We start from the raw sequence: 65,584 nt of genomic DNA, 5'->3' as shown, positions 1-65,584 counted from the left end.
ACTGTATGAGGAAGTCAGGAGTAGCAGAGAAGTATGTCAGAGTGGTGCAGGACATGTATGAGAGGAGCAGGACAGTGGTGAGGTGTGCTGTAGGTCAGACAGAGGAGTTCACAGTGGAGGTGGGACTGCATCAGGGATCGGCTCTGAGCCCCTTCCTATTTGCTATAGTGATGGACCAGTTGTCAGAGGAGGTCAGACAGGAGTCTCCTTGGACGATGATGTTTGCAGATGACATTGTGATCTGTAGTGAGAGCAGGGAGCAGGTGGAGGAAAACCTGGAGAGGTGGAGGTTTGCGCTGGAGAGAAAAGGAATGAAAGTCAGTCGTAGTAAGACTGAGTACATGTGTGTGAATGAAAGGGAGGGAAGTGGAACAGTAAGGTTACAGGGTGAAGAGGTGAAGAAGGTACAGGAGTTTAAGTACTTGGGGTCAACAGTCCAGAGTAATGGAGAGAGTGGGAAAGAAGTAAAGAAGCGAGTGCAGGCAGGTTGGAGTGGGTGGAGAAAGGTGTCAGGAGTTCTGTGTGATAGGAAAATATCAGCAAGAATCAAGGGGAAGGTGTACAGGACAGTGGTGAGACCGGCCATGCTGTATGGTTTAGAGACAGTGTCACTGAAGAAGAGACAGGAGTCGGAGCTAGAGGTAGCCGAACTGAAGATGGTGAGGTTCTCTTTGGGAGTGACAAGATTGGACAGGATTAGGAATGAGTACATCAGAGGGACAGCCCATGTTGGACGTGTGGGGGACAAAGTTAGGGAGGCAAGATTAAGATGGTTTGGACATGTTCAGAGGAGGGAGAGTGAGTATATTGGTAGGAGAATGTTGGACATGGAGCTGCCAGGCAGGAGGAAAAGAGGAAGGCCAAAGAGGAGGTATATGGATGTAATAAATGAGGATTTGAAGCTAGTGGGTGCAAGTGTTGAGGATGCAGAAGATAGGGATAGGTGGAGAGAGATGATTCGCTGTGGCGATCCCTGAAGGGAAAAGCCGAAAGAAGAAGAAGAAGAATTTTAATTGGCATTATTGTCACATTATTAGTGTGTGTGTGCCCTGCGATGGGTTGGCACTCCGTCCAGGGTGTATCCTGCCTCGATGCCCAATGACGCCTGAGATAGGCACAGGCTCCCCGTGACCCGAGGTAGTTCGGATAAGCGGTAGAAAATGAATGAATGAATGAATGAATGAATGAAGGAAGGAATTATTGGTGCTGATTGACATTTCACTTATTTCACGTCACCACTCATTGAAGCGTTCGGTTGACGTATGAAAGAGCCACAGAGCTGGTTGGTAATAATATCACATTAATACTGGACTTGATTGACTATAAGGATTACATAACAGATAATAGTTGCATTTTATTCATGTATATATACACTGTTTAGACCTCAAAATTTATGCCTTTTACCACAAAACAGATTTCAGGGGAACTTCAGTACAGTATTATGTCTGGCTATAAAACTATTATTAAATATTATACCTCTCAGACCCCTGGTGTCCCCAGAACCCATTTTAAAATATCGCCTTAAGGGATCTTGGGATGTTTTGACAAGATTGATCTATCTTTCTGAGAGTGTATGTAAAAACATATAACAATAAAATGATAACCATGAAGAAAATAAAATCACACAACAAATAACTTTTTATTATTTTTTTAATGCTAAAGTTATGGAAGTCTGCCACAGAATCATTTTATAAATTCATCAGTGACGAGGAAAAATATTGTATTATATTTGGTGAGATGCAGTAGGAAGCGTTTCAGCCACTTTTCTTGGCACACACAAAGGGATGTTGAATGTAACAAGGAAAATCGTTCCAGTTTTTATAGTCTACAGATAACAGAAAAAAATAAACTGGTAAATGTCATGGTATTTGAATTAAAACAAAAGCAACACAGCACAAGCTATTAAGATACGTACAGCTGTAAGAATTTTTACTTACTAGCATAATTCATTTGCACACAACACTCAATGCTATTTTTATTATCTGGTTGTCCTGGATTCCACTTGGTGAAAGTCAATTTGGTGCCATCAGACCAGAAAAATGTATTATTCTGAAAGATGAACAGTGGAAATCACAAGGTTTTATAGTTGATTAAGTTTTTTTTTTTCCATGTTTAAGTCCATGTATAAATTATGCACCATACAGACAGGTGATCCCCTGCTTACCTTCTGACAGTCACTGAGGCCGATGAGTGTTGGATTCTCCGTGGGGTCATGAGTACGGATAAGAGCCTTTATCTGCTGATATTCATTCTCGCTGTGTATTGAGACCAAGTGTGCATCAAATTTTTGACAGAATGTCTAGAAAAACAAACAGAACTGTAACATCATTGCATGTTCTTACCTGCAGTTATTATGCACAATTAAGGAACTGGCAATGTATAAATCTCATAAATAAATCTCATTTTAAACTTTATACAGGTACCAAACAGCTATAGTAGATATTGTTCAAGACATAATCATTCATCCATTTTAAAATAAATATTTCATTTTCTGTCCTGTTACTGTGTTACTGTTCACAGCCTTTTACTAATATAAGATTTAACTGAGTGTTTAATACCCATTCCACCAGTGATATGCTAATAAATAATCCTTTCACTTTTTTTTTTTTTTCGACCTTTGTGTAAATATAGCAAATGTAAATACAGTTGAAAAGAATTAAAATAAACCTCTGCAGAAGCCCAATCCAGTCTGGCGCAATTGTATACGTAGCAGCGACCAGAATAGTATGACCATCCAATTGGGCATTTGTCAGAAAATGCACTCATTTCTGCCTGATCTAGAAAGATACACACACACACACACACACACACACACACACACACACACACACATAGGTACACATTCAAATTTACATACATACATATATGTACATACACACACTTGTCTTGACATGCTGCAGCATTACAATTTTCCTTCACTAGAACCAGTATGACAATGTCCCTGTGCACAAAGCAAATCTATAAAGACATGGGGTCTCATTTATAAAACTGTGTGTAGGATCCCTACTAAAAGTTTACGTACGCCCAAAAGCCAAAAATGGCGTACGCCAAAAAAAATTCCGATTTATAAAACCGTGCGTACGCACTCCTGTAAGCAATGTTCCCTTTATAAATCACAGATCACCCGCAGATGTGCGTACGTGAACCAGCCTCAAATCCCGCCCTGTACACGCCCATTTTTAACCATAAATAGTCAATGCAAATCACTGCGCGGGCACGAGAGTGGACCTTGTTATAATGAGTTTCCTCTGCGCTCTGCGGGTTTAAAAACGGGTTGAGGAGCCAGCGACTCAGGGGGGTAGTTACTGTCACCTGCAGGTTATAATTATATTAAAAGCAACATTGTTATAATTATATTAAAAACAAAATTGTTACAGTTTCTACTTTTTTATATTGTTAAACTCACCAAGAAGCCACTCATCACGTACTGCATTTAGTCTGTTCCCTACACTGTTATGTGTCAAGATAAAGGAATCATGTGTTGAACCAGGCCTGCGTGCCACAATGTTTGTGAGGGTCATGTTGGAGTCACATATGATTTGCACATTAATAGAATGCACATGCTTTCTATTAACATAAGCAAATTCATTTTCAGATGTGAACTTACAGCAACATGAGCGCAGTCAATTGCGCCGATTACATTTGGGAAACCAGACATTGCTGCAAACTGCATTTTAATTTCGGCCTGTTCTCACACAGTGTAGGGAACCTGATGTATCGACTACCCATATTAAGTATACCATTCAAAACGACAGATATTATGGCACTCAGGGACGGCTGTGATATACCAGACCTATAGGGTGAAATGATAGATTCCAATAGAATTATTTCATATACAAAAAGGTCTTAGAGACAAATTTGAGGATTACTTATAGTTTTTTTTTATATAAATAATTTACCTGTCTGCCAATTCCCGCTGGAAACAGCCGGTTGCCAAGAACCCCAGAGTGGTGAGGACTTGTATTTGGACTGGGATGGCATGGTTCTGGCATGTTGCCCTCTCTAATACTGGACCCATATCAGCTCATAGATCCAAGAGCACAGCTCTAGGGAATCTAAATCAGCTTATTAGCCAGTCATCATAATGGGCCAGGAAATCATCATGGTCCCTGAAAACTTGTTCTCTCCTTATTCTGCCATTGGCGTAATCCTCCAACAGTGCCAGCAGTGCCATCATGAAGCATTACATACCCGGGTCACCGGAGGATTTATATGTTTCTAGCAATTAGACTGATCGTTAACACCTTGACAAAATCACAGAATTAATTTGTGGGCGAAAATTTAAGCCGAAAATGTTACAGTGAACACATGCTTCTTCATGACGGTTTTGTAATGAACACCGTAATAGTTAGGACCGATGATGAGTAGCGATTGTGCTTCATGACTGTATTTGCAGACTTTGACGTTTTATGATAGCTATATGTACATTAAGGAAAATATTTCGTTTTTACACTGTGTTCTGCAGTTCTCTAATAAAAGGGTATTTCATGCTATTCTGTATCACATGTAGTCGCACCGTCTCCTCCTGCGCTCCCGTTGTGGACAATGTGACTGTAGGGCAGCGCTGATTATTCATTCATTCATTCATTCATTCATTCATTCATTCATCTTCTACCGCTTATCCGAACTACTCGGGTCACGGGGAGCCTGTGTCTATCCTCAGGCGTCATTGGGCATCAAGGCAGGATACACCCTGGACGGAGTAGCGCTGATTATTATTATTGTTTTATTTTTAATACATTTTGAATTACGTTTGGATTTTACTAGATGTATATAGCCTAAAACAATCGGCACAAATAACACTGTTGGATTTAATCCTCATGATAATGTGGATATAACGTATGAAATGGAGTGAAAATTAAATGTCATTAATTCTTATAATCGTTCTTCTCACATGTATTTTCTACAATCTAACTTCAGTTCACGACCTCACCATCTGTGTCGCCAATTCCCTTTGTCTCCAGAATGTGTGTACGCACGTCTCAAAGTTTGCTTAAAGGTGCGCACATTTTCCCGTCAAGTTTGTTTTTTATAGATCACAACCTTTGCGCGAAAACTCGCGTACGCACGTTTCCAGCCCCGTTTTGTGCGTATGCACGCTTTATAAATGAGACCCATGGTTTGCCAAAAGTGGACCTCTAGAAACCAGAAGAAAGAAAAGAGTAATGTAAGTCCTGGTGATTACAATTACAATTTAGCTGCTTTTCAAGATTTTAATATTTTAATTTTACCTTATGATGTGTTCGCCACAGCTTAAAAGGAAATTGGGGAAAGGTCATTATTTTTGGACAATTATTTTTTCGATGTTATTTATAGATACAGATGACAAATTTTAATGATGTTCGAAAAGAAAAAAAGAAAATTAATTAAAAAGAGAGCGATCTGCCAATCGCACAATAGGAACCAAATTATATATTTAATAATAATATGATATTTTCAAACAACCAAAATTACAGCTGTATTAAAATTTTACATAAAATGTAAATCACATTCACTAACAATTTTATTTTTAGTTATATCCTAATATCCTTAATAGAGTTAAGATTCTTACCCAAAGCTGTTCCTGCTGTGGCGAGAATAAGAAGCATCACCACTTTGGTCTGAAGAGCCATAATTCTATGTTTTCACGCACTGGAAGAAAAAAAGCATGATTTGTGTTAATGTAATGAGAATTGTGCATGTTATACCTCACCGCAACTCCACTTACATCTAATCAGAAGGTTTTACTCACTTGATGTAACAAATGAAGGTAAGTGATGATGCTTACTGTATATAGTGATACAGTCAGGAACTTCCTCTTTCCAAAGAAAATTTTTTTTTGCCTAAAACGAATAAATGATAATTGCACAATGTTCTGTGAAGATGCAAAGATAAGGACATGGAAAATTTGAGACGATGTAGTATGTTGTAATGTTTGGACATGTAATTAATTTAACACATTTAATGTTATTGTGGCTGTAAATTCAGACATGGATTAAGGATGAAAGTATATTTAGACAAAACTACAACTGTGCAGTTGCCCCCAAATATATTTGGACACTTAGGCCACAGTTACAAATGCAAGAATTTAACTGTATATTACATGAAACTGCTGTCATTTTGTTCATGTTCCTGCAAATTGCAGCCTTATTTTTTTATTCTTGAAGCTGATGAATGGTTTTCCCTGCATTAGATTCTCTGTACCCATCTTTGTTGATTGTGTCTTGAATTTGGTGTAACAGACGGGTGCTCTGGATGAGCTCAAGGCCATGGTCTATATGGGACTAATTGTGGGGTTCCAGAGTGACTGGTTTTGGTTCTGAAAACACATGGGTCAGTGAGAGTTTGTGTGAATTTTGTTCACCATGTTTTATTTTCTTGTTGATTGTGTCATCACCCAATGTCTCACAACTTTTTTACACACAATAAATTTGCTTCTTCATTATTGCTTACAAAAAATTGCACATAAATTCATCATATACTTGTTTCTACATTCTATTGCATGGCACAGAGGTCCCTTCATGTCCCTATCTACACAGCATACTGTTGCATTGCCTCACAAATATATTTATCCCCCTTGGTGTTTTTCCTGTTTTGTTGCATTACAACGTTGCATTCAAAGTGATTTTGGGGGCTGTTTAAAATATAATTTACACAACATGCCTAGCATTTTGAAGCTGCAAAATATTTAACAGCATTAAAAAAACAGCATTATGTTTTTTTTTGACAGCATTAAAAAACAATAAAACTGGGAGATTTGCCCATTCTTTAAGGGAAAACTCTTCCAGCTCCATATAGTTAGATGGGTTGTGTTGGTGGACAACAATCTTCATGCCACAAATTCTCAATTTACCTAAAATCACTCAAATGTAGCTTTAGTAGTATGTTTATGCTCATTGCCCTGCTAGAAGATGAACCACCAACCCAGTATTAAATCTCTGAAAGACTGACACAGATTTTTGGAATCAGAAATTGGCTTGTATTTAGTTCCATCCAGCTTTCAATCCTGAGCATTTTTCAGTCCCTGCCACTGAAACGCATCCCATGCAATGATGTTGCCACCACATGCTTTATTGTGGGTATGATACTCTCAAGGTGATGGAAAGTGTTGGATTTTACCACATATAATATTTCCCATGATGGCCAAAATGTCCAGAGAACCAGAGAGAATGTCTTCCACATGCTGTTTGGATTTGTTTCTTTTTTTCTGACCACCATCCATAAAGCCCCACTCTGTGAGGAGCGTATGGCTTAAAGTGGTCTTATGGACAGACACCACCATCTCTGCTGTAGATACCTGCAGCTCCAACAGTGTCCAAGAGTCAAGAAGTCAAGAAATTTTTATTGTCATTTCAACCATATATAGCTGTTGCAGTACACAGTGAAATGAGACAACGTTTCTCCAGGACCAGGGTGCTACATAAAAGCAAAGACAGAGGTAAAGACTTAGTAAGTTAGTCACAGATACATAAAGTGCATCTGTGCAACCTGGTGCAAACAGTGCAGGACAAAAACCAGTGCAAACAAAAATAATATAAGGCATTACAAAAAATTCAATACACAAAAGAAAATGAACAAAAACAGTGTCGGGGAGTGTTGCTTGCGCAGAAATACTGGAATGAATACAGTATTATAGCAGCAGTTGCATGAGGTAATGTAAAGTATTGTGCAAAACAGCAATTAACTGACATGGGAGACAGCATGTGCAAAGAGTGTGTCCAAACAGTATATTAAAAGGTTGATGGATGTATATTGAAAGAGTGTGTATTTGGTGTAGGTCTGTACAGTCCATACAGTTGATGTGTGTGTGTATGTTGTGCTCAGTACAGTACAGTTTAGTTACTAAGGAGTCTGATCAGGCAGTTAGCTGTTGCACCTCCTCTCTGTATGCTGACTCAACTTGCTTGCTGATGTGTTTCATTACTTTCGCATGTTGTCAGGGATTAGCGCGGACCTTTGGACACGTGCGAATGTTTTTATTATTGTCACGTGTCTGCCCCGCCTTTGTCTGCTCTTCCCTGCCTCCTCACCTGTTGCCCATTCTGTGATTGTCTGTGTGTGTATATATGTGAGCCGCGTTGCCAATGGCAGCGCGGATTCATTAGTGTATTTAGTTTAGTTAAGTAACGTTAGTTCCCCGTGTCGTGTGGATGTCTGTTTGTTTCCCTACTGTATTAAACCCTTATCATTTGAAGCTATCCTGCCTACGGGTCTGTCTCCGTCCCACCGCATCCGGGGGCCTGACACATGTTCAGGTTATTTTGAATGCATCACCTGTTTTTTTGTGTATCTTGCCCTTTTGTACTTGCCCTTTGGAACTGTTAGGTCATTTGATTAGTTATAATTTTTCACTCTTTCAAGGTATTTTTCATTTAACTTCAGATTCGGACTGTTTTAGGTCTATTAGAAAAAATCCAAATAAGGAGAAATTTGAAACGCAGGTTGTAAAGCAACAGGAAATAACAATATTTTTGCATATCACCAACCTCTGGTCTCTTCGTTTCCTGCTATCTGTGAATCTTATTTCAGTTAGGCTTTGTCATCTTTAAACAGCAGTTTGTTTCAGATGTCTGTATCACAGGAATCATCTGTTCAGTTTTTTATCTATGATAAGTGTTTTTTTTTTGCCACTCATGGATTACAAAGCATGATACATTAACCAACAAACTTTTGCAACTCTTGTGGTTTGGGGTTCATTTTTTGGCCTAAATTGCAAACTAGTAAACAGTTCTGACATAAAGGTCTAATAATTGTATTCAATAACTAGGAGATGGAAATAAGAGTAAAACAATACACAAAACTCAAATTTAATGTGATACATTTTCAATGCTGCAAAACTAAACATTGTATGAATATGAACCTTAGTTTTCTATTTTAATTTGATGAAAATTATGAAAGTACAATAACTATGTTGTGTGATTTGTTAGCATCCCATCCAGAGTGTCCTCCACCATGGGAGAGGCTCAGGGTTCCCTGTGAAAGTGCTACAGAAAATAGATGAATGGAAGCACAATAACTGTGTAACCCATTCAAACTCTATTCTACTCTACTTATCTGAACTTCTTCATCCCTACTCTCCTATTAGAAGTCTTCGCTCATCTGACCAGGCCATGTTGGTGGTCCCTCGTGTACGGCTCAAGCGCAGAGGAGAGCGTGCTTTTTCTGTGGCCGGTCCTAGACTATGGCACTTCCTGCCACTAGAGATTAGGACGGCACCCACCATTTCTAGTTTTAAGTCCATGCTAAAGACCCACATATTTTCTCTAGCCTTTTCATGATTGCCCAGGGGTTTATGTCTGTTTATATCTGGTTTATGGTTTATATTTATTTCACCTTCTTTTAAACTGGTTATTTTATTTATTATTTATTTATATATATATATATATATATATATATATATATATATATATATATATATATATATATATATATATATATATATATATTTATTTACATTTATTATTATTAATAAATATATATAAATATATAAATACTTCTCATTTTTGTTTCTTGAACTACTTTGTGCATGTGTGTATTCTTAAGTGTATGTCCAATGTCGCACTGTGAAGCACTTTGGTCAGCCATGTGACTGTTTGTAAATGTGCTATACAAATAAAGTTGAACTTGAACTTGAGCAGTGTATAACATTTTGTTAAAGATTTTATAAAATTTGTTAAATTCAACATGGCTATTCTCGCCACAGCAGCAACAGCCTTTGGTAAGATTCTTAGCTTTATTGAGCAGGATATCACAAATTACACTTCATTTGTGTACAGTGAGATTTTTATTAGGAAATATGACTTTCTACTTATCATAGAAGAGATGTAATCTTTTTACATATACAGTGGTGTGAAAAAGTGTTGGCCCCCTTCCTGATTTTTTATTTTTTTGCACATTTGTGACACTTTAATGATCATGATAAGATGATCATGATAAGATCATCAAACAAATTTAAATATCAGTCAAAGATAACACAAGTAAACACAACATGCAGTTTTTAAATGAAGGTTTTTATTATTAAGGGAAAACAAAATCCAAACAATAAATAATCGAATGAAGATAACAAATAAGATCAAGTTAAAATATATCTTGAAAGTACAGTGATGCCTCGAGATACGAGTGCTCTGACATACGATTTTTTTGAGATACGAGCTGTGATTCGACCAAATTTTTGGCTTGATATACGAGCAAATTTTTGAGATACGAGCATCCGAGCTGCTGCGGCCGCCGAAACAAAGATCCCCAACAACCACGTGTGTTTCCCCACCTCAGCTTCCCGCGTCTCACTCGGTTAAAGCCGCCTTTCCTCTGCACACGACAAACGACGGCCGATAAATCAGAAGCCATTCATTTCCTATGGAGAGTCACAAAGGCGCTGTGTGAGGTGCCGAACATCTGCGGATCCGTAATTTTCGGATCCGTTAAAAAATTTGAACTTGTGCGACTACACCGGATCCAATATACCGACCGGACAGGTTTTTATTAAAACGACCGGCAGATGTTAGTGAGGAAAGAGTGACAAACAAGGCAAAAACAAGTGAAGAGAAAAGCGATGAAGAAAATTAAGCAAAATTAATGTAAAGAAAACAAAAATTGTAGCAGTTCAGTTAAGAGAATTTCAGTTCTGTCAGGACCACTTTGTCAAAAGAGAATTTATTAGATGATACACATACAGTTAGTGTTGGCGTTATGGTTCTGTTCTGGGTAAGAATCCACGCGCCCGTCCGTGCGCATGCGTGGTCAGAGCGGAGAGAGCAGTGAAAATAGAATAAACCCCCCCGTATAACAGAACCATTAATCATGCGTAGTATTACATATGCTCGCTTACGCGTTTTTAGAAAGTAATAAATGAATGAATTGAAAAATAAATAATTTAATAATTAGAGAGAGAGAGGGAGAGAGAGAAAAATATGTGGAGATTTATGACGTAAACTCAGGGCCGGCCCTGCACATAGGCAGAATAGGCAAATGCTAAGGGTGCCGCCCACCACTAGGGGCGCCCAAATTATTATATTATATATATATATATATATATATTTTTTTATTTTATTAATATATATGTATATATATTTTATTACCAATACAACTTAAATATTATGGATTAAAAAAGCGATCGTCCCACAAAGACAAAACTACAACATTGCTTCCCGAATCCCGGTCCGACTGAGTGAGTGACGCATCAATCTCCCCGCCCTGCTGAAAAAAGACATCAGTTACCTGTGTGTGAATGTGAGTGATGGATGGCCGAATTCACTGACACTGATAACTACGTTATAATTATGTCAATAAGACCGAAGCCATCTGATGCCCAGGGAAGAAAAAAAAGAAGAGAAGAGGAAGAAAAACGTGAAAAAGACAGTGGTAGGTAATGACATCATGATGTATGATCAGTTTATCTATGTTGCATTAAGTTAGTTCGACGATGCTAGTAACGTTCGCTAATTTAAATTAGCTTATGACATAATTAGTTCAACTTGTATTTTATGGTATTTTTATTTGAATTGGCTAAATTAGAAATGTTATATATATATATATATATATATATATATATATATATATATATGGGTTTATTAAAAATAGCAACATTAAAATTCTATTTAAATAAAGGATTTACGTTTCTCCTCTGTTTCATGGTTATAACATGTCATAAAGTGTAGTTAGTAGGAAATTGCTGCCATGCCATATATTGAAAAACATTCATTCATTCACTCATCTTCTACCGCTTATCCTAACTACCTCGGGTCACGGGGAGCCTGTGCCTATCTCAGGCGTCATCGGGCATCAAGGCAGGATACACCCTGGACGGAGTGCCAACCCATCGCAGGGCACACACACGCACACACACACACACACACACACACACACACACACACACACACACACACACACACACTCATTCACACACTAGGGACAATTTTCCAGAGATGCCAATCAACCTACCATGCATGTCTTTGGACTGGGGGAGGAAACCGGAGTACCCGGAGGAAACCCCCGAGGCACGGGGAGAACATGCAAACTCCACACACACAAGGTGGAGGCGGGAATCGAACCCCGACCCTGGAGGTGTGAGGCGAACGTGCTACGTGCGAACGTGATTGCGTGAGTGAATGAGAGTGTGTGTGTGTGCCCTGCGATGGATTGGCACTCCGTCCAGGGTGTATCCTGCCTTGATGCCCGATGACGCCTGAGATGCACAGGCTCCCCGTGACCCGAGGTAGTTCGGATAAGCGGTAGAAGATGAATGAATGAATGAACTTTCCACACCTGCCATCAAAAAATATGACAAACATTGAGCTTCTGACTTTCCTGCATGAGAAGAAGCTGATGGAAATTTACCCCAATATGTGGGTCGCTCTGAGAATCTCTGCCACTCTACCTGTGACAGTCGCTGCCGCTGAAACGAGCTTCTCTAAGCTCAAACTGATTAAAAACTACCTGAGATCTACAATTGCTCAAGAACGTCTCAGTGGACTTTCAGTCATTAGCATAAATCATGTGGTCTCACACCAGCTGTCTTATGATGATGTCATAGATGACTTTGCTGCTAGAAAGGCAAGGCGAGTAAGGCTGTAGAACATTTGCTATAGCTTTTGCATATAGTGCATTCAAGTTTGTGTATAGTTATTTATTTTTTGTGCAATGCTCTTATTTATAATTTTTGGAACATTACATATGCTGTAAGAAAGGCAAGGAAAGCAAGGTCTCCGTAATATAGTTTTTTTTATATAGTTTGTGTGTGTTTCCAAAATCTTTTCAAAATAAAGAAAAACAGGACAAAGCTGTGCAGTTTGTTTCTGTGTAAGTTTATGAACAAAATGATCAGAACACAATTGTCTGTGATTCCAGGGGCACCAGGTGAAATCTTGCCTAGGCCAGGGCCGGCCCTGATTGGATTCATTAATGGATTACTTTTCAATCAAAATTTTTGTAAAACCTCAATTCAATCCTAATGTTAGTGTTATTGTTATGTATATTCAATGTTTTCAGAATTAATCTTTTAAGATCGTATATAGAATATCTGAAAAAAACACACTGCAAATAAATTCTATAAAAATAAATAAAAGGAATATAAAAATGAATTCTAAATAAATGTGTGATTCATCAATTCTGTAAATTTAATATATTCCAGCTAAATAGCACTAAATATTAATACAGTTGACCTGAAATGAATTGAACCTCAGCAGAAACGCAGTCCATTTTGATGCCATGACAACTGAAGCAACAGCCATTAAATTAATGATCACCCAATCAAATGGACAGTATCCCGGGCATGTCTCCCGTTCTTTACTGTGTTATGAATGAAGCACCTGCCTCGTCTCCTGACCGCCACCAGAGGGAACCTTCACCCGAGTTCTAATGACTCCCGAACTACATCTCCCACAAGCCACCGCTCCTGTCATTACCTTTGATATTGTGTTTGCCGATTCTGACCTACGCCTGTCTGTACTGTTCCTCGAGCTTGTATTAAAAGCGTGCACATGGATCCTCAGTCTCACAACCTGTCATTACATACTGTTTATGGTATCTAAGAAGAAAAAACACAAAAAGACAGTAGCTTATAACTGTTATTATAAAAACTAACAGGGTTGAACAGGCCCTTAACCCCTGTCGGACCCCAGCTTCCAACAAGCTAAGATATGTAACTTTAATGAAAAATTCTTATTGTTTTGTGCATGTTTATAAGTACCTTGTACTAGCTGATCAAAAAAATCCACTAGAACACAGAATAAGAGAGAAAAAGAGATATTAGATGATGAAAGATGTTAGTGCTGGTTGCTATAATGACCCTTTTACTGTTTATTATCAAGGCTTTAATTTGATCATTACCTGAAAGAGGTTTCTCCACATCAGCTTACAAAGAGAAAAACATTATTTTTAGCACATTCATGTATCGATGTTAATTTGAATATCTAAAATGTAAGGTTGCGACATTTAAAAACGAGTCACTAGCAAATGCTATTGCTATTCTCATATTTTTATTAACAGCTATTAGATAAAATATAATGAATATATAAGACCATTATCACTACTCGTGGATCATGTGGACTGATATGAAAGCTTTAAGTCTATTGATCTTAGTTACCAAAAGCTGTTGCAGCGATGGTGAGAATAAGAAGTAATAGCACTTCAGTCCGACGAGCCATAACTCTAGTTTTCATGCACAAATAGAAAAACCTCCATTCATTAATTACATTCATTAAATAAAGCTGGAACAGGTAACTGCTTAAAAATACTATTAAACTTACATCAAATCAGGAGATTCTTCTTGCTTGATATAAAACATGGGTGAAGTGGTGGTGCTTATATAGTAATCAAGCCTCTATCACCACCACTACCAAAATAAAATAATCTGAATTATATAGTTAATGATTATCATATTGCACTTACAAGTTCTAGGGCACTGTGGCAGAGGCAGAGATAACAACAGGGTGTTCCTCATCAGCTTTTATAAATAAATAAAGTGGGAATAAAATCAGAAGAGATTTATTTCCACCCAAAAAGTAACATTTAGAAACTAGATGGGAAAAATAAGTAAACACTGTAATTTTATAACATGTACAAGTAATTTTAGCAACAATAACTTGGGAAGTATTTGTAGTATTTGAAGGCATTTGTTTAACAAAAGATCCTGCCACAACATCTCAGTAGGATTGTGGTCTGGACTTTTCACTGGCTATTCTAATACTTTGATTTTTTTTCTTCTTTGGGTATTCAGATATCACTTGGCTGGTGTGTTCGGAAACACATACATTTTGTGACCCAATTTTGGCCCAGCTTGAGGTGCTGGACTGATGGCATGAGATTTGTCTCAAAAATATTTCGGTAAAAATCCCTTGCTGAAAAATAGTTTTCCAGATCCGAAGGCTGCAAAACAAGCCATTATTACTCCAACACCATGTGGGATGGCTGACTAAACATCTCCACCTTAGTCTGTTTACCCCAAAGTTTATTGTTCCAGGTACAAATTTTCAAACCCAAGTTATCCATATTTTTTGGACATAATTAATCTCTTAATAATTGTGGTTGTTGTGTTTTTATTACAACAAGTATATCTGATATGTAAAAAAACTGTCACATTTACCCATCAAACCTAGTAATCCTGCCCCTGATAGTCAGTTTCTTTGTTTTTTTTCCAAAAGCAGTTTGATCTTTTATTTGTATTTGTTTGCAGTGATTTAACATTTTGTTTAGAATAAGTAGTGAACAACTCTTCATAGTTTAATGCATCAATGAGAAACAGAACTCACTGTAGATACTTTGATAGATGAGAGTTAGTGTAGATTTAACGTCTGCGGGAAACATTCAACACAAATTCAAAGTACTCAAGCAGCATTAAATAATTTATTCATAGTAAATTATTGCTATTCAAATATTTACAAAAAAAACTATTTCAATTCACTTTATTTGTATAACGGGTTTAACTCATCTTTACCTTACAAATGTTCACGAGCAAACCTCAGTCTGGCTGTGATGTGCCGCTGTTTGAGTAAAGGGGTTCTTCTGGGACAATGGCCCTGAAGCCCACCACGATGAAGAGCCCTTACAACTGTGTTCCCTGAAACATCAACTCCAGAAGAGGCCAGGTCAGCAACAATCATCTTGGCAGATGTCTGGGGCATCTTGCTGATATCTCTGACTATTTTCCGCTCCAGGGTTCTTGAAATCTTGCGCTTACGACCACACCGAGGTTTGTTTCTTACAGAATTTGTCTCCTTGTACTTGGCAATGATGCAATGTACGGCGGTTCTAGACACTGTGAAACGCTTGGAAATGGCAGTATAGCCTTCCCCCTTATCATGAGCCTCCACTATCTTCTTTCTGAGCTCAAGACCGATTTCCTTTGTCTTTGGCACAGTGAGTAAACATGGTCTCTCCCAATAATATGTCCAAATGGTAGGTTGATTGGCATCTCTGGAAAATTGTCCATAGTGTGTGATTGCGTGAGTGAATGAGAGTGTGTGTGTGTGTGTGTGTGCCCTGCCCTTAGCCTATCTACTGTATAGATATGAGACTTACAATATACTGTAGGTTATATACGTTATTTATTGTAGGTTATTTATACGGGGAGAACATGCAAACTCCATGCAAATATTATATTATGCACTATATCCTGCACCACTGTATCCTCCACCACTGTTTCTTCCTCTCTCTCTACACTCTCTCCATCGGAGAAATATTCCGCGAAGCTCTCCCACGGACTGAAGAAGAGGTGGAGTTATGAGATTTCTCAGACAGTTGAAGTGTCCAATGGAGTTAAGAGATTTGCGCTCAAGCTATTTTCAAGACTTTAGACTGGTTAATAACTTGTAAAAATAACAGACCTACGTGGGGACTGACCAATAGCATCAATATGTGAAAAAATATGAAATTTGGACATACAAGGTTTTTGGCCGACAGCAACGATGTATATATATATATATATATATATATATATATATATATATATATATATATATATATATATATATATATATATATAAAATATTGTATATCTTTCTAGATCAGGCAGTAAAGAGTGCATGTTCTGACAAATGCCCAAATGGATGGACCTCCTATTCTGGTCGCTGCTACTTGTACAATGGCGCCAGACTGGATTGGGTTTCTGCAGAGGTTTATTTAAATTTTTTCCAACTGTATTTACTTTTGCTCTATTTACACAAAGGTAAAAAAAAATGTGAAAGGATTGTTTATTAGCATATCACTGGTGGAATGGGTATTAAACAGTGTGTTAAATCTTATCCCCCTCCCCCACCTTAGTGCATCAGACCATATCACTGTTATGCTAATGTCTGCATACAGACCACTCATTAAAGTCACCAAACCAGTTCAGAAACAAATTCAAGTGTGGCCTGAGGGGTCGTCGGAGGCTCTTCAAGACTGTTTTGACACCACCGACTGGAATATGTTTAAGCAGGCTGCCACATACAATAATACCACAGACCTCCAAGAGTATTCAGAAACTGTCACTGCCTACATCACCAAGTGCATTGATGATGTAACAGTCACAAAGACTATCACTGTCCGGGCCAAGCAGAAGCCATGGATGACAGGGGAGGTCTACAGACTCCTGAAGACGTGGAATGCTGCCTTCAGAGCTGGAGAAGAGGTGGGCCTGAGGACAGCCAGGGCCAACCTATCCCGTGGCATCAGAAAGGCTAAGAGGCAGTACTCCAGGAGGATAGCCCATCAATTCAGCGACAGCAGAGACACTCGGAGGTTGTGGCAGGGGATACAGACCATTACGGTCTACAAGCCCCCACCACGGACCTGTGACAGCAACATCTCTCCGCTGAACGAGCGGAACGCCTTCTTTGCTCGCTTTGAGAAGCAAAACAACACCACTGCTCAGAAAACTCCACCTCCTCCCTGTGACCAAGTGATGATGCTGACCCGGATAGCGTGAGGAGATCCTTCAGCAGGATCAATGTACGCAAAGCCACAGGTCCTGACAACACTCCTGGAGGTGTACTAAGAGACTGTGCAGTGGAACACAATGATTTCTTTACAGGCATTTTTAACATCTCACTCAGTCAGGCTGTTGTTCCCACATGCTTCAAACCATCATCCCAGTCCCGAAGAAGCCGTCTCCATCATGCTTCAATGACTACCGTCCTGTTGCACTTACCCCCATCATCATGAAGTGCTTTGAATGGCTAGTCATGCACCGCATCAAGTCTGCCCTCCCCCCCTCCCTGGACCCCTTCCAGTTTGCATATCGGTCCAACCGTTTGACTGATGATGCCATCTCAACTGCCCTCCACTCAGCACTCACTCATGTAGACAAAAAGGACTCATACGTCAGAATGCTGTTCATAGACTTTAGTTCATCCCTCAACAGCTCATTCACAAACTGCTCCAGCTGAGGCTCAACACTTCTCTGTACAACTGGCTGTTGGACTTTCTGACTGGAAGACCTCAGGCAGTACGGGTCGGCAGCAACACATCCAGCACCATCACACTGAACACTGGGACCCCCCAAGGATGTGTGCTGAGCCCTGTTCTCTTCACTTTGCTGACCCACGACTGCACACCATCACACAACTCCAACCTCTTCATTAAGTTTGCGGATGACACGACTGTGGTGGGTCTCATTGGCAACGAAGATGAGACAAACTACAGGAGCGAGGTGAGATGCCTGGCTGGGTGGTGCAGTGACAACAATCTCTCTCTGAATGTGGAGAAGACGAAGGAGATAGTTGTGGACGTCAGAAGAGTGCACACTCAGCATGCTCCTCTGACCATCAACGGTACAACTGAGTATTCTATCGAGCTGCATTACTGTGTGGTATGGTGCCTGCAAGGCTTCCTGCCGGTAGACGCGACAGTGCATAGTGAGAGCAGCTGAGAAGATTATTGGTGTCTCTCTCCCCTCCCTCCAGGATATTTTTACGAGACCAGTCTCACCCGCAAAGCCCTCTGCATTGCAGGTGATCCCACCCACCCATCACACAGCTTCTTCAGTATGCTGCCATCAGGGAGGAGACTGCTGAGTCTCCGGGCCAGGGCCAACAGACTGAAAAACAGCTTCATTCATCAGGCTGTCAGGAAGCTGATCTTGCTCTTGAACATGCCCCCCCTTCCCTTTTCTGCCACAGGCACCATAGATCTATGAACCTACCCCACCCCTCCAGACCCCACATCCACAGGTCCTTCCACTCCCCCTCCCACTAACATACGATGGCATGCACCAGTCACTTTGTGTAACATTTCTCTGCTCATTTGCACTTGCACTTTATCTGTAATATGCCTGCTATATTTAATATCTATTGTAATATTATCTGTATGCACCTTGGGACTGAGAGTAACACAATTTCAATTCTCTGTATGTACTATACATGTGGAAGATTGATAATAAAGCAAAACTTGAAACTTGAACTTGAACTATATATGTTTATATTTGTTGTGTATGATTTTATTTTCCTCATGGTTATCATTTTATTCTCTTTTTTAAATACACTCTCTGAAAGATAAATCCAACTAGCACATGCAGACTGAAGTAATTACAGTATACTGACATACGTGTCCTCTAGTGACACTTGTTTTCAGATTGCCCAGGAAACCCTTCCACAATCCCACTAAAGGATGTGTCCTAGTCTGCACAGGTTAGTATTGAAAACACAAGATCAACAATTAGAGTTGCTCTTACCTTGAACGCAGGTATCCTTCGAAGTCCCTCGGTCTTCTAACAAAGGTGCTGGTCCAAGTTCTTCTACTTATAAAGATAAAACAAACCAAGAAACACTCTTCAAGTGTAAGTCTGTGTTTGTTCTCGTGCATCAGGATTTGTAGATGCTGCTGATACAAAAACTTGTGATTTCCTTTTAAGCTTTCACTGTTACTCTCTGTCTTAATAACTAAACATATAAATGAAAATTATATAATTTCTTAATCACACAATGGTTACATAAATTCACATAAAGGTAAATGAAACTTATCATTCTATAAATTGAAAAAGAAAATTCATATAAAGGTAAAGGAAACTTATCTTTCTATAAAATGGGAAAGAAATCTTATAACAATTCTATAATCTTCTTTCAGCAAGATGATGGGTCTTGATCCAACTGTCTAGGTACAGCGTCTGTTCCTCTTTGGGTTGACTCAGGTTCCTTCTAGATCTTTTCCTTTACAGTTTTAATCAGATATATTCAATTTCTTTATGTCATATAACAATTTCCCCATTTCTTTTAGTTTATTTTCCACAAAACATCCCAAGATCCCCTAAGGCGATATTTTAAAATGGGTTCTGGGGACACCAGGGCCAACACCAACATTAAATGTGTTAAATTAATTACACATCTAAACATTACAACACGCTACATGTCGGCTCAAATATTTCCATGTCCTTATATTTGCATTTTCACAGAACATGTACAGTGTGCATTGTACAAATATCATTTATTTGATTTAGATAAAAAAAAAAATTTTCTTTGGAAAGAGGAAGTTCCTGACTGTATCACTATATACAGTAAGCATCATCACTTACCTTCATTTGTTACATCAAGTGAGTAAAACCTTCTGATTAGATGTAAGTGGAGTTGCGGTGAGGTATAACATGCACAATTCTCATTACATTAACACAAATCATGCTTTTTTTCTTCCAGTGCGTGAAAACATAGAATTATGGCTCTTCAGACCAAAGTGGTGATGCTTCTTATTCTCGCCACAGCAGGAACAGCTTTGGGTAAGAATCTTAACTCTATTAAGGATATTAGGATATAACTAAAAATAAAATTGTTAGTGAATGTGATATATATTTTTATATATCAAATATATATGTGATATATATATTTTTATGTAAAATTTTAATACAGCTGTAATTTTGGTTGTTTAAAAATATCATATTATTATTAAATATATAATTTGGTTCCTATTGTGCGATTGGCAGATCGCTCTCTTTTTAATTTATTTTCTTTTTTCTTTTCGAACATCATTAAAATTTGTCATCTGTATCTATAAATAACATGGAAAAAATAAATGACCAAAAATGATGACCTTTCCCCAATTTCCTTTTAAGCTGTGGCGAACCCATCATCAGGTAAAATTAAAATATTCAAATCTTGAAAACCAGCTAAATTGTAATTGTAACCACCAGGACTTACATTACTCTTTTCTTTCTTCTGGTTTCTAGAAGCTGATCATGACATTGACATGATATTAAGAATACCTCATTTGTACCACTTTACTTTCTTTTTATTTAATTAATTTATTTAAACTGATTTTTTCCTATTACAGAAATTATAAATATACAAAACCATTGGGGTAACATAGTGGTTATTTTTTTTATCACCACAGAGTCTTAAGGCGCCCTGCGATGGGTTGGCACTCCGTCCAGGCTGTATCCTGCCTTGATGCCCGATGACGTCTGAGATAGGCACAGGCTCCCCGTGACCCGAGGTAGTTCAGATAAGCGGTAGAAAATGAATGATGAATGAGTCTTAAGGCTGCAAGTTAATGTTTTAAGGCCATAACTGAACGAATAAAGGCTGCAAGGTCATTTTTAGCAGCCAAAAATGAATATACTGAGACCAAAAGCTAAAAGATTAAAGCAAGAATCATGTCATTATGAACCATTTAGAGAAGAACAAGGGGTCTTGTACAGTAAGTGATGGTTTGGCCCCCACATAGACCTGATCACAACATTAAACAGAAGGATTTAACAGAAAGATTTTATGTGTAAAAGCTTTGCACAGTACTGTATGTCTTTATGCAATGTTTTATGGCCAGCAAAGTATACTTTATGGCTGAAGTATGCTTTTTGAACATCTTGTTCTAGTTTTAGTCCCCCTCTGATGTAATAATTTGCTTCACAAGGTCCACAGAGGACACTTGGGTTCTTTTGCTCCACTTTTGGCAAACCATGTCTTTATAGACTTGCTTTGTGCACAGGGACATTGTCATACTGGTTCTAGTGAAGGAAAATTGTAATGCTGCAGCATGTTAAGACCAGTGTGTGTATGTACATATATGTATGTAAATGTGAATGTGTACCTGTGTATATATATATATATATATTGTATATCTTTCTAGATCAGGCAGTAAAGAGTGCATTTTCTGACAAATGCCCAAATGGATGGACCTCCTATTCTTGTCGCTGCTACTTGTACAATGGCACCACACTGGATTGGGCTTCTGCAGAGGTTTATTTTAATTCTTTTTCAAAAAATTGTGAAAGGATTATTTATTAGCATATCACTGGTGGAATGGGTATTAAACACTCAGTTAAATCTTATATTAGTAAAAGGCTGTGAACAGTAACAGTAACAGGACAGAACAGAAAATTATATATTTATTTTAAAATGGATGAATGATTATGTCTTGAACAATATCTACTATAGCTGTTTGGTACCTGTATAAAGTTTAAAATGAGATTTATTTATGAGATGTATACATTGCCAGTTCCTTAATTGTGCATAATAACTGCAGGTAAGAACATGCAATGATGTTACAGTTCTGTTTGTTTTTCTAGACATTCTGTCAGAAATCTGATGCACACTTGGTCTCAATACACAGCGAGAATGAATATCAGAAGATAAAGGCTCTTATCCGTACTTATGACCCCACGGAGAATCCAACACTCATCGGCCTCAGTGACTGTCAGAAGGTAAGCAGGGGATCGTCTGAGTGTATGGTAAAAAAAGTTTAATCAACTATTACACCTTGTGATTTCCACTGTTCATCTTTCAGACTTATCAATTTTTTAATGAATTATGCTAGTAAGTAAAAATTCTTACAGCTGTACGTATCTTAATAGCTTGTGCTGTGTTGCTTTTGTTTTAATTCAAACACCATGACATTTACCAGTTTATTTTTTCTGTCATCTGTAGCCGATAAAAACTGGAATGATATTCCTTGTGACCTTCGATATCCCTTTGTGTGTGCCAAGAAAAGTGGCTGAAATGCTTCCTACTGCATCTCACCAAATATAATACAATATTTTTCCTCGTCACTGATGAATTTATAAAATGATTCTGTGGCAGACTTCCATAACTTCAGCAATAAAAAAAAAAAAAATATATATATATATACAGGGAGTGCAGAATTATTAGGGAAGTTGTATTTTTGAGGATTAATTTTATTATTGAACAACAACCATGTTCTCAATGAACCCAAAAAACTCATTAATAGCAAAGCTGAATATTTTTGGAAGTAGTTTTTAGTTTGTTTGTAGTTTTAGCTATTTTAGGAGGATATCTGTGTGTGCAGGTGACTATTACTGTGCATAATTATTAGGCAACTTAACAAAAAACAAATATATACCCATTTCAATTATTTATTTTCACCAGTGAAACCAATATTACATCTCAACATTCACTAATATACATTTCTGACATTCAAAAACAAAACAAAAACAAATCAGTGACCAATATAGCCACCTTTCTTTGCAAGGACACTCAAAAGCCTGCCATCCATGGATTCTGTCAGTGTTTTGATCTGTTCACCGTCAACATTGCGTGCAGCAGCAACCACAGCCTCCCAGACACTCTTCAGAGAGGTGTACTGTTTTCCCTCCTTGTAAATCTCACATTTGATGATGGACCACAGGTTCTCTATGGGGTTCAGATCAGGTGAACAAGGAGGCCATGTCATTAGTTTTTCTTCTTTTAGACCCTTTCTTGCCAGCCACGCTGTGGAGTACTTGGACGCGTGTGATGGAGCATTGTCCTGCATGAAAATCATGTTTTTCTTGAAGGATGCAGACTTCTTCCTGTACCACTGCTTGAAGAAGGTGTCTTCCAGAAACTGGCAGTAGGACTGGGAGTTGAGCTTGACCCCATCCTCAACCCGAAAAGGCCCCACAAGCTCATCTTTGATGATACCAGCCCAAACCAGTACTCCACCTCCACCTTGCTGGCGTCTCAGTCGGACTGGAGCTCTCTGCCCTTTACCGATCCAGCCACGAGCCCATCCATCTGGCCCATCAAGACTCACTCTCATTTCATCAGTCCATAAAACCTTAGAAAAATCAGTCTTCAGATATTTCTTGGCCCAGTCTTGACGTTTCAGCTTGTGTGTCTTGTTCAGTGGTGGTCGTTTTTCAGCCTTTCTTACCTTGGCCATGTCTCTGAGTATTGCACACCTTGTGCTTTTGGGCACTCCAGTGATGTTGCAGCTCTGAAATATGGCAAAACTGGTGGCAAGTGGCATCTTGGCAGCTGCACGCTTGACTTTTCTCAGTTCATGGGCAGTTATTTTGCGCCTTGGTTTTTCCACAAGCTTCTTGCGACCCTGTTGACTATTTTGAATGAAACGCTTGATTGTTCGATGATCACGCTTCAGAAGCTTGGCAATTTTAAGAGTGCTGCATCCCTCTGCAAGATATCTCACTATTTTTGACTTTTCGGAGCCTGTCAAGTCCTTCTTTTGACCCATTTTGCCAAAGGAAAGGAAGTTGCCTAATAATTATGCACACCTGATATAGGGTGTAGATGTCATTAGACCACACCCCTTCTCATTACAGAGATGCACATCACCTAATATGCTTAATTGGTTGTAGGCTTTCGAGCCTATACAGCTTGGAGTAAGACAACATGCATAAAGAGGATGATGTGGTGAAAATACTCATTTGCCTAATAATTCTGCACTCCCTGTATATATATATATATATATATATATATATATATATATATATATATATATATATATATATTAATAAATAAAAATAAGTAAAAAAAAATTATTTGTTGTGTATGATTTTATTTTCTTCATGGTTATCATTTTATTGTCATTTTTAAATACACTCTCAGAAAGATAGATCCATCGAGCACATGCAGAATTACACATGCAGAATTGTTTTGTCAAAGCATCCCAAGATCCCTTAAGGTGATATTTTAACGTGGGTTAGCCAGATATAATACCCCTGCTGAAAAATTCAGCATATACTGTACCATCATGAATTCCATGCTGGTCCAGGCTGTTTTATACTGGTTCACGCTGGTATAGTGCTGGTATAATGCTGGTCAGTGCTGGTATAGTACTGGTATAGCTGGGTGGCCAGAATAGTCATGGTGTTTTCAAGCAAAACGGGGCTGGTGTAGCTGTATAACCAGTATGATCTTGCTGGAATGAGCTTCATGGGAACAACCTTTATTTTTGCTTGTGTATGTTTCTATGTAACACATTAATATAAGATTAAAACACTTTTTTAGATTAAAACACCCTCTTTTGAATAAAGAACTGAGATAACAAAGCTCAAAAAGCTTTGAATAACAAAGAATAAAAACATTTAAAAATCTTTCGTTAGGGATTAAAGTGTCTCCACAAATTAAATATAGTAATACGAACAAATGTTGACCTCCCGGGCTCCATGAGGGAAGCAGCAAATAAATTATACAGAATGATGGTTCTTGCAAGATATATATATATATATATATATATATATATATATATATATATATATATATATATATATAATCTATTTGTCTCAATTAAGAAGTAGTTAATTTGTTTGTCTGTTTTATTAGTAATAAAATTATTACCCAACATCAGCGTTGCTATGCAACCTTTAAAGCAACTATGTTCACAAAGGTAAATGTAGTTCCTGCACTTTCCTAAAATAAATCTCGCAATGTTTTCGACTACATTATATACCTTACAGTGTTTATCGAAATTAGTATAAGTGCACGTGGTCCAGATCATCATGTTTTTGCCACCGTAATTAGGATTTTGTTTTGGGGTAAATAAAAAGCTTCCGCTTCTACACGACGAATCTGCTGATCACTGGGAATCAGAATGTTGGCATATGTGAGGTACCTGGATGACGGTTGTTTCAACTAGCAAAATTAAGGACTTTAACTATGACAAGTTTGACTAAACTCAGGTTTATTGGGTAGCTACAATGGAAGCAAGACTTCTTCAGGGCACAAATACTGATGCTTAAAGGTATGTAACTAAAGCAGTAGTTGTTTTATCGTAACTCGTTCACTGCACAATATAAACAAATGAGTGATATCGTTGCTGTCAGGCGGAATCCTCGTATCTCCAAAACCGTTATTCTTCAGAAAATTAAAAAAACGCCGTACCTTATCTGCAGTGCACAGGGTTTAGTCCGCGTTGCAGTGGATTGTCTTGCGCTAAATTCCTGTCCTCAGACGAGCACCAGAACTAGCGGGGGTCAAGATTTTTTTTCTTTGTGCCCAGTGTTTTGAAGACATTTACCTCAGAAGACGTGTTGATTCGTTGCGACTCTTCTTGAGGAGAAATATGACGTGAAGCTCTCACACGGAGTGAGAAAGAGGTGGACAGTTGAAGTGACCAATGGAGTTATGAGATTTGCGCTCAAGCTATTTTCAAGACTTTAGATTGTTTAATAACTTGTAAAAATAACAGACCCACGTGGGGACTGACCAATAGCATCGATATGTGAAAAAATATGAAATTGACAAAATTTGGACATATGAGGTTTTACTATGAATATGCACTAAGAAATGTGATGGGTTTTGTTGTGGTCTTGCTGGGATTATACTAGCATCCAAAAGACAACATATGTTGACCAGCACACCAGCATCCCAGGCTGGTCGGCCAGCACACCGGCAACCAGCACCTAATGCTGGACCAGCATACCACCATCCCAAGCTGGTCCCAGCATGCAAAACATACCCTATGCTGGACCAGCAATGCTGTTTTTTTTTAGCAGGGACTGTACTGATGTTTCCCTGAAATCTGTTTTGCAGTTAAAAGGCATACATTTTGAAGTACAAACTCGTCTATGACTAAAAACCTATTAATATATACAGTATGTTATATATATATATATATATATATATATATATATATATATATATATATATATATATATATATATATATGTTAAGCTGGTTAAGAAATTAAGAAATCACCCAGCCACTTTCAGCAAAGTATTTTTTTATATGTAATTGAAACTAACAGCAATGTGCCACAAGTCAAAAAGAAAAGTGATGCAGATTTAAGAAACATGTACTTTCTTCTACTACCTCTACTTTCGGTTGTTCCCGTTAGGGGTCACCCCAGCGAATCATCTGTTTCCACCTAGCTCTATCTACCTACCACCTATCCTTGGCATCCTCTACTCTCACACCAATTAACTTCATGTCCCACGTGTATTTATTTAACACATCCATATATCTCCTCTTTTGCCTTCCTCTTGACCTCTTACCTGCAGCTCCATCTCCAACATCCTACTACCAATATAACCATCTCCCTCCTCTTTACATGTCCAAACATCTCAATCTAGTCTCTCTGTCCTTGTCCCCAAAACAGCCAACCTGAGCTGTCCCCTGATGTGCTCGTTCCTGATCCTGTCCATCCTCATCACTCTTAGAGAGAACCTCAACATCTTGAACGCTACCTCCATCTCTGCCTCATGTCTTTTCCTCACTGCTACAGTCTCTAACACATACAGCTAACCCTAACCCTAACCCTTACAATAATAATAATAATAATAATAATAATAATAATAATAATTACGTTTATACATTACATAAGTTAACGCAAAAGCAGATGATGTTCTTACAAAAAAATGTTGTTGAGCTCAAACAATGAATATGAGAAGAGTTTAGAACTTTAGTATTTATTTACAAATATTTATATGTACATTTGTTTGTATTCTAAACAAAATAGATCATGACACATTTTGATTCAAGCAATTTTTAGATGAGCAAAAATATTGAAAATATATAAATGTAATGTGACGTGTTTCTTATTACCCAAGTGTGACTTACAGTATTAGATTGATCATTTAAATAATAAATAGTTCTGAACGTCTACACTTGGTTTTAGTCTCCAGTTTTACTTGTGAAGACTGAATGTGTTGTTAAAAAGGAAAAACCAGCATGAAGATCAGAGAGCTGTCTGTGGAAGAAAAGCCTCTGTACTGTATTTCAACACTGTTATCCTGGAGTGTAAAAAAAAGTAAAAAGTCTCTTACATTTACATTTATCACATTTGATTTGAAGCTCTAGTGCAGAAACATTCTTGATGATAAGAACTAGCCAGAAATAAACATTACACTAACTATTTTTTTTAAAAGTGCCTGTGTTCAAGATTTTAGAGAGATTTTCAGAGATTCACATTTTAAAATTCAGATTTTCAAAAAAATAAAAAAATTAAAAAATAAGGTCAATAATCAAATATATTTTTTTCAGTGTTCACAAATTCAGATTCAATATTTCAGTTTTTCAACATAGAAAAGTGAAGTTTATTGTCTGGATTAATAAGTGCTATGTAAAGACATTCGAGCCTGGAGCATGTTGTACTGTTTTGTGTCAAGGTTACAGTCCAAGTTCCACTGTTCTGTCCCCTTCTGTAAATGTCTCAAGACATGTTGTAATGACTATTGTTGCATAAATACATGTTATTTAAGTTCATGTAGATATAAAAATATAGTTAAAATGTAATGTTCCTGTGGGTCAGAGAGCAATATGGATGTAAACAAGCTGTGACATGCGGCTTCTTAAAAACTTATAAACTCTGTATACGGTCCAAGAGACACACAGAGTGTTTGTTTCTTTCTTTCTTGTTTGGTATTCAGAATGATGTGGTGTCTTCAGAAACGAGAGAGAGAGAGAGAGAGACAGAGAGAGAGAGAGAGAGAGAGAGAGAGAGAGAGAGAAAGCACAAAGTAATATTCAAAGTTTTTATCTACACAGACATCAGCAGCTGAACTTTATACATTTTATTAATCAAATTAAATTATGTAGTAAATATCAGGGTAAACCAGGGGTGGGCAAACTTTTTCACTCATGGGCCACAAAGGTTTCTAAAATTTGACAGAGGGGCCGGGCCAGATTGGTGTGTTTGTGTGAACTAATATAAATTAAATGTAAAAACCATTACATGGAAAGATTTGGCCTTTAACAGGCAGCAAAACACCATTGTGCTTAGTTTATTGTAAAAATTGTTTTACAAATTTATTAATTTAATAATGTAGTAATAAACTCCCGTTCAGTTTCAGTGGGAACAGTGTTGTTGGTCTCCTTTTTTTGCAAGTGCATCAATGTCTGGCGTTATATTTGTTATGGCAATTCTCAAGATAGATCTGAGGTGTTGGTCAGTTAACTTGGTCAGTTAGTCAGTCAATCAATTCCACACAACGAGTCACAGTTCTGCGTAGTAAACTGATTTGTTCAAATTTGCCTTTGCTCTCTACACAAGAGACCTGCTGTCTCAACCATGCATTCTTTTAAAAATTCGCCTTCGGAGGAAAAACTTGCCTTAGTACTTGACTCTTGAATCGCAGTTTGTCTGTGAAAAAGGTTTTGCTGAGTCTGTAAATTAGCCGGCAATCTCTGAGCTGTAGCCGCCCGTTCTTGTGGAGACTGTTTACTAGCGTAGTTAGCATGTTTTGTGGCAAAATGACGGCTGATGTTGTATTCTTTAAAAACTGTTTCTCGGCATATCGACATACAGCTGTTGGTTGGACTTCAGTTAAATATTTTGTTGTCAACTCTTTATTGAACACTCGGCACTCACTGTCTACTTTTCTTTTCTTCGGTCCGCTCATTTTTGCTGAAGGGCTGAAAGTGCAAAGCGACAAAATGAAGTAGAGCGTAACCGTAATGCATCACACTCAAGGGTCAATGTCTTAGGGGTGCGCCATCTGTTGGGGATAGATGGGAATTACAGCTAGGTAAAATGATTGTGGTGTCTTTATAATAAAATTTAATTTAATAATAACGTGGACGAGCTCGGCAGGCCGGATTAAAAAGCCCAACGTGTCGTATATGGCCCGCGGGCCGTAGTTTGCCCATGTCTGGAGTAAACTGTAAATTATCTTTATTTACATGTGTAACCCTTTCACCATCAGGCTCGCTATAATAAGGGAGTTACTATTTGATACAGAGCCACCTTCAATTTCCAGTTAACACTACGGCAAAAGAGACATTCTGATGTATATAAACTATGTTTAGGGTTAAGTATGACTCTCACCTTTAAAACATTGTTTTAGAAACTTCCCAGAAATCATAATAATCCAATAACTCAAAATATGTTCCCTAAGTTACCAGATAACAAGTAATTATTTTTCTAATGCAATGTTTTAACATGGAGAAATGATACACACATAAATGCAAACTGGGTAATCCTATTAACATAGGATTACCCACTAGATATAAAAAAATGTTTTAGATTAAAGTTTTAACCTTAAGTCAGAGTGAACTCAGTGTTTTATATGTGAGCTTGCAATTAAGATCGATGGCACGCGTTGGAGCTCATATCCTTAGCAAAATAAATTGGATTTGATAATCCTGGCAGTCTGAAGGAATCTCTCGTCCTCACGGTTTAAGGAGAAATGGAGGTTTAAATTTATTCAGTTTTAAATACAGGAGAGTGGTGCTGAATTTTTACCTTCATTATTTAAACCAGGACAGAAGAATGGATAGAGTTTCTCAGTGAAAGTCTGTCCAGTGAAAGAGTAGATATGAGATCTGGACTTCACATCATAAAAGGAGACCAGACCCTCCTCATAGTCCACAAACACCCGCACAACCTCCACCTTCTCTCTCAGTGTGAGGGGGACACAGGGATTGTCACAAGCATAATACTGATTCTCATTCCTCAGTACCACAGTCCAGAGTCCATTCTGAGTATTCAGTGTAATCTCCCCCTTCCTGTTAATGTTCTCTGTGGCGACTCCAACATCCCAGTCAGTTTTCCCTTTGACCTGCACCTCATAATAAAATCTCCCTGAGGAGAAACTTTGCTTTCCCAGAACACCGATACACTCATCAAACCTCTGTGGTATATCAGGGAGATTCTGTTGTTTGTCTCCAAGTGTCACTTGTTTTCCATCAGCAGACAGGATGAGATATGGATGAGCTGTATCAGGATCCAGAGTCACATCCACTGAGAGAAACACAGTGTGTGATATGAGTAAACATGTAAAAAATATTACATCATCATCCAGTGGATCAGATTCATTATTGATTTATAAAAAGATTTGTAGAAGATTTTTTAAAAGCTTTCTTTAAAAATGAAATAAACGTGTACAGTTTATAATAGGAGTCTGTTAAAGATAAGAAACATAAAATGTTTCCTTCTGAAATTTTAGTAAATTTTTTTGTTTGTAATTTTTGTTTTTCAGGAAATACACAGAAAGAGTCACAGAACATGAGAGAAAAACATTTGAGGTAAAAACGTTGAGTGTCTCTAGTGATAAATATCTGGTACATTTTACATTTAGAAATAAAACGTGACTCTCAAATGATTGATTAAAACTGTGTGTTTTTATATTCTTTTTAACTGTATGATTATAAATCTCTCAGCCTTCTTTGTCCAGCAAAACAACAACATTCCCCTCTGATGGACATCATACTCATCACTTTTCCACATACATGGTCTAACAAATCATTCAGAATCATTCATTATTTCCACACAATGTTTTACTAACATCTAGAATCTTTCATTTCTACAAGTGAAGCTGAATTCAATCCAATCATAAAGCTGAACAGCGAAGGTAAAGCTGCACTGATCCAATAAATAATGACCAATCATACAGATGTCTTTTGGAATATTACTTTGTGCTTTCTCTCTCTCTCTCTCTCTCTCTCTCTCTCTCTCTGTCTGTCTGTGCTACATGAAGCTCTCTCTCTTTACTTTAATGATATATGATTTTATCACTCAAGAAAGAAACAGAAAGAGTCACAGAACATGAGAGAAACACATTTAAGGAAAAATCTTGATCCTGATGGACAAAATAGTTCAGTAATTGTCTCTATACAATAAACTGTGTCTGTAGTTTAGGTCTGAAAAACACAGGCCTGAATTTCTACACGTTTTCTTTAACTGGTACAAAAAATGTTTTAACAAAGACACTTGTTTATGGTGTCAGTTAGTGTTAGTGTAAAAAATATATTTTTGTAGAATACATGCATGACTTTTATGTTCAAGTTTATCTGTAAATGACAGAAACACTGCATGGTGTAAAAACTCTTTCCTACCTTTAAAACTCTCACCTTTTGGACAGCATAAAGATTACATTTAACACTGATAGTCAAAGAAATCCATCTTTTATCATGCAGTTAAAAAAGGTAGAAAGTTAATCTCTGTACAAACATACATCTGTTCCTGCATTATTTTATTAGAGAAATGTAAGAAGATGATCAGTGTTTCTAAAGTAGAAAAGGGTTTAAGGGCTTTAGTGCATGACAGTAATAAGGAGCTATAGTGAGGAGGATAATGAGACACTTTAATACTCCTTTTATCTGGAGAGATCTACAGATGAAAATAAGTCTGATGTTGCAGTGGTGTAATGCTGATATGTACATTTTAATACGAGAGGAAATCAGAAAGCTCACTGTACCTGCATACTGCTGAATCCTCTTCAGTTCTGTGGAAACTAATTACAACAAAACATCACTGTCATTAGATTTCAGATCAGTTATTGGTTCATTTTATTTAGGTTTTGCAAAAAAAATATATCTAAAACATCTACTTTAGTTTATTATTAGAGACTTTTTTTATTATCAAATCTAACGTACAAAATAATTTCTCACCTGTTTCCTTCTTGAAGTAATCTGCAACCGCGTTCAGTGTTGTATTAATCTTCAGTTCAGGTCTCATGGTGAATATCTGGTTACATAATGGACAGCAACAGTGTTGACTAGCCATGTCCCAGTACCGTGTAAGGCAGCTCTTACAGAAGTTATGTCCACATGGTGTGGTTAGTGGATCAGTGAGCACATCCCCACAGATCGGACACAGCACCAGATCTTTAGACAGGAGACTGCTGGGGTCATGAGAAACTAGATTTGATAGAAAAGAAAATGTTACACATTGTTGATAAATGGTGTAAATGGAGTAAACTGCATCTGTAGTTTAGGTGTGAAAATCACAGACCAGAATGTCTACAAGTTTTCCTAAACTGTGTAAAGGCACTTGTTGGGGTGTCAGTTACTGTTAGTGTAAAACTGTTATTTTTGTAGAATAGATTTATGAATTTTTCAGTGAAAAATGGTTGCCATCTGACATCACTGATTGAACATCAAATCTGATTCAAATCAGCTCTGTTTGGATGATGAGAGGATGCAGAGTTTATTTAAACAGTATCGTCCTGCAAGTTGTGTGTGGGTGGTTGGGTGGGTGCTGGTGTGGTTAGTTGTGTGAGAGAGTGAGCTGTTTTTGGGAGGCGCTTTAAATCTTTCCCAGAAGTTTGTATTTACTGTTTAGTGATTGTACTTTGATTGAGTTTGTTTGATATTTTGTTATTCTTTCTGTTGTTGGAATTGACATCTCTGTAACAGGAAGTATTTCTTTTGGTTGTAAGTTAATATTTGTTACACTTTTTCATTCTTTATTTGTTGAATTCTATTGTTTATTTGGAAAGGGGTTAGTAGGGAAGGGGTGCCATTTCTTTTGGATCTTGTTTTCTCCTATTTATGTTAGTAAACAGTTAGTATTATGTTCATAGTACATATATATTCATCTGTATATTATGTTCATAGTACATATATATCATCTGTATATTATGTTCAAAGTACATATATATTCATCTGTATATTATGTTCATAGTACATACACATCTGTAAATTATTGTTTATAGTAATAGTCATATTTTGTTACATCCTTCTGTAAATTTCAGTTATAATTATAGCCATCTGTATATTATGTTCATAGTACACACACATCAGTAAATTACTTCTATATCACCACTTTATTTAACTCATTTAAATCTTGTACAAACTGTATATCCTGCACTTACTGCTATTGCACTCTGGTTAGACCTAAACTGCATGTCATTGTCTTGTACTTGTACATGTGTAATGACAATAAAGTTGAATCTAATCTAATCTAATCTAATCTAATCTAATCTAATGGAGTTAGTGTATTCTGTATTGTGTTGTAATCTTTGTTGTTTTCCTTTTGTAGCTTATTTAGTTTCTCCCTAAATGAGTTAGATGGGTTCTGCTTATTGTTTTGTCCTGATCCCCCTATTGAAGTCTTCAAACCCTCCTGCACTTCATGTTTGGGAATAAATGAGCTTTGTTCATTTTGACTTGGTTGTATAGTGACATTCTTTTTTGTGACAGGATTGGGGTTGAGTTGTTGATCCTCACAGTTGACACACACCACCTTTTATTCTGTTACTCATCCCTCCATCCCCAGACTCCTTTTGTTCCCTGGGAACGTAACGAAGTGTCACTGCCGAGCTCCAACAATAACACATTTTTACTCAACAAAGTGACACATTTTTCAGCCTGTAGTTTCATGTTAATGTTCATTTACAGATTTTAGAGTCTTAGACTTTATCAATATTCACGAAGAATATTACATATAACACAATATTGTGATGTAATATTTTACTATGAAAACTGTCTGAAATTGTTATTACATAACAATTATTGTACACAAATAGAGAATTTGTGTACAATATTAGGGGGTCAGAAGGAGCTGGAGACGTGATGGTGAGACTCAGGCTCATAAACAACTTAGGCAGACCTTGTTAAGATCCTGATCAGTAGATGATCGAGCGTTGTGCATCTAGCCAATGATTGGTGTTGTTTTCCATTCTTCTATTTTCTGCCTATAAATCATTCCTATATAACCTCAGTGTAATAAATGTTCTAGGCCCTTCCTCTCTCATGATACACGAGGAGCGCTGGGTCCTGCTGTGCAGCAGCACAAATACATTGTGAACCTTTTTACTCTTGCTCATTCTGAACAGTGTGCTATTTGTATTTTCTCAAAAACTTCCACAACAATATTCAGTCACAGATTTTGCTAAATATATTATTTGGTAACTTTTTTGGTAACATATTTCTTTAACAGTTTCTATGTATTTGTTATTATTTGTATATTTTCTGTTTAGTTTCTACAGACATTTAGCTCAGTTACATAGAGACAGTTTTCAGGGAGTTTTTCATGATGCTTATTTTCAAGGTTTAGTTTTTTTTAATCATTTAAATTTTATTCAATCACCCTATATAAATATAAATCCTCCATAGTTACAGAATCAGTGTAAATAAATGTCTTTCTAAGATGATTGTGTATTATAACACAGCTCTTATTCATGCTGTAATCAGTTCAAATCTTTGAACAGTTAATAAAATACTGCAACCTTTGGCCCTGTTTTTCAGTCTCAGTTTGTCACTGATCAATTAAAGGCAAAGATTATTGTTATTATTATTATTTTTTTAATTATCAGCTTCTATTTCAGTGGCACAGTGTGTTAGAGACTCTGACATTGTTAAGGTGTGCAGTTTATTCTGATAAATCACACACAGACAAAACCTCTGAACTACACAACACTCACTGAAGTACATAACTTCATTTTACTTGCTTCTTTTCAAGGAGTCAGAATTCACTGCAATAATAATACTTTCAGATTCAGTGAATATCCTGTATACAGTATATATGTATATAATTCTAGAAATTCATAAAAAAAAGTCTAGAGCTTCTTGACTAGAGAGCTAACTGCTTTTCACTTCAGTCACTTCCTTGTTCACTTCATAGTGGTTGATAAAGGGGCAGTTACACATATGATCACAAAGCAGTTAGTCTTCATCTCACTAGCTTCACTTCTACTCATGTGTATTATACAGTCATTCAAACTGCACATGTAATTTATGGTCTGCTGAAGAGCAATAAAGATGATTTTTAGACCAGGTTCACTGAGGTGTTTCGCATCATCGTACCATGGGGATGTGGTAGCTCAGTGGTTAAGGTGTTCGACTACTGATTGGAAGGTCATTGGTTTGAATCCCACGTCCACCAAGTTGCCACTGCTGCAACAAGGCCCTTAACCCTCAATTGCTCAGGTGTATAAATTGAAATAAAAAAAATGTAGGTCACTTTGGATAAGAGTGTCTGGTAAATGTAAGAAGGATCCAGAGATCATTTTGTGGGATGTGGTAGCCTAGTGGTTAAGGTGTTGGGATACCAATCGGAAGGTTGTGAGTGTAATTCCTACGTCTACCAAGCTGCCACCGGCTGGGCCCCGGAGCAAGGCCCTTAACCCTCAATTGCTCAGTTGTATAAAAATGAAATAAAATGTAAGTCGCTCTGGATAAGGGCGTCTGCTAAATGCTGTAAATGTAAATGTACCAAAATTCAACACAGGCGTTGATCATGTGGATTATTCACTTGGCAGGCTCAATATTGGTAGCCAGTGAGATAGAACTTATCACTCAGTTTCATTTCACAAAAGCAAAAAGGTCAATCTTTGTGGAAACTCTGTTACCAAATCTCTGTAACATGTACTAATTTAAAGCCAGAGAAGGTTGTTCTATACTCCGAAACTACATGCTGCTAGATCGGCCAAGCGGTCATCTGTCCTTATCCTCTTTGACCTTTCAGCCGCATTTAACACAGTCAACCACAAGTCTCTTTTATCAACCCTAAGGAGTCTTGAAGTTTGTGAAGCAACATGGAAGTTTGCTTAAATCAGGTAACATGGGATTGAGATCTGCTCCATGCAGCATTAGTGTACACTTAGCAATCAACTGAATAAAGGCACTTAGACACTGGTTTCTCATCTCAACTCACTCCTTCACTCTTCATTTCATTTTTCATATACACAACATCTGAACAACCTACAATCCCATCTGGTGGACACAACATATTTCTCCCCTTTGTATGAAAGAAATGTTATAACATCAACTTTACATTTTACATTAGCTACGTAGTCCTTCATCCATATCGGACTCTTCTTCATCCTAACACTCCTTATGCACGCATTTAGATCTGTTTGAATCCCCTTCATCTTCCCAGCACACTTGCAGAAACAGACTGCATTCAATCGTCTCCCATCACTGAGAAGGTACGTACCTGCTCGTAGTTGTTTGTTTGTGAACTGTGAGAGGTTGTGAGAATTTTGAGTCTGTTTTCTGAACAAGGAATGGTTTTCTCACCCGCACTTCATCTCCTGGTCCAAAAAAATGAATTCTTGCACTCCATTGGGCAGCCTGGTAAGCCTTAATTTTCTCTTGCTTGGCTTTAACATACTCCCTAATGGCAGAATCTTGTGAGATCTGTGCATGAAGGATGTGCAGTTTTGTGTGCATTTGTTGCCCTCTCATCATTTCAAAAATGTTTTGTTAGTAGTTGCATGTGGAGTTGATCTTTAGACATGTAGAAATGCAGGCTGTTCCTATATCTATGGCTTGTGCAGCTGCATAGCAGTTTGTATGAAGTTCCTGATGATTCTGGAACTTTGATGGACAACATTGCTATTGACTGCTATTGTGAGTGACATTGTATTCAGGGTTGCCTTCATGAGCAAACACTGTGGTTATAAATGTCAATAATGTATTAGTGGTACAGATGAGGTGAAAGCCACCTCAGGTCATTTACTGTAGCAGTACTGTAGTATGCCTAGCAGTCTCAAACAGTCCCATCTCCAAAATTCTTCTACCAATATAACCCATTTCCTTCCTCTGTACATGTCCAAGCCATCTCAATCTAGCCTCTCTGACCATGTCCCCAAAACAGCTGTCCCTCTGGTGTGCTCCTTCCTGATCTTGTCCATCCTCATCACTCCTAAAGATAACCTCCATTCCTGCTACCTCCATCTCTGTCTCGTGTCTTTTCCTCACTGCTACAGTCTCTAAACCATACAGCAGAGCTGCTCTCACTACTTTCTTTTACACCATTCTGTCACGCAACATTTCTGACACTTTTCTCCACTCACTCCTCACAGTCAAAACGTGCAAGTTTGAAGGGGCCCGATCCTAGAAAGTTCCCCAGTTAGAACTTATACTGAAAACCATCATCAGGACCTTTTCCAACCAGATTGACCTTTTTGCTTTTGTGAACCATGGGTGAATAAAACCATCCATGCCTCTCTGAGATCCTGCTCAGTTGCCTACATCATGGGGCTCGCCACTGGGAACATGGACGACTACAAAGATGCATACTACAACATGTGCAAAGTGGTGAAGGAGAAACTGGAGTCACAGTTCCAATGTGGTTGCTCCAGGAGCCTGCAGCAGGACTGAGAATGATCATGGACTACCAAAAACCATCCTCCAGAGCAGAGAATGTGAACTCTTCTCTGGCAGAGGAGCTGCAGCTAACAGCACTAACTGTACTAACAGTTAGTTAGAAAAACACATTCACGATCTCAGAGCCTGATGTGAGTAAGGCATTCAGGAGAGTAAACACCAGGAAGGCAGCAGGACCAGATGGCATCACAGGTCGGGTCCTGAAGGCCTGCGCTGACCAGCTAGCACCGGTGTTCTCAGAGATATTTAACCTCTCCCTATAGCAGTCTGTAATCCCCATGTGCTTTCATCTTTCCTGTCCCGAAGAAACCCCAGCCCACCAGGCTTAATGACTATCCCCCTGTAGCCCTGACCTCTGTGCTGATGAAGTGCTTTAAAAGACTAGTCAGAGACTTCACCACTTCTTCACTGCCTGACATGGTGAGCAGCAATGCAAAAAAGAGTGCAAGTGTGCCAGTGAACATAGTTTGTGTAATAGTCCGTTAGTGCCATAACAAAGTGTGAGGGGGAGATGTAACAATGTATGAAGGACAGTGTAGGATCAGCAAGGGGCAGAGTTCAATAAAGAGACAGCTCTAGAAAAAAAGCTGTTCTTTAGTCCCCATTTATGGACCCCATTTAGTTTGTGTACCGTCCCAAACGCTCCACCAAGGATGCCTTCACCGCACTGCCATGAGCCACATGGGACAGCAGAAACGAGAATTATGTGAAAATGCTGTTTGTCAACTACAGGTCAGCATTTAACACCATAATTCCTTTCATACTTACCTCTAGTTTCAAGGTCCTGGAACTTGTCTCTGTTGCTGGAACTACAACTTCCTTTCAGACAGACCACAAGCAGTTCAGGTACAGAAGCAGTACACTTCCAGGACCCTGAAGTGAGCAGTTAAAATTGGCTGACCCTCTCATCCTGGACACAATCTCTTTGAGGCGCTCCTCTCAAACACAAGTCTGCTGTCCATAAAGACTAAAACTTTAGGCCACAAAAGTGTCTTTCCATCCGTAACTGGCCTCATCAACTATATCCCGAACCCAGCGTGGTCTATGATTTGCTACCTTTAGCCACTTTGCACATCCTGCATTACTGTACAATTAATGTTGCTGTTTTTATTTCCCTTTAATTGTTTGTTTTTTGTAAATCTTTTTGTAGCCTTTGTTTCTTAAATTGGGGGGCACGGTGTCTTAGTGGTTAGCACGTTCGCCTCACACCTCCAGGGTTGGGGGTACGATTCCCGTCTCCGCCTTGTGTGTGTGGAGTTTGCATGTTCTCCCCGTGCCTCGGAGGTTTCCTCCGGGTACTCCGGTTTCCTCCCCCGGTCCAAAGACATGCATGGTAAGTTGATTGGCATCTCTGGAAAATTGTCCGTAGTGTGTGATTGCGTGAGTGAATGACAGTGTGTGTGTGCCCTGCGATGGGTTGGCACTCCGTCCAGGGTGTATCCTGCCTTGATGCCCGATGACGCCTGAGATAGGCACAAACTCCCTGTGACCCGAGGTAGTTCGGATAAGCGGTAGAAAATGAGTGAGTAAGAGTGAGAGTGTTTCTTAAATTCATGCTTCTCTATTATTACTATGCTCCAACACACCAAGACAAATTCCTGTACATGTAAACCCTACAATACCTGCTATAAAGCTGATTCTAATTCTGATCCATCCCTGCCTACATGTTAACCAGGTTGAAGATCAAGGGAAGGCCTCAGAGGTTAAAGCGCAGGATTATTGATGAGAAGGTTGACAACTCCCAGCACTGCACAGTATCAAAATCAGAATCACTTTTATTAGATTTGATTAGATTCAACTTTCAAATTGCCAATTATCGTAGGTTTACATGTACATGTAATTGTCTTTGTGTACCAGTAATAATGAAGCACAGAAGCATAAATATAAAGTATAATAAATATACTCTAATAAAAATATACTCTATAATATAATATACTCTAGCTAGGGGTGCTCCCCTCCAAGATACTATTGCTGTGACGGGTTGGTCCCCTCCATACACCTTTATCAGGTTCTATGACCTGGACCTGGACCCCACTCCTGGGTTTTACAGAGCTAATGGTGCTCTGCTCTTGGCTCGTTTGTGCCTTTATATGACCTCTGGGACAGACATTTCCTGGAGTGTGACATATGTTACCGGTTTCCCTGAGAAGGAAGCGAGACATTACTGGCCACATTCCGGGCATCCATATGCACTTCCTTCAGACAAGTAGAAGCTAAAGTACTGTGACGTAGATGGCCATTTATGGTCTTGTTGGTGCCCATTGCTTTGTCACATGACCTACCGGAGCCAATAAATCACTGTGATTTTACACAGAGCTTCCGACACAACTTCCACAAAGAAGTGTTCCCAAAAATAGCCGTGATGCAGCCTCTCATTCCTTCTTAGTGAACCGGGTTAAATTATATGTTAATGTCTAAGTAGGTGGACAAAAGACCATGGTGGGTCTTAGATATTGTTGATAAGGCCACTTGTGGATGGAAAGCACCAGTTTCTGTGGTGTGAAGTTTTAGTCTTGAGGGTCTGTGAATTGTACATATGCTCAAGACATGCCAGATTGCAGCCCAACATCTCATAGTGAATGAGACACTGCAGCTGGTCCTGTAGCAGAGCCAGAATAATTGTATTAAAAGCTGCTTTGCATGGGTTCTGCCTTATTAAGACTTGATGTCTCTCTCTATGGAGTATGAAGAAAGTTGTTCTTGTGGTGGTGGGTTAGGGGGTGGTTCAGATAAGCATTTGTGATGAGGCCCCAACAACTGCTCTGGTGGGGGTGGTGAAGCTGATGGGCTGGATGTCTGGTGTTAGGACTGTCCCATTGACTTTCAAAGCAACAGTACAACTCATTCAGGCTGTTGGCCAGAGTCAGAAGAACTGCTGTTGAGGTTTCTCAGAGTACAGCTGTTTAGCTTCTCTCTGACTTGCTAAACTTGTACATTAAAGCTTTAAACGTAATTCAATTCCCACTTTTGAATGCAGCTTCCTTCTCCTGTCTTAACTGTCCGAGTCTGGCTGTGAATTATAACTGACCCTGATACTGTACATGATGGTACATAGTTATCCTCACAACAGGTTTGGAGAGCTGTAACTTTATTAACTTTTTTAAACTTACAGTACTGAAGAATCACTGTAACATCAATGCACAAGTCATTATTTATGTAACCTGCCTCCTATCCATCTGCAGTTGACACTCAAACACACCCGTCTGCCAGTACCAAATAAAAATATATGCAAAATGGTGAAATGTACCATCAACATCTCAAAATGCTATGGGGTGGTAATCCTTAAGCATATATCACAGGAGATCATTTGGGAATGGGTATGATGGTTGGTGATTATTGAATGATGGTTGTTGAAGTAACTGGGCATGAACACCTTCCACAGAGAGGAGTTGATGTCATCAACTACATAATTTAGCTGTTCAGAGCAGACTGATATATTAGCATGTCCCTCATCCTTATGAGGATTGGGACTGGGGGACCTCAGTCAGACATCTCCAGCACCACCACACTGAGCATTGGAGCCCCTCAGGGCTGCGTTTACTCCGCTGACTCACGACTGTGTAGTGTTAATTTCGTCAGACGAGACGAGACAAAATATGTTCGTCAACAACCTTTTTTTTCATGACTAAGACAAGACGATGACAAGACTGCACCACTGTCTAAAAACGCTGACTAAGACTAAATTAACATGCATTATTGTTGACGAAAAAAGACGAGACGAAAATGTTTTGTATAAAATAAAAACTAAGATAAAATCTCTCTTCATTTTTGTCTACAATTGTCTCTGCTTTTTCATCAGCTGTTACACCTTTAAAATATTCAGTACGAGTTCGCGGCTTCGCTGTTGCTCAAGTTACAGGTCCGCGAAGCGGATCCCGCTTACTATATTGTTACCTACCAAATAAATCAATAATTTGACTCAAAATGATGATTTAAAAAGGAGTTAGGGTTGTATTGTTTCCGCTAAAGAAAATAGTGCGCTCCGTCTCTACGGTTAGAATCCTGTGTGTCCATGGCAACGCTCTGTTTTTCATGGCAACGGTGTGTTATAGTTCGCAGCGGTCTGTTATCAAGAAATAAAATAGTGCATGCGTAGAAAGAATTCATCCACACGCCGCTCAAAAAAAATAAAAAATTCAAATAAATAAAAAATCCTGAGCACAAGTCCACCCCTGGTCTAGGCAGGCTTTTTGTGTTAAATTATATTTCCTGTCGCTGCACAGGCTCTTTTATTGTACATGACAGCTTATGTCCTGATGACCGGTCTTTGCATTACGATTAAAAGCAGTATCAATAAAGTAAAAAATGTGATGTGCGGTCAAGTTCGAGTGTATGCACTGTTTAAACGAGTGTTCTCAACTTCTCACTGATACTTTTGTGATTCGCGGAGTTTTGATAAGTTTATTCAAAAGTGGTGACAGAAAAAACTCAGCACCCCCAACCTGAAACCTCTTCCCACCCCCCCTGTCACAATCACATCATAATCAAAATTAATAATTAGGCTTAAAAACAAATGTATATGTAAGGGAATCAAGTTTAACAATTACATGTAATATTGCTCCAAATATCATCAATAATGGTGTGTACAATACCATGTATAACTTGCATTAATATATATATATATATATATATATATATATATAAATTACCATATATTATAAATTATTATATATATAATTTTTGATCTTATGCTTTTCATTAAGTTATTTAGTCTTAATGAGACGAGACTTTTAGTCGACTAAAACTAAGACTAACGAAAAAAGATATGTGAATGACTAAATATGACTAAAACTAACAAGGACATTTGGCACAAGACTAAGACTAAGACTAAATTAAAAATAGGTGACGAAATTAACACTACGACTGTGTATCAACGCACATAATGAACCATATCATCAAGTTCGTTGATGACACGCCCGTGGTGGGTCTCATCAACAAGAACGATGAGTCAGCATACAGAGAGGATGTGCAACAGCTAACTACCTGGTGTAAAGTCAACAACCTGTCTGAATGTTGATAAAACTAAAGACATGGTTGTTGACTTCACGTGACCACAGAGCAACCACTCTCTGCTGAACATCGACGGATTTTCTTGGTGTTCATCTACCAGAGAACTTCACCTGGGGTCTCATTTATAAAACTGTGTGTAGGATCCCTACTAAAAGTTTATGTACGGCCAAAAGCCAAAAATGGCATACGCCAAAAAAAATTCCTATTTATAAAACCGTGCATACGCACACCTGTAAGCAATGTTCCCTTTATAAATCACAGATCACCCACAGTTGTGCGTACGTGAACCAGCCTCAAATCCCGCCCTGTACACGCCCATTTTTAACCATAAATAGTCAATGCAAATCACTGCGCGGGCACGAGAGTGGACCTCGTTATAATGAGTTTCCTCTGCGCTCTGCGGGTTTAAAAACGGGGTGAGGAGCCAGCGTCTCAGGGGGGTAGTTACTGTCACCTGCAGGTTATAATTATATTAAAAGCAACATTGTTACAGTTTCTACTTTTTAATAATGTTAAACTCACCAAGAAGCCAGCCATCACATACTGGGCCTGCATTTAGTCTGTTCCCTACACTGTTATGTTACACTGTTATGTGTCAAGATAAAGGAATCATGTGTTGAACCAGGCCTGCGTGCCACAATGTTTGTGAGGGTCATGTTGGAGTCACATATGATTTGCACATTAATAGAATGCACATGCTTTCTATTAACATGACTGTAGTTAATTGCGCAGATTACAGTACATTTGTGAAACCAGACATTGTTGCAAATTGCATTTTAATTTCGGCCTGTTCTCACACAGTGTAGGGGAACCTGATGTATCGACTACCCATATTAAGTATACCATAACGACAGATATTATGGAACTCAGGGACGGCTGTGATATACCAGACCTATAGGGTGAGATGATAGATTCCAATAGAATTATTTCATATACAAAAAGGTCTTAGAGACAAAGTTGAGGATTACTTATAGTTTTTTTATATAAATAATTTACCTGTCTGCCAATTCCCGCTGGAAACAGCCAGTTGCCAAGAACCCCAGAGTGGTGAGGACTTGTATTTGGACTGGGATGGCATGGTTCCGGCATGTTGCCCTCTCTAATACTGGACCCAATTCAGCACATAGATCTAAGAGCACAGCTCTAGGGAATCTAAATCGGCTTATTAGCCAGTCATCATAATGGGCCAGGAAATCATCATGGTCCCTGAAAACTCGTTCTCTCCTTATTCTGCCATTGGCGTAATCCTCCAACAGTGCCAGCAGTGCCATCATGAAGCATTACATACCCGGGTCACCGGAGGATTTATATGTTTCTAGCAATTAGACTGATCGTTAACACCTTGACAAAATCACAGAATTAATTTGTGGGCGAAAATTTAAGACGAAAATGTTATAGTGAACACATGCTTCTTCATGACGGTTTTGTAATGAACACCGTAATAGTTAGGACCGATGATGAGTAGCGATTGTGCTTCATGACTGTATTTGCAGACTTTGACATTTTATGATATATGTACATTAAGGAAAATATTTCGTTTTTACACTGTGTTCTGCAGTTCTCTAATAAAAGGGTATTTCATGCTATTCTGTATCACATGTAGTCGCGCCATCTCCTCCTGCGCTCCCGTTGTGGACAATGTGACTGTAAGGCAGCGCTGATTATTATTACTATTATTATTTTTTAATACATTTTGAATTACGTTTGGATTTTACTAGATGTATGTAGCCTAAAACAATCGGCACAAATAACACTGTTGGATTTAATCTTCATGATAATGTGGATATAACGTATGAAATAGAGTGAAAATTAAATGTCATTAATTCTTATAATCGTTCTTCTCACATTTATTTTCTACAATCTAATTTCAGTTCATGACCTCACCATCTGTGTCGCCAATTCCCTTTGTCTCCCCAATGTGCGTACACACGGCTCAAAGTTTTCTTATAGGCGCGCACATTCTCCCGTCAAGTTTGTCTTTTATAGATCACAACCTTTGCGTGGGAACTGGCATACTGTCAGGCCCCCGGATCCGGTGGAAAGGAGACAGACCCGTCGGCAGGATAGCTTCAAATGATAGGGGTTTAATACACAAGGGAAACAAACAGACATCCACACGACACGGGGAACTAACGTAACAATCTAACTTAAATACACTAATGAATCCGCCCTGCCATCGGCAACGCGGCTCACATAAATACACACACACAGTCAATCACAGGATGGGAAACAGGTGAGGAGACAGGGAGGAGCGGACGAAGGCGTGGCAGACACGTGACAATTATAAAAACATTCGCACGTGTCCAAAGGTCCGCGCTGATCCCTGACACATACGTACGTTTCCAGCCCCGTTTTGTGCATATGCATGCTTTATAAATGAGACCCCTGGTCACTCAACACAAGCTCCATCACCAAGAAAGCCCAGCAGCGTCTCTACTACTTATGAAGACTGAGCAAAGCACATCTCCCTCCCCCCATCCTGACCATGTTCTACAGAGGGACCATTGAGAGCATTCTGAGCAGCTGCATCACTGTCTGCTTTGGATTGCAAGACCTGAATATAACTGAACTGAATTGTACCAAGCACAGCACACAACACACACACACACACACACACACACACACCTATATGGACTGCACTGACCAGTCGATTGCTGTTTTGCACAATACATTACAATAACTCATATAACTGCTGCTATTACTGTAAGTGTTCATTCTAGTGTTCCTTCACATGCAGTATAGAATATACGTATGTACACTGGTCAGTTATGCTTTTGTGTATTGTCTTTTGTGTATTGCCTTTTGTGTATTGTCTTGCATTGTTTGTTTGCACTGTCTTTTGTCCTGCACTGTCTTCTTGTCTTTTGTCTCACCCTCTTTATACCAGGTTGCACAGAGGCACTCTATGTGTCTCAGACTAACCAACTTCAGTCCTTATCTCTGTGTTGTTCTATGAAACACCATGGTCCTGGAGAAACATTGTCTCATTTAACTGTGTACTGCATCAGATATATATGGTTGCAATTACAATAAAAGCTTCTTGACTTGACTTGAGTGTTCCCCTTACATCCACTCTGATAACTCAGGGACAGGGGAGCCATGCTTTAAAACAAATTACAGAAATTCTTATAAAAAAAACTGACATACCATAATTTGGGCATGTTGATTTCTTCTTCTCATAATGTCTATTGCAGTCCAGATGTATTTGATTGTGGTCTCCACTCTCTCGAATTGTGAAATATGGATCATCTTTTGGATCAAATATGTACCACAAATCTGGATTTTTGTAGCAGTCTCTCTCTGAGCACTCGCCATACTTCACTTTGATGTAGAATGTTCTGTTGATGGTGACGGGAACAAAGTATTTTACAACTTTTTTTTTATAGCCTCCAAATGTGAACTAAACAGACAGGAACAGATAGGAGATGTTAAATATTCACATGCATGAAAAATGATAGAAACAAAAATCTTGAATGTTTTCACACAAAATGTGTGCATTACTGTATCATATGTGTCAGACTTAGGCCATGGCTCCTTAGATTCGATGCAGAAGGTCCATTTGTACTGAGTTTTATTGTGAATAGTTACGTCTCCTCCCAGGATCCCCATTCTGTAATGAAAGTGTTGACAGCAATAAATAAGAAATAAAACAACGACACCATGCAGCTGCTTTGTGCACAGGGGAATTAAACCTTTTGGCCATACAGTGTATGTACTATTTATATACTGACCTTGTTTCCTTTCTCCTACTCCTTGTGAATCTTCATCTGCCAGTAAGCAGGAAAAAAGATTATTTATTACAAGCAGGACTTTTACTCTAGAAGCCAAAGGGTAAAACTGAACATTATTAAAGGATTAATGGGCAGTGGGCATATTTATGTCATAAAAACAACATTTTAAAATGTTAGTTGATAAAACTCACTCAGATCACTTCAACATGACTAAATAATAAAAATAAATATCAGCCAATTGTAATATGTTGAATCTTATAATAATTCCTATCCAAAGTCAACATGTCTGTCAACACAATTGCCCCAGTGGGCAACATTTAATCCATTATAAATTGTACATTTCAATTGTTAGTTGATCAAACTGAATCAGTTCACTTTATATTGGGATTCTCCATGCAAACAATAAAGACCAACTAATTTTACTGGGGAATTTTTTAAGAATGTCCCTTTCAAAATCATTACTATTAATTAATTAGTAATTAATAATTAATCATTAGTTGACTACATGATTCAATGAATATAATTCAGCCAGTGGGCAACATTTAATCCATTATAAAATTTACTTTGTTAATTAAACTGACTTCTCTATTCTTAAAATAAAGATCCATAAAGCATTTTATTATGGATTAAATTAGTTGAACTGTATATTATGCCCTGCCCTGTATATATGTACATGTTTAATTGTATCTACATTTTAATTTTTCTCTGTAGTTCTGTACTTCTACCCATTTTACTATTTTTCCTTACACTAAAACACATCCCACTTCATATCATCCTGTGTATGTTTATGTACTGTATGTGACAAATACAATTTTAATTATAATTTTATAATGGATTACAGACATTGTAAATATGACTAGACTAGGCCATTATGAAATGATCTGACTTGATCAACTAACATATCGAAATGTTAATTTTATAATGGATCAAATTCAGCTTCTGGTTGAGTTAAATGGACAGAAATATTGAATTTGAATGAAAATTGGAGAGTAGAATTATTTGATATTTATTGTGAACATACAGTAGGTCATTGTGAAGGGAAGTGAGATGGTTTTATTAACTAACATTTTGAAACATCTATTTTATAATGGATTAAAAAGATGCAGTTATACTGCCAAATATGGTGATTTAATTATGAGGAATTATTAAAACATCCCAGAGTAAAATTGGCTGATCTTTATTGTGAGCATAGAGTAGATCATTACAAAGTGATCTGAGAGAGTTTTATCTACTAACATTTTTAAATTTCCATTTTAAAATTTATTAAAATGTGCTTCCTGGCACAATAATATTGCCGGATATGGTAACCGAAGAGGGATTATAAAACATGCCACAGTAAAACTGGTTGAACTGAGACCGAGACCGAATCACGTCTCACATCTGTCTATCGCAGAGAGACCGAATCATGTCTCACGTCTGTTTATCACAGAGAGACCGACGTCTCACATCTGCCTATCGCAGAGAGACCGAATCACGTCTCACATCTGCCTATCGCAGAGAGACCGAATCACATCTCACATCTGCCTATCGCAGAGAGACCGAATCACGTCTCACATCTGCCTATCGCAGAGAGACCGAATCACGTCTCACATCTGTCTATCGCAGAGAGACCGAATCATGTCTCACGTCTGTTTATCACAGAGAGACCGACGTCTCACATCTGCCTATCTCAGAGAGACCAAATCACGTCTCACATCTGCCTATCGCAGAGACCGAATCACGTCTCACATCTGTCTATCGCAGAGAGACCGAATCACGTCTCACATCTGTCTATCGCAGAGAGACCGAATCACGTCTCACATCTGTCTATCGCAGAGAGACCGAATCACATTTCACGTCTGTCTCCCACAGAGAGATGTCAAGGTGAACTGAGGACACTTTCCTATCACTCTTCAACACTCTGACGCATAGTCACGAACAGCAAGCGCTCCTCATTCTCTGTTGACAGTCGTTAACAACCATGTTACAGTCACATCGGGCAAGTTAACTCCACCCTCCACAAAAATGGCGAGAGATGGAAAATAGGAGCTTTCAAGACATGTGGGAGGCAGATTATCTGTTCACGACTATAAAGGACAGACCTGTTTGTCTTGTGGGCGGAGCTAACGTGTCTGTAACGAAAGAATATAACATAAGAAGACACCATGAAACGAAACATTATGAAACACTATGAAACTAAACAGAGTGTAACAAACTGAGTTTGAATGTATGTTTTCTTTATGCACTTTTTCTACTCCAAGGCATGAACTGTTAATAGTCGAAAAGTTTTTGAACAGCTCTGACTGCGCGTGCACGATGTGCGTGCCTGTGCTTCTCCGATCAAATAAAGCAGACAAAATGTCTTATTTTTTTTTTTTTAGAAAAAATTGTGTCGTCGATGGGAAAGAAAATTATTTATCAGTTTGATCCAAGAGCGATTTTTTACTTTGCTTTTACGCGCGTGCGTTGTAGTCTTTCAAAAGTGCGTCATCAGCTGTCTGCTTTATTAGAACGGAGAAGCACAGGGACGCGCAGCGTGCACGCGCAGTCAGAGCTGGAGGCGTTTATCTATAACGTTAATCGGCAGAAAACCGCAACCAAAAGCAGTGAAATGTCACTATTCTTATTACCAGAGTTGTAGCACAAAAAAAATATTAATGCAAACAATCCATTCAATACTAAATAAAAATAACATTTATTGATTTGGTCTTTGTATATTTGTTTATTAATGACTGCATTCATTAGACACACTGTTTGTAGAGAATACACACACACATGAACTGATTTGATTCAAGACTGACATCATTACATCATGCATAAAATTTTGGTGTCCACTTTTGCCATTTTAAATAATACCATAACCTTTGGCTTACCATGTAGTCATATAATATATAATATAAAACTCTTCTTGTTTTAAGAATTTAAATTCTTAAAACAAGAAGAGTTTTATATTATATATTTTTAATTTTAATTCTCACTTTAATTCTCATAATTTTAATTCTCACTGAGGGATAAAACCCCTAAAGATGAAATCCTAGAACCGCATCTGTAATTTTTCATGCATCTGCTATATTAGCGATTAAAATATGACTTATCTAGTTAACGTTAGCTTGTTTACAATAGCTTGTTGCATAGTGCACTGTAACTAACAAGCCAAAGCCGTTTCCCATGCATTGTTTTATTTGGGACGACTTGGCATAATGTTAACTTAACATTAACGGCCAAAATTAGCATATTGTTTAGCTGTGCATTTACTAAATGAGCACTGTGCTATGTCCGAACTGACCCCACTGTATTTTTTTGCATAATCAATTTCTATTCTGTTCTTAAGTGTCTTAATTAATTTTAAATAAAAATTTAAACCTTTTTTAATTCCTTGTTTTTATTGTTGTGGTTATTTTTTTATGATAGTTTTACTTTCTTTATGTAAAGCACTTTGAATTACCATTGTGTATGAAATGTGCTACAGTATAAATAAACTTGCCTTGCCTTGCAGTGTCATAGACTAGATAAAATGACGGAGAAAAGGAAAATTTGAACCTTAGAAAAACTTTGAAAATAACCATAATGACGGTCTCCATGCTACAACGATAATGATAAAAGCAAAGTTTTTCACTGTGGGGACATCTTTATAAGTACAATTTGACTGTATTATTTGTGTCCCCCTTTAAAAATTGCTCATGAGAAATTTTATATTTATTGCCCCCCACTACTGTTAAATGAAATTTATGCCCATGAACATGCGCTATCCTGAGATGTTCCAGAGATGTTCAGATATATCATGAAGTATTCAGACATTCTAAGATCAGATACCAATTCCATGTGGTCTTAAAGAACAATCTCCTCATCAATACAACATTTATCAGACTGTATATTTATAATCACACCCCCAGTGTCACCCACATGAGGATGAGGTTCCCCTTTGAGTCTGGTTCCTCTCAAGGTTTCTTCCTTTACCATCTAAGGGAGTTTTTCCTCCCCACAGTCACCTGAGTCACCTCACACTTGCTCATTAGGGATAAATACAAACACATTTAAATATATCTAATATTAATCTTAAACATTGTATTATATTATTCTCTATAATAACATTTTGTTGTTGTTTATGTTCTGTAAAGCTGCTTAGAGACAAAGTCTGTTGTTAAAATGACTGTAGAAATAAACTTGAATTGATTTTAGATAAACACTACTTACTGGTCCTCAGTCACCGTTTGAAAGCGAAAATGAACAACACGCTTTGTGAGATACATAAAGATTCATAACATTTTACTTTCGCTTTTTATTATTATAAATAAAGCTCTTTTACTTACAGAATTCACTGCAGCATCACATCTGTCTCCCGCAGAGAGACCGATTATTAAAACGTCTTTAACCTCTCAAGCTGTCTTCTCCTTAAGCTGTCAAGGTTGACTGAGGACACTTTTTTATCACTCTTCAAAACTTTTGCAACTTTAAGTGCAAGCAGAGCCCACATGCAGCAGGAGATAATGTTTCTCTACCCTATCAGTGAATGTGATGACTTTTAGTCACTCATCTGATTTATCTAAAATAAACTGAAAGTCTGCAGGCAATTTTAATAAGTAAAACCCACCACACCCCAGCTTCCTTTTCCTCCATTTCCTCTTTCCTGCATACATCCATGTTTGGAGAAACAGTGCTGTGTTTTTTCAGATACAGAAACATTACAAGTCTCAGCCTAGATGTCTATAGATTCATCCTAGCCGGAATTTTGGTGCATTTTTATTGTGTGTATTTTTTTAAGCAAAAGTTAGAAATAAACAATCTGTAATTAACACAACAATGCAATTTTAGCAACACAATATTATTAATGCAGCTATAACTCACTGTAAACTAACATTAATATACTGTAGGGGTAACATTAGTATACTGTAGGGGTAACATTATATATACTGTAGGGATAACATTAGTATACTGTAGGGGTAACATTATATATACTGCAGGGGTAACATTAGTATACTGTAGTGGTAACATTATATATACTGTAGGGGTAACATTATATATACTGTAGGGGTAACATTAATATACTGTAGGGGTAACATTAGTATACTGTAGGGGTAACATTATATATACTGTTGTGAAAAATCCTGGAGCCTTAAGAGAATATATTTATATTATTATATTATATTATTATTATATTATATATTATTAACCAGAAGTCAGAGGGTGAATAAAAGAGGCACTCTTTATTATAGTAACTCAGCAGACAGGAGAAGAAAGAGTGTTAACAGGGGACTCAGGGCCATAGAATAGAGCTGTTCCAGACACGTAATGGGCTCATGGGTAATATGAAGTAGCTGGAAGCGGCGATAGCTTTCCATGACATCAGCGGCCATTGGCCTTGGGTAGAGAGACGGACGAGGATGGTGAGGTGAGGACATGATGGGGCAACCAGGATGAGCTGGCTGATGCGAAGGGTCTGAAGGGAGATAAGAGGAGTTAGAGGAGATAGAGGAACGGAAGCTTGAGATAAGTGTAAACAAGCCCAGCCTGAGCAAGGACAGGCTGAGATCATAGCATGAGATCATAACATGAGATCATATCAAAATTCAAGCAGTTAGCAGATTTGAGGAGTCATCAAAGAACTCCATTGGTTTTTTGTACACAAGTAACATTATAGCAGCAAATAGCTTAACAATAATGACAACAGTATAGCAGCAAGAGTTTAGCAAGAGTTTAGCAATAGTGACAATATAAGATGACAAATAGATAAGAGCTTTCTTTTAACATAATAACTTTTGACATAAATCAGACTCATAGAGTGACTTATAATTATTAAAAATCATGTATAGAAGAAAATAGCAAAGGAGAAACTTACCCATTGTAGTTGAATGAAGGATTAATCTTCAGGACGTCTGGCATGGAAAAACTGAGAGGCAAATGTAACTTTGACCAGGGAGTGAAGTTTTTTTGAGCACACTTTTTAATAACAAAAATTGTTGTTTAGACATAATTGTTATGGCGAATGAAGAAGACCCAGGGTCACAGGCCTGGGCTCCCGGACCTGGGTCCCGGGGAACTAAGAGGAGGAAAATCCATAAATGGGCATATGGGCAAAAGGTGAAGGAAAAACAAGGGGATTTTAAGGAACAGGACGTTACAAAAACATATGAGATGATTCCGGTAAATAAGGTGACATAATGATAAAGTGATATGAAAACCGGTCTGTGAGGAGGGGAACCGATAAGGAGGCGCGTGGAAGCGTATATATAGAGGAGAATTTTTGGGGCCAAAAGTATATGCGTAAAAAATCCCGTTACTCTGCAGGACCGTCCGGAGGGTTTTTTTGTTTTTGCATGCCGATGCTCTTCATGAAGATGCTTTTTCTTTTTGGGTTTTTGGGATTTCTTTTGTTACTTTCTACTTGGCAATTTCTCTTAGAGAATTGTTGGCTGATTGACCACAATAAAAGAAGTTTGCTCATTCTCATCCAGGTCTGGGGAGCTTTCCCATTGGTTTAATTCGTATTAATGTTAGTGCTATCAGTAAATTAAGTTTTAGTAACAATTATATAGTATAAAAGTATTATAAAGTATATCAGTATAATTCACCCTGATATGTGCCGACTTGGAGACGGGCTCTAAGTTCCGACAATACTGTAGGGGTAACATTAATATACTGTATGGGAAACATTAGTATACTGTAGGGGAAACATTAGTATACTGTAGGGGTAACATTAATATACTGTAGGGGTAACATTAATATACTGTAGGGGTAACATTAGTATACTGTAGGGGTAACATTAGTATACTGTAGGGGTAACATTAATATACTGTAGGGGTAACATTAGTATACTGTAGGGGTAACATTAATATACTGTAGGGGTAACATTAGTATACTGTAGGGGTAACATTAATATACTGTAGGGGTAACATTAGTATACTGTAGGGGTAACATTAATATACTGTAGGGGGTAACATTAATATACTGTAGGAATAACATTAGTATACTGTAGGGGGTAACATTAGTATAGTATAGGGGTAGCATTAGTATAGTGTAAGGGGTAACTGCCCACAAATACTTTTTTACTATACAATAATTGTGAACATCCAACATTGTGATAACAGTTTTGGAACAAATTACATAAGCATGTGAGTGTCCACAACCTTTTGGCCATACACTCTTAACTCAAATTAGTTGACATTACTAGAAATTTGCAAGGAAACCCGTTGTGCAGGACAAGTTAAGTTGTTTGAACATATAATCTCAAGTCATGCGATAGACAAATCAAGTTTACATTAGTAGTCTTTACTGAAATTCATTAGTTCACATTACTAATGTTTTTGAGCATATGTTTTATAAAATAACTATTAATGTCTTATAATTTAAATTGTACTACTTAAATGAGATTTTAATTTCTTTAATAAGAAATTAAACAAGAACACAATTTCATTTTTTATTGTTGACAAAAAACAGGTAACACTGCAATGTGCTCAAGTTCACAATGTTAACAATACAGTGTTTAGAGGAAAATACATTATTCAACAATAAAGCATTAAACTGGATAAAAATAAAGGGAAAAGAGCACATGCACACACTCCTGTATGCACTGGTGACAACTTTTGAGTTGATAACTGTTAACTCATATCAATAGAGCAACATTATGCAGTTTTATCATACAGTACACCATAAGCGCAGAACACTGGTAAATGTTAAGAGCACTTACTGTATTGACTGGACAATCGGAACAAGAATCTGTTCAAAGATTCACACTGTGCATCTTGAGAACAAAAACCAGGCATGGCTTCTGATGCTAGCTTATCCCTGATGGTAATTAACTATAATGTTTTAATAGGTAACCTCGTTTGTCACATAGAAATTCACAAAACTTCCACTGCATCTTCAAAAGAACCTGTGAAAACAGAGATTAGCAAATCACTTTCACTGTAAAACGTTTATGAACATCTGCTAATGACTACATCTTTTAAATAGTTTAAGTTGCTACTACAAACAAACAAAAAATAATAAAGGTTTCAAAAGAAACTTTAAGAAACACGTTTTTGAACGGTTATTTTAATACACCTGAGACATATGTTAGCGTTAGCGACAAGCACGTGCACATGCATACACGCTTATAAGAACCAACAAAAAAAACTTCTGCCAGCAAAATACAAACGCTGTAACTGGGATCATATAACACTGGCTAACGTTATTAAATGTGACCTGACAGAAATAGCTCATGTTACTGTGAACGGACAGAAAATGAGAAAACAAACTAGCATCAATCGTCACATTTACACTAAGTTAACTTATTAACATTTAACTAACATCAGTTTTAGCATAACAATCATTTATTGTCAGAAAGATTTCTATATATTAGACTATTTACACTCACCGTTTCAAAGTGCTTTAAAAAAATCCACGGTTTGCACACCAAGGACCAGACAGCACATTGTCACGACCTGTTTGATCAACATGGGTGAGTCATTGTTCTGAAAAACGTGCACATTTATTTAACAGTTTGGTTTTTCAAGCTTGGTGTTAACTTTGGCGAACAATTTGCTTATAAATTTGGTTAAGAATTTGGTTATGAATCCAATCACTGTTTAAACAATAAACATCACCTTTTGGTGTCTGAATCTCACCCATGTAGGTTCCGTGTTGGTACAGTATGTGTATATTTATTACACATATACAATTGCAGATAGACCAACTGATCGGAAGGTCATGAGTTTGAATCCCAGGTCCATTAAAGGGTGCCACTGCTGGGCCCCAGAGCAATTCTCTTATCACCCAATTTCTCAGTTAGATAAATTGAAAGAAAAAATACTAGATAACTCAAGATAAGGGTGTCTGCTAAAAATACACTCCAAGGGCATGATGGTTTTGCTTTTTGAGATTGTGTTTCCAGGCAATTTCAGCAGCCGTGCTCAGGTCTCTTCTCAGTCCAGGAACAAACTCATGATGTCTGACCACCTTATCATCACATAGGACATGTTGAAACATGATGTCGATCGGCAGCATCAGAATATGCCCAAACATAAGATAAAAAGGTGCAAACCCAGTCGTTTCATGCACAGTGTAAATGTCAATAAAGGTTAAAGACTGTAGAAGCTGTGATGACCTCACATTGGATTTGACTGGGAGAGCCCTTATCATATTCCCCAGAGTTCTAATGAAACTTCCATTTGGTATGGGCTGGTGTGCAATTTGTAAATACCAGCCATCTCAAGCAAGTTCTTAAGGATTTTGCTTTCAAAATTTGCATGCTGGTCCAAATGTATTGTCTTTCGAGATCCATAAATGCAAAAGGAGTCATAGAGGACATAAGGGAGTCTATAGGCGATGGACAACTAGTTTTGCAGACTGATTGTGACAGGGGAAGGTCCTGTGTATCTTAGAGAAATGATCTGTCACTACTAGGACATCAACAACTTTCTCTGAAGTTTGTTCAGCACACCAAAAGTCTATTCATTCGAGCTTCATATGTAGGCTCAGAGGGGCACATGAGAATTTGTCTCTGAAGTATTCAAAATACAAAAGGCATCTTGCACAGTATCATTAACAACACCATTGACAACACAGAGTATAGAAACATATGGTTCTTTTAACAGACAATGGTTGACACAAGACGTAACAAAGGGCTCTCTGCATAAGGTGTACCTGGCACTGCATACCTGGCACGTACTTCAGTATTTGATGTAAACACAAAGCCCGCCGCCACGGGTTTTTCCTCACGCGACGAGAGCTCTGTCCGCTCGATAGCACGTCAGATCGAGCTGAATAGCGTCGTCCGGAACGCTGTTGCTAAGCCATGTTTCCGTGAACACAAAAACTCAACAGACAAACACTATCTTGAATAAGCTTGAATAAGCTACTACAAACACAACACTTCTACCACCAACCATTTTCTTTTGCTTCCTCTTTAAATAGGAGACCAGTATTGATGTCATTGATGTGGAGGTGGGATCAGGGAAGGCCAGAAACTCTACTAAGAATTAAGACATCAGTTTGGAAAAGAACCATGAAACTGGAACAACCATCTTGCAGGCATTAACTGTGAGTTCAAGTCATACATCACTTTTGGTGATTTCACTCTGAGGACAAACAGTTCAGGGGAGTGATACTGGAAACAATATTGCATGAAGCCAGAAAGATCAGTGCTTGTAAAGGCAGTGTATGGCAGGTCATTGAGGCCTGTTATTTGTGGTAGACTTACATTGGGTTTTGAGCACCAACTTGGCTCTTTGCTGGTGGATTCCTTTAACAGGACTATTTCCAACAGGCTCATGACTCCCAGTAATGCAGAAGGTTCCATAGACTTGGACTGCTGGACATTGAAAGTAGGTGAAAGTGCTGCTGTCGACAGTTTCACTTCAGTTCTGATCACAGGAATTTTAATGGGTGCTGCATTTCTTGCTGCAGATACAAGACAGATCTCAGAGTGATATTCATTCAAAATATCTTGGACTTCCTGCACAGACCATGTGTCAATCATTTTACCTGTCCTTCTAGAGCAATGTCAACTGCAAGGTTTAACCTTAGCCAGCACTTAGAAGCATCATTTTCTGGACTAGGTAATGTGGAGTAGAAATCGGCCAGCAGGAGAGGAGAGCAGGGAGCAGACTCTGAGCCATGAACACAAACCTCAGCCGTTAGAAAGAGGAGACATCTAAACAAACACACACACGCACACACACACACACACACACACACAATTGGAGATGCAGGATTCCTCTGGAGTGTCTAAGGATTTAGTAAGTATATCTGAGAACACTAAAAATTGCATCAGGGTCATGTTAAAAACTTCTCTTTCTTCTCTTACCACACCTCTTGCTTGGCCTCTAAGATGACTCAAAATCTTCTCCACTTGTTGCTCTTTGCTGAGATTATTTTTTATGTAGAGTCTCATGATATATATCCACTCATTTAAGAAAACAGTGTCAGAAACTTGACTTGACTGATTGTGTCAGGCATTGAACTGATTACATCTGAGGGGTGTGTGTTAGGGAATGGGGCAGACAAAAACACACCCTGTTGCTCTACTGAAGCATCTGATTCATGACTAGTAGCCGAGCCCTCACTAACTAATGGACATGAACTGGGAGCATGACTGTCGTGCACTATTCTGTACATCGGGGTCACTAAACTGTAATGACTTGCATTTTCAATAATCTCTGTTCTCTACTCTTACTTCCAAAGACAGGAGTGCGATAGTTATCAAAACCACTCAGTTAATATCAGTACACATAAACAATGAATAATATAGATCAAAGAAAATATAAAATCAATATATATGTAATTAAATGTTAAAATGATTAAAAACACAACTAATTGCTGTCTCGTGAATTTACCTTGCAATGAACTACTGGTGGAACTGTTTGTGTTTGGCGTCGAATGTGGTGTTTTATATTGAGTTCTTTTTAGTTTGTGTTACGAGGCCTAATCGTAATTGATTTGTGCATTGTCTTTGTTTTATCTAGAAGTTTTATGTTTTAATTCTCCCTGTGGGTTTCCTTATTTCCTGTGTTCTCCATCGTGCAGGTATGTTGTAAGATGTGTTGTTTTAATGTGTTTAATGTATTAATTTTATTGTTCAAATTGAACTATGTGTTCGCCACTAGGTGGGGATGTTTACCCTCCAATCCAATTTAGTTGTTTTTCACTAATTTGTTATCAATGGGGCACGGTGGCTTAGTGGTTAGCACGTTCGCCTCACACCTCCAGGGTCGGGGTTCGATTCCGGGTTCGATTCCACACACAAGGTGGAGGCAGGAAATTTTTAAATTTCCACAGTTTCTGAGCACCATTGTGTCCACCTGACTCCAGCAAAAACTGAACCCTCAGCTGTTTCACATACCATCATGATTGAAGAAACAATGAGTCACAGCACCAATGTGACTGTGTTGGTGATGGTTGGGGAACACTGTAAGTCATGTGAGTGGTTACACAAAGCATCTTTTATTGGACAAACATAAGTGAAATCCGACCCAAGAAATCAGCCATTACACGATACAAACATTCTACAGAATCCAGTGGTCTAAGGATCATCACTGTGTGACCAATACTAGGAAAAAAAAATCACAAAACAACTGAACAGCCATGACACTAAACTTGCTCTTACCTTTGGTGTTTCAGGATTATAAATCAGATTCCAAGAGAAATATCCAGTAGAATTACAACATTTACAACAGTCTGTCTGCCGCTACAAGAAAGGTTTACTTCTTGTGTTTGTCACTTCCTGTGTCTGTGAAAGACAAATACAAGAAGTCCATTGGCCATCAATTATGGATCATTCATGACACACTAACTTTACTGCCTTACTATTGGATTATGCTTCAAAACACGCCACGTAAATACACCGAGTCGATGTCACACAAAACAAAGTTTAAAGGCCATTTAAATGCCCTGGACCTTAAAAATTCACTGACAACTTTATAGAAAATATTTTTTCGTGTTATTTTGCATTTTAGACGCTGAAAATGAGAGGAAATGGAAGACGGGTGTGTATTCAACAACAAAAGAGGTGGATTTCATGAAAAAATATCATGATAGGTTTTTACACCTCCAGCTCATTTGAACACCAAACAGGAAACTTAAATCAGCTGAAAAGTATGTAAACACGTTTATTATGGATTAGTTTTGGTTATTTGGTCCAAAGTTATCGCTGTTTTCAGTGCTGTGTGCTGAATGCTGCACAGATCTTGGCATGGGACAAGTTACTGTATTTACTGTATGTAGTGGTGGGTAGATTCCAAAACTAACCCTAAATAGTTAGATTTGGATGGAATGAACACCTATAGTGACAATTAAATCAATTAAATTAAGTCAGTTCAGTAGCTGATAAAACTCAAAAAGAGGTAAAAGAGGATTATTCCTAAGGTTTGGAATGATTTCGTATATTTTTTAAATTCCTAGTTTACCGTCAATCTACAATTTAGTCAACAGTATATAATTCAATCTAAAGTTCTACTGCACTGACCCAAACTCAGTTACTCTCATGTTCTGATCTTATTACAGGGATAAAACATAACTTTGAAACCAAGAATTCTGGACTTTCAGTGGCTGACTGTCACAAATATTACAAGGACGGTTTTGACAAACTTGTAAGTGAATACAGCAGGAAGAATCTGATCGACCAAAACCAAACAGATCGCCTGATGGAGTGTGTGAAAAAAGAGAGATATTTTGACACATCTGCAGTGGAGTATAAAGAAATTGAAGGAGCTATAAAAGATAAAGCTGTAAACAGAAGAAACACACACCACATGAGGCCAAATTATCAGCGCCGTGAGCTGTAATGTTCACGTCAGTGTTAAGATCAGTGTTTGACTGAAAAAGAAACAAACTTAAAGGAATAAATCTCTCCATGTAGTGACAATACATTAGTTAACTTTTTTCTTTCTTAAATATTTTATTCTTTCATAAATGTTAATATATAAAACATTCTACAAGCTTTTAAACTATGTTTTTTTTGTGTTCCATTAGAGCATTATGAAGTCATTCATAGTGTCATGAATCAATACTCTGTTTTAATGTATAACAATCTGAGTGTTAGAAATGTCTCTCAATTTATGATAATAAACTTGCCTTGTGTGTGATTAGTCTAAGATTCTGTCTCCTCCTTTATTTCTTTATTTTAGTAGATTTACAATGTGTCCTAGTTTTGAAGGAACCTCGTCCATGTCCTTAATGAAACCGAAGTCAAGTGCCATCCGCTTGTCACACTACTGCTAAGTGCACACTGCGTATAGAAAGACTCTGAGGTCAACCCATTCACCAGAGCAGGTGATCTGGATGTAGGCAGGAAGCCTGGATTTGTCCCTCACTGTTTGCAGGCTTGATGTATCTCTAAAGCATGTGACTTTCTTACTCTTCTGCCAGTAAGAATGTGGCCTTCATATAAATCCATGGAAGCTGAGTTCAGTTGGAGGTCCCGTATGGGCTGGTGAGGATCTGTGACTCAAACACAAGTGAGTGGTCCAAGCTGGAGAGAGTAGAGTTTACAGACTCAGAGACATCTCACCCCTTTCAGAAAGTCTAGAAACAAGTCATCAGATACCATCTTAACACTGCCACTGCACAGCAATAGCTGCTACTGACTGTATACTCAGTTCATGTTCACATCAATCATCAGAATGAAACATTAGGAAACATCTTTTTATTATTTCCTTCTTTCCCTCTTCCTTTATTATTCAAATCACACCGATCCTGGTGTGGATCCTGTGCTGCTCTCACTGGACCCAAGAGTTTGGTCCTGTTTTTGTGAAAAAAGAGATTTCATGTATAAAGCTATAAAGTAGTCATATTTATGCTATTTGTACTGTACCTAATTTTCTGGCCCATAACTGACACACGGTTTAGTACAGCAGACGAGGCAAGAGTTTACAAGAGCAGTCACAGTTTCAGGAGAAGAAATGTTTACCTTCAGTAACTCCTCTTGTGAATCAGAATCTTCATCTCATTGTACTTGGTCTGTAAACCTCTCGCTCTTGCTCACACTCTAAAACACACACAGAGCACAAAAGGTGGAAATTTAAGTGTTTAATGTTTAACAGACCTCATATTATTAACAATGGGGCTGATAGTGCAAGGTTTTTATCACTTACATCTGTGAGCTCATCACACTGCAACTGTGTCTCAATGAGCTCTTTTTCCAGTTCCTCCACTGTATCGCTTAGTATCTCCACCTTTTGTGACAGGTCAGAATTATCCTTCTCCAGCTGAATGATGGTCTCCTTCATCTCATTGTTCTCAGACTGGAGGATGCTGTGAGCCTCTCGCTCCTAAAACACACACACACACACACACACACACACACACACACACACACACACACACACAGCACAAGATGTTTAAATCGAGTGATTAAAACCTAAATAGAACAAAATCCACATGTTCTTGATGAAGGAGCTGCTCAATGCAAGGTTTTTCTCACTTAAGTTTATTAGTAGATCACACACTCTATTAGTCTCAAAGAGTACGTTCCCCAGTTCTTCCACTGTTTCTTTCAATATCTCCACCTTTTCTGTCAGGTCAGAATTCTCCTCCTCCAGGTGAGTGATGGTCTCCACATCCTTCTGATGTTTCTCCTCAGCTTCAGCCAGTGCGACCTGAGAGAACAACAATTAAAGTTCAGTGACTTTACTTACTTCTCCACACACGTTCAGACACTTTTAAATACTGACTTATTACTTCCAAAGCCTAACACAAAGAAACAATTGATGTCATTTTTAGGTATGTGTTAATATTGTAGGTTCCCTGAGAAGGGAACGAGACGCTGTGTCAGTGCTGACGCTATGGGAACGCTTCTGTGAGGAAGTTGTGTCTGAAGCGCTGTGTGCACACATGCCATTTTAATGGCTAGGGAAGGACACAGGATGGAGTGATTACATGCCAGTAAGTCCATATAAGGGCATCTACATCACACTGCTCCAGCTTCTATTTGTCTAAAGGAAGCGCGAGAGGATGCCGGGGGCGTGGCCAGTGACTCAGCATCTCGTTCCCTTGTCAGGGAACCGGGTTACATACGTAACCTGGTGTAGTTCCCTTTCGAGGGAACTCGACGCTGCGTCAGTGCTGACGCTATGGGAAAGCCAATACCCACGTCGCCACACACCAGTCGATGACTGTGCCAGAGGCCGTGAGAGAGCACAAGCAGACTGCGAACAGACCATCAAAAGGCCCTGCAGGACCTGGGACCCTGGAGTGGGGTCCAAGTCCAGGTTATAGAACCTGATAAAGGTGTGCAGAAAGGACCAACCTGCCGCAGCACAAACACCTTCAAATGGAACACCCCTGGCCAAGGCACTGGACGAGGCAATACCCCTAGCAGAGTGAGCCCTGATGCCGAGAGGCGAGTCAAGACCACGCACCTCATAGGCCTGAGCTAATGGCCCCCAGTACCCAGTGCACCAGGCACTGCATGGAAACTAGATTACCCTTATTCTGGCCCCAAGACAGATAAAAAGGGCGGAGGATTTACTCCACGAGCTAGAGGGGTGGACATAAGTCCTCAAGCATTTTCAGCTTCTGCAAATGCAGCCTCTCCTGTTCTGCCGACTCATGGGGCGGGGGACAGTAGGCCCGCAGTATGACTGGACAGCCAGCCATCTTGGGCACCTTAGGGACATATCCTGCCCTGGGGTGCAGAATAGCCTTGGACATGCCAGGGGAAAAATTCTAGGCAGGCGGGGGAGATTGACAAGGCCTGAAAATCCCCCACTCTCTTGAGAGAGGCCAAGGCTAGGAGCAGAGCCAACTTCAGGGTCAGAAACTTCTCAGAGGCTGACTCCATGGGCTCAAAGGGGGCTTCCAGCAGCCCCTCCAGGACCACAGAGAGTTCCCAGGAAGAAAGGCGCAGTCTGCAGGAAGGCCTCAGTCACCTGACACCACACAGAAAGCGAGAGACCAGAGGGTGCCTACCCAAGGAGGCCCCGAGGACAGGTTTGTGGTTCGCAGCGATGGCGGCCATGTACACCTTTAAAGTAGATGGGGAAAGGCCCAGAGAAAAGCAAGACTGCAGGAACTCCAGCACTGTGCCGACCAGGCAGTGAACTGGATCCTGACAGTGTTCATCGCACCAGAGGCAAAAAAGCCTTCACTTCAGAGCATATAGCTTCCTAGTGAAGGGAGCCCTAGCATTCAGTAGAGTCTCGGTCACCTCAGATGAGAGGCCTGCCTCTAGGAACTGGCCCCTCTCAGGGGCCACATCTTGGGGCAGGGGTGTAGGATTGCCCCCTACACCTGAGAAAGGAGATCCTTCCTGACAGGAACCTCCATGGAGTGCCATTCAGGAGGGATTCTAGGACCGTGAATCAACTCAACAGGGCCAACGAGGGGCAACTAGGAGTAGGTTGACCTGGTCATGGCGCACTCTGGCTAGGGCTTGCAGGAGCAGAGTTACCGGGCGGAAGGCGCACAGACGGAGCCTCGGCCACATCCACACCAAATTTGCTCCACCATGTGGGGGTGGAGACGTCACTCCCTGGGCCTCAGCACCTGCCTCGACAGGAAGTCTGCCTCCCTATATAAATGCCCTGGGATGGAAATAGCGCTCAGTGAAAGGAACCTGGTTTCTGCCCAGAGCAGAATCTGCTGTGCCAACCTGAAATGGGGGAGCAAACGCAGACCGCCCTGATGATTGATATGGGGAACCACCGCAGTGCTGTCTGTCCGTACTAAGACATGGCAGCCCCTGAGGTGTGGAAGAAAGTGTTAGAAACACAGCCCTCAACACCAGGCAGTTTATGTATGAGAGATAGGGGCCCTCCCATAGACCCTGGGCAGGACGGCCATCCTAGGCCGCTCCCCAGCCCGAAAGCGAGGCGTCCGTTGAAAGAGTCCTGCGATGGTGACACGCCCCTAGACTGGGACCCAAGGCCAGGAACCAGGGTCTTTTCCACATAAGAAGGGTATGAAGCCCACAGCACATAACCCTTATAACCCTGAGGGGATGTCTGTGAGGATGAAAGCCCGCACACCTGATCCAGAGCTGGAATAGCCTCATGTGGAGCAGACCCAAAGGGATAACGTTGGCTGCTGCCGACATGAGGCCGAGCACCGTCTGTTCCTCGGCAACATAGAGGCCTTGGCCTAGCCGAATAGCTTTCACCACTCACAAGATGGAAGCCAAACGAGCGGCAGACAGGTGTGCCTGCATTGTGGTGGAGTCCCAAACTAGCCCCAGAAAAGTAGTTCTCTGAAAAGGAGAAAGCACACACTTTTCTGGGTCCAAGCTGAGGCCTAGAGACCTCATATAGGCAAGCACAGCATCTCGATGATTGGCCACCATAGCCTTTGACTGGGCCAGTTGTCCAGGTAATTCAGTACGTGGATGCCCTGGAGACACAACGGTGCCAGAGCAGCATCCATGTACTTTGTAAATGTGCGTGGTGAAAGGGCTAGGCCAAAAGGAAGAAGACAATACCAGTACACTTTGCCCCCAAAAGTGAACCTGAGGAACTTCCTGTGCTCTGGCAGAATGCCTATGTGAAAATAAGCATCCTAAAGGTCGATCGTCACAAATCAGTCTTTGGACCAGATCTGGGACACGATAACCTTGAGCGTGAACATCTTGAACTTGTAAGTCTTCAGAGTACAGTTCAGAGCCCGCAGGTCCAAAATCGGACGTAGCCCCCCGTCCTTCTTGGGAACAATGAAATATCGGCTGTAAAGCTGGAGTCCCGCTCTGGGAGGATGCTCTATGGCCCCTTTCCTCAGGAGTGAGAGAAGTTCCTCTTGGTGGAACACCACCTGGTGTCTGCCAACAATTGTGGGCAGCACACCTTGGAAGCACAGAGGACAGGAGGAGAACCGGATCCTGTAGCCTTTTTCTACTGTATCTAGGACCCACTGAGACACACCTGGCAGAAGTTTCCATGCTGCCTGTCTGTCTGATAGTGGTGTCAACCTCACGCAGACCTCCCAGGTGCCCTGAAACTGGCAGGTGCCAACCCAAGGAGATCCGTGCAAAGAAGAGGAGCAGGCACAGACCCTACTGCTCCCTGAAACGCCGGCAGGCAGTAGAGGAGCCTGAATGCAGCCGTCTAGCATTTTACCTTCTGGTGCCTGTCGATGACAGTACTCACGGCATCGCCGAACAAACACTGAGGTGACACCAGGGCGTCCAGGAGAGATGACCTATCCTTATCTTTAATATTAGTTAAATTGAGCTACAGGTGCCTATCAGTTGCAACCAGCGCAGCCATTGCACGGCCTATGGAGCAGGCCGTCTGTTTTGTGGCACAAAGTCGGAGCTCAGATACCACCTGAGGTCCCAAACCCTGGCCACCGTTGAGCTCTGTCAGCAGGTCAGCCTGGTAGGCCTGCAAAACTGCCATGGTGTTCAGGGCCACACCTGCTTGGCCTGCTGCTGTGTAGGCCTTACCCACAAGGGCTGAAGTAGTCCTACAAGGCTTGGATGAAAGATAAAAAATGGATTTCTCCAAGACCTCGACACCTCGGCATGGAGGTCTGGGAAAAATAGCAGCCGCCCACGTGAAGGTGGCCTGCGGCCTGAAGTCAGAAAGCAGTCGTCTAGCATATAACGGATGACATTTACTTCCTCTTCAGGCCAATCTAATTTTAGACTAGACACAGCGCATGTCACCGCCTCGAGGAACTCCTCGAACGCTGCTGATTGTGTCGGCTGTTCAGAGGGGGGAAGCCCCTCCCCACCCACATCAAGCTCCTCAGAGCATGCTCACTTCTGGGTCAGGAGAAATCACAACGCGAGCTCCCAAAACCGAAACTGAGTTAGGGGAGAGGGAAAGAGAAAGGGAAAAACCCATCTCTTGCTCCATTTCAGCTAACTCAACCTGCGAACCCCATGATCGAAGCCACCGCGCTTCGACCCGAACCACGAGGCGCAGTAGAAGCTGAAAATACAGCCAGGCGGGATCGAAGAGTATGCAGAGGGTATCCCTCACAATGCATGCAGCCCTCTCCCTTGAGAGCCAATGGGCAAGCGCCTCTCCCAAACAAACAACACAAAGAGAGTGCGTGTCGTCCCTT

At 39.1% G+C, this 65,584-nt stretch overlaps 3 protein-coding genes across 3 annotated transcripts; 1 reads left to right on the top strand and 2 right to left on the bottom strand.

Annotated features, from left to right (window-relative positions):
* Nucleotides 1–1,651: 1,651 nt before the first annotated feature.
* Nucleotides 1,652–5,631, bottom strand: LOC132848060 (type-2 ice-structuring protein-like). The gene is made up of 5 exons (XM_060873574.1): nt 5,552–5,631; nt 2,668–2,777; nt 2,165–2,299; nt 1,938–2,049; nt 1,652–1,825 (listed from the first exon to the last, which is right to left on the bottom strand). The coding sequence occupies exons 1-5, from the start codon at nt 5,610–5,612 to the stop codon at nt 1,755–1,757; spliced, it is 489 nt and encodes a 162-aa protein (XP_060729557.1). The 5' UTR covers nt 5,613–5,631; the 3' UTR covers nt 1,652–1,754.
* A 14,469-nt stretch (nt 5,632–20,100) lies between these two features.
* On the top strand, nt 20,101–22,375 carry LOC132849277 (galactose-specific lectin nattectin-like). Its single transcript, XM_060875529.1, has 6 exons — nt 20,101–20,161; nt 20,495–20,515; nt 20,609–20,631; nt 21,507–21,617; nt 21,947–22,081; nt 22,364–22,375. Exons 1-6 carry the CDS (start codon nt 20,101–20,103, stop codon nt 22,373–22,375), a joined length of 363 nt encoding a protein of 120 aa, XP_060731512.1.
* Nucleotides 22,376–27,994: 5,619 nt separating this feature from the next.
* On the bottom strand, nt 27,995–50,630 carry LOC132849165 (E3 ubiquitin-protein ligase TRIM69-like). The gene is made up of 7 exons (XM_060875401.1): nt 50,422–50,630; nt 46,133–46,168; nt 45,903–46,011; nt 45,549–45,801; nt 31,947–32,195; nt 31,754–31,789; nt 27,995–30,297 (listed from the first exon to the last, which is right to left on the bottom strand). The coding sequence occupies exons 3-7, from the start codon at nt 46,008–46,010 to the stop codon at nt 29,768–29,770; spliced, it is 1,176 nt and encodes a 391-aa protein (XP_060731384.1). The 5' UTR covers nt 46,011; nt 46,133–46,168; nt 50,422–50,630; the 3' UTR covers nt 27,995–29,767.
* Between the last annotated feature and the right edge of the window lie 14,954 nt (nt 50,631–65,584).

Source organism: Tachysurus vachellii, chromosome 7 (genome assembly GCF_030014155.1).
Source record: "Tachysurus vachellii isolate PV-2020 chromosome 7, HZAU_Pvac_v1, whole genome shotgun sequence".
Lineage (NCBI taxonomy): Eukaryota > Metazoa > Chordata > Actinopteri > Siluriformes > Bagridae > Tachysurus > Tachysurus vachellii.
This window is presented reverse-complemented; position numbering and strand designations above follow the sequence as displayed.

Bases quoted from the DNA above. Each gene is read 5' to 3' on its own strand.
- LOC132848060 (XM_060873574.1), bottom strand. From the start codon at position 5,612: ATGGCTCTTCAGACCAAAGTGGTGATGCTTCTTATTCTCGCCACAGCA. The intron at 2,300-2,667 runs GTTTATTTTAAT...TTGTTTTTCTAG, and splicing joins TGGATTGGGCTTCTGCAGAG to ACATTCTGTCAAAAATTTGA. The intron at 1,826-1,937 runs GTAAGTAAAAAT...TGTTATCTGTAG, and splicing joins TGTGCAAATGAATTATGCTA to ACTATAAAAACTGGAACGAT.
- LOC132849277 (XM_060875529.1), top strand. From the start codon at position 20,101: ATGGCTCTTCAGACCAAAGTGGTGATGCTTCTTATTCTCGCCACAGCA. The intron at 20,162-20,494 runs GTAAGAATCTTA...TTTCCTTTTAAG, and splicing joins CACAGCAGGAACAGCTTTGG to CTGTGGCGAACCCATCATCA. The intron at 20,632-21,506 runs ATATTAAGAATA...TATATCTTTCTA, and splicing joins CTGATCATGACATTGACATG to GATCAGGCAGTAAAGAGTGC.
- LOC132849165 (XM_060875401.1), bottom strand. From the start codon at position 46,010: ATGGGGATCCTGGGAGGAGACGTAACTATTCACAATAAAACTCAGTAC. The intron at 45,802-45,902 runs GTAATGCACACA...CTGTCTGTTTAG, and splicing joins AGTCTGACACATATGATACA to TTCACATTTGGAGGCTATAA. The intron at 32,196-45,548 runs GTATGTCAGTTT...TATCAAATCTAG, and splicing joins ATCAACATGCCCAAATTATG to TTTCTCATGACCCCAGCAGT.